A 64596-nucleotide genomic window follows, 5' to 3' on the forward strand; every position below is an offset into this window, starting at 1 on the left:
CCACAATCATCTTTAGTGTGAAGTTCAATTTTAACACTGCAAATTCTAGAATCACAGACTGGTTTGGGTTGGAAGGGACCTTAAATCGCCTCCAGTGCCCCCCCCAGCCCCGAGCAGGGCCCCCTTCCCCCAGCCCAGGGTGCTCCCAGCCCCGTCCAACCTGGCCTTGAACCCTTCCAGGGAGGGGGCAGCCACAGCTGCTCTGGGCACCCTGGGCCAGCGCCTCCCCCCCGCACAGGGAACAATTTCTGCCTTAGATCTCATCTAAATCTCCCCTCTTTCAGTTTAAAACCGTTACCCCTCGTCCCATCCCCACCCCCTGACCCAGAGTCCCCCCCCACCTCTCCTGCCCCCCCTTTAAGCCCTGGGAGGCCGCTCGAAGGTCCCCCCGGAGCCTTCTCTTCTCCAGGCTGAACCCCCCCAACTCTCTCAGCCCGGCCCCCCAGGGGAGCTGCTCCAGCCCCCCCAGCATCTCCGTGGCCTCCTCTGGCCCCGCTCGAGCAGCTCCGGGTCCTTCTGCTGTTGGGGGCCCCCGAGCTGGCCCCAGCACTGCAGGGTGGAGTACATCCCTCCAGTGCTATGCCATGCAACATTCTCATTGCAAATCTACATTTGCTTCTTTGGGCAATTGCCACAAGTTAAGACCAAGTTTACCAGATGATAGGATGCCAGCTGCCACAAAGAGGAAGTCAGTAGGTAAGATCTTTTTGGTGGAGCAAGTATCCACATAAAATAACGTCTATTTATTGTTATTGACATTGGAAATGTGTAGTTAAAGATCTGCTTTCATTGTCACTCTTTAACAGAGCAGTAGAAACATGTTTTATGAACAAAAAAAGTTGCTTACCTTAGAGTTACAGTACTTCTGCCTCTTAAGATTTGTTGAGCTTCTGTGTTGAGAGAAAAAAAAAAAAAAATTAGTTTCACACTTGAGCTCTGCAAGCAGCAGCAGAGGCAGGAAGATGTAATCACGGATGTGGGTTCCAGCAAGCTGCTGCACAGGAGAACTGCGCTGGTGGCAGAGCTCTCCGCGATGAATCCAGAAGAACAAATTGTAACGTGGCTTATTTCATTAGGAGTTTTAAATTCCCCTAAGAAAATAGTAGATGATCCGGAGGAGTTTCTGAAAACTTCTCTGAAAGATGGAACTGTGCTTTGTAAACTCATTAATCGACTTCTTCCAGGATCTGCAGAAAAGGTAACTCTTTTAAGATGTATTTTGCTAGCCTGAAACAGCACTGCTCAGTAAAATAGTACCCTGGTCATTTCAAAGTATGGTTTTCTTTGGTAATTAAGATAAGCAAGGAGCATCAGAAGTAAATGTTTTACATTTTAGTTACTAGCTTCAGTTCTTTGATTTTGTCTCTACACCCAGAAAAAAAAATTAAAAGATTGCCGTTGGCCGAGTTACGCATGTTCATTCAGTGGCAGGAACTACCGGGCCTACCAGAGATCACAATATCTTGGTTTTGAATAGAAGGATATGCGGTTTGTCTGTATTTACATAAATAGAATTAATTACAACTGTAAATATATTCACTCTTTCAGAACTCTTAGTGTAAAATACTTTGTTAGTCAGGAAATACAGTAGCAGAACAGATTAGGTGAGGAATAAATAATGAACTTTGCATCCATGGCATTTTGAACTGTCCCAAGGCCAGCAAATCCACTGGTACCGCAGCCATTTGAGCCATGCGAGTACCTCCTATTAGAGTTTTACAAGGCATATATTCAGACAGTCCAAAAGTGTGATAAGTAGCTGCAGGAGAAAAAAAGGGAATGAGTCCAATGAGATAGGAAATGGGAAAACAGAAGAGAAGCTGTTTAAATAAAAAAACAGGTTCTCCACCCTGTAAAACAGGAACCTTTATTATGCAAAAATCAGTTTTGCCAGCTTCTTATCTTTTGCTTATATGTGATGGTTGGGGGCAGTGTGTTCTTAAAGGTCATCGATTTCCCACTGTCACTTAGGGCACTGTCATATGTTGACATTCAAAACAAGATGCCGACCATGTCGATGTATGCATCACTTCCTCCAGTGGCTCTTTCTTCCTGCTTCGACAGCTTGCCTGCCACCCCCATCCGCCCCCTTAAGAAGCTTCCCTAATTCAGTATAAAATGCACATGTCAATATTCATGCAGGCCTTCTGAATAGAGGCTATACGGAAGGTAATGCAATGATCTCAGTGGATTTTCTTTCTTTAGTATTGCCTGGAGCCTAAAAATGAAGCTGATTGCATCAGTAATATTCAAGAGTTCTTGAAAGGCTGCGCACTCCTTAAAGTGGAGGTAAGTCAACTTGGATCTTTTATTGTCATAAATGCTTGTTTAATCAGCCTTCTGAAAAGAAGCCAGATCACAGAGGGATGAAATCGGTAGTCATTCCTCATCTGTTGTATTAATAACAGAAATTAAAGCATGGGTAATTTAATATTCTGTCTGGAGAATTTGGAAATAGAGTGTATTGACTGTGACCTTAACAAATGCCGTCTCATCTTTAGAGACAAACTTAAATGGTCAGGTAGAAATACATGCAGCAATAACAGGAGATCTGTCTAAACAGAGTTAAGCAGTATGGACCTGTTTACATTTTTTTTCATTAATAGAAGGGATTGCAGGTTTTAGCTTTGCTTTAATACGAAGGTGGAATATTCTTAATGCTGCAGTATTTTTCATCCCCTTGCAACTGTTGCGTGAGGTTCTGCCAAACACATGATATTAAATGGATCTTTGCACATAAAAATAATCCTAATGAAGACAAAAGACACCTTTTCAGTGGCTATTTCTGATCCTATCTATATGCTGATTCGTATGCTTAAGCATAGCTCATATTTTCAAAATCAGAGTCTAAATGAATCACTTAAGAGTTCAGCTAATTTTGCCATCACATTTTTTACTAAGTGCATATGGATTTAAAATATACAGACTTTCATATCACACTTAAATTCCTACAGTAAAAAAGAAACCTGTAATTAAGAGCCATCAGTCTTGTTTGAAATATGGTCAACATTGTGGAAAAAAATATATTCTGAACACGAATTCTGCCAGAAGCAGGCACGGCATCCTTGGGCATTGCACAGAATATGCATGCACCACAGTGAGAAAAGCCCAACCCATGGTAGCTCTGTTCCTGCACTTTTCCTTTGAAGGTCAAAACAAGCAAAGAGCCTTTCTTTTCTTCAGAGCTTTTTAGCTAACCAGCATGAAAATTTGCTCGTTCCAGAACTGTTTCACTGGCCTGTTGTTTCCCAGTAATTCATTTCTCAGAGCCTGCTGCAGCAGCCCGGTTTTAAAAGCAGATATATATAGAATCGCTGAAGGCCTATCACATCAGAAATCAGTTGTTGCCAGTCTTCTGGTACTGACCATGTGATTTCCTCTCTTTTTCAGAGAGTTTATTTTTCTGTTTGAAAACTGATCATAAAGGTTGTTGTGGAAAATACTAAAAAATAGGAGTCTTAAATAGCTAAAAGATAGAACAAGGGAACGGTCCTCAACTGTTGTGCTTTAACATCTCATAGTTTTGAAAGCCAGTTCTGCAATATTGCAGTCACACTCCACAATTTCAGATGCTAGAAACTAGCAACATTGTGTGTCCAGCTCTGAGCCTCCCTGTGCCTTTTCTTCTTTGGTTTTAATTTAAGAAAAGGTTTCTGACTTCTTTTTTCTTCCGACTTATAACTCCCTTCATCTTTGAAATATTCTGACCCTTCAGTAACTTCCGTAGTGCTCACATGGTTGCCCCTGTCTTTGTTGCTGTGAAAGGAGACCTCAGAAACTGAATAAAAAGCTCAACTCTCTCAAGCTCAAGTTTAAATTTTGCAGCAAACCAAAAATGATTTCTTCTTATTTTTTTCCAAAATATTAAGTCATATTAGAACACCGAGTGAAGACGGGAATTTTGCTTCTTCCTGACTTTTCTCTGTACCCTCAGGCAGAGGAACGCTTGAGGTAGGACAGCTGAGATGGTGGGCAAGACATGGCACAAGCCAGAGTGCTTATGCTTCCCTCTGGCTCTTCTCTTCCCATATTGCCAGCTTTTCTGAGTGCTCTGCAGGCAGAGCCAGAGGAGACATGAAAACCTTCTGCCATCTGCTCCTTCTAAAAGCTTCCCTGTTTGGAGCCTCTTGGCAAAGAGACTCTAAGCAGCATACCTATAGGTGGTCCTCCCTTATGCCTGATGCTTAGTTTGCCTTGGGAAGGGCCACTGCCCTTCAGGGTGGGTTTCTCTGCAGCACATTTGCTCTGAAAGCATGTTAGGAGCATCAGAACAGGCAAGGAACCTTCTGGTTCCAAGATCCATCAGCACTGAAGTTGCAGCGATCGGATATTATGTCTAAGGAAGGTGAGCATAGGATAGAAAATCTGTTCTGCTCCAGTGACCTAGCTTGAGAAAAGAGTTAACATCAGGCAAGTTCTTGGCCTAATAGGTTTGAATTCCCTTATGGCCATCCTGCTGCTTACTCAGAGCTTGGATTTGACAATAAAACCCTAATGGTTCTGTCAAATTCTGCCTTTCTCCAAATGTCACAGAGAACTCTTGTTCCTTAGATATGAAGAAGTAGCCCAGGACAGGATCTGAGCCACTTCTCTTGTCTTGAGACTGACAAGTGCATGTTAAGGTCAGAGATTCTGTTCCTGTTGCAGATGTGAGCAAAAGAGGATGTTCTGAGGAAATTCAGAGCTCTCAACTTCTACTCTGGATACTGACTTGTGCAAAAGGGCCTCATCCTGAGGAATCTCAAGCATGAAAAGCTTCATACATGACATTAGCATCCCATCCTACCGTCCCATAGCTTCCACGTACTTTGCCAAAGCAGTGGCTGCCTTCATACTATGCCTTGAAGTTGTTTTTCTCATAGACATTTGTACAGCTGCCATTTGGAGCTGAATACATCACTTCACCGGGCATCGCTAGCGTGCAGGGAAGGTGATCAGTGTGGAAGGTAGGGTTTCCAACAGCTTTCGAGTTGAAACCCAAGTCCCACCTTCCACTGAACAGATACTGCTAGCCAATCTCTTCCAGTGGGAGGGCATGCAAAGAGGTCACTCCTGCAGAGCTGCACATATGCACTTCCCTCCTACCCTTCTTTGTTGTCCTAGTAACTCAATCTTAGGAAGCGGAAGAAAGAGCTAGCGAGGCAAACAGCACCTTCTCCCATTTTACAGGAACAGTGAAACATTTGGACACAGTGGAAGGGAGAGAGAAGGACACTCCGTGGCTTTCCTGCTTTCAGGTGACTCCATTAAGTTGCAGCAGCTCTATGGGCTGGTGATGTGAGCTGAAAGAGTCCATCTCATTGCAGGGTATCAATAACCAAACTCTTCCTTAGCTTCAGCCCAGAACTGAAGCCTACAAACCCTTGCTGCTTCAAATGTGTTAGTCCAAAAAAAGAAGGCAAGCAGGGGAATCAACACCTTCCACTAATTAGACAAGTGCTGTAATGAGATGAAACAATGAGACCATGTCTAAAATCTTCCGAATGCTTTTCAGTGCTAGAGTTTCATCAAAGTCATAAGAACATCTGTCAGCCCAGCTCTGTTGAGAGAGAGGACTTAGGCAGAGGACATGAGCACCTCTTTGGAGCTTAAGTGTCCTTAGAGGATTCTTTGGTGGTTTGGACTGAGGAACAGTGTCAATAAGCTGGTTGTGTGTCATTTGCACTGTGGCTTCAACATCTGAGCTGTGCATACGACCAAGATCGCGTCTAGGGAGTGAGTACTGCTAAGGCAGTGACAGCTAGATGCAAAAGCACGTTGAGGTGGAAAGTGGAAGGCAAGAGGTTCTGTCCTGATGGCCAGGTGGACTCTAGTGTAGAAGATACAGGAAAAAGACCACGAGGAAGGAGAAAAATCACGTAGAAAGCTCCCAGCCTAGTTTATTCTTGAGGGCACAAATGGGAACTGTTAGTCTTTGCTTTTGTCCTTGACCCCACTGTGCATATAACAGCTGCAGGTCAATACCTGAGCATCATTTACTGCTGAAGAAGCACAAGACCTTTATTCAGCAGCAGCATTTTATTGCTAATATGACCACAAAACTTCTGGCAAGGGGCTGAATTTTGTGGACTAAGGAAGGTATCTGCAAGATAAATCAATAGCTGGATGAAACCTGACTGTCCAGAATGATCACAGAGCCTGCAGCATGCCGTTGCAGTCATGGGCAGAACAGAAGCTATTTCTGCAGCTGGAGGTGCTTGCAACCTCACCAAACTGCTTGTGCCTGCACTGAGGGTGTGGGACAGCAGATGAAATATCATCACCCCCTTGGCTCCTCATTCATGTGCTCCCAAAGCCTGCTCTGCTTTGGCTTCACCCCAAAGCCACGTTACCTTTCCGAGCTGGGTAACATCAAAAGCAAGAGCACCTGCCCAGCACGGACCAGCACAAGCACTGGGGAACTGGTACGTCGGAATTCAGAGTGACCCAGTGTCCCAGAGACCCCTGGCTCGACAGGGTTGGGACCTACACCCGGGGTTCACCCAGGATGTCAACACAGCGCTCCGCTGCCGTGCCGATGTGCCGGGGATTGCCGTGCTCCCCGCAGCAGCGTTCCCCGCACGGACGGGCACACGCAGCACCGCTGCTGCGCTCGCCACGGCCAGGACGTGCCGCCCCTGAGAACTCACTGCCTGGACCCAACCGTGCCTCATCTGCAGGCCCTTCTGCAGTACCATTTCAATAGCCTGGATTTTTCCTTTCTTTCACCATCCTTTCCCCCTCATTTTTCCTGTTGTTTTTCCTTTCCTTTTCTCTTTTCCTTTTTTCTCTTTTCTCTTTTTTTTCTCTTTTCCTTTTTTCTCTTTTCCTTTTCTCTTTTCCTTTCTTATCTTTTCCTTTTTTCTCTTTTCCTTTTTTCTCTTTTCCTTTTCTCCTTTCCTTTTCTCTTTTCCTTTCTCAGCTTTTCCTTTTTTCTCTTTTCCTTTTTTCTCTTTTCCTTTTTTCTCTTTTCCTTTTCTCTTTCACTTTTCTCTTTTCCTTACTTATCTTTTCCTTTTTTCTCTTTTCCTTTTCTCTTTTCCTTTTTTCTCTTTTCCTTTTTTCTCTTTTCCTTTTCTCTTTTCCTTTTCTCTTTTCCTTTTCTCTTTTCCTTACTTATCTTTTCCTTACTTATCTTTTCCTTTTTTCTCTTTTCCTTTTCTCTTTTCCTTTTCTCCTTTCCTTTTCTCTTTTCCTTTCTCATCTTTTCCTTTTTTCTCTTTTCCTTTTTTCTCTTTTCCTTTTCTCTTTTACTTTTCTCCTTTCCTTACTTATCTTTTCCTTTTTTCTCTTTTCCTTTTCTCTTTTCCTTTTCTCTTTTCCTTAGTTATCTTTTCCTTAGTTATCTTTTCCTTTTTTCTCTTTTCCTTTTCTCTTTTCCTTTTCTCTTTTCCTTTTCTCTTTTCCTTTTTTCTCTTTTCCTTTTCTCCCTTCCTATTCTCTTTTCGTAGTCTCCTTTCCTCTTCTCCTTTCCTGTTACCCCTCTTTCCTAATTTACTTTTTCCCTTTCCCTCCCCTTCTCCCTTCCCCTGGCCTTTCTCTTCTCCGCTCTCCCCTTCCCCTCCCGTTCCCCTCCCCGCTCGCCCCGGGGCCTCCCGGCGCCTCCGCCCCGCAGCCGGCGGAGGGAGCTGCGGCCCCGCGGCCCGGCCGCGTCCCTCAGCGAGCGGCGGGGCGGAGCGGGGCGGCGGCGCCGCCTGTCACTTCCCCTTCCCCTTCCCTTTCCCCTTCCCTTCCCTTCCCCGCGCCGCGATCCGGCTCCGGGTCAGACCCGCCGCGGCCGCCGCGCCGCACCGACCGCCGCCGCCGCCGCCGCCATGCCCCGGGGCCGCGCGCCCGCCCGCCCGCCGCCGTGAGTAACCGACCGCGCCGCCGGCACCGCCACCGCCACCGGCACCGGCACCGGCACCGGGCGGGCCCCGCCGTGCGCCCCCCCCGCCAACGTCCCCTCTCCCCGGCCGCTCCTCCGGGCTGTCGCCAGGCAGCACCCACGCGTGTCACCCCCGCACCGGGCAGCTCCCACGGGGGTGTCCCCGCTCAGCTTGCCAGAGGTGCAGCGCGGCTCGTTGCTACCCAGAAAGCGAGCCTGATGTGGGGTTTGGCGCGGGGGGGTGTGAAAGCTCCGCAGCACCCAAGCCGGGGGGGGGGGGGGGGCCGGGAAGGCGCTCCCGGCCGCCGGCCTGTCCCCGTCTCGCCGGGTGTGTCAGAGCCGTTTCTTCATCGAGAAATTGTCTGGCATAGCTGCTGTGCAACAATGCCTGCACGGCAAACTCTTCTGGGTCAGAGGAGTTGTCTGCACCTCCCATCCCGGTGCCGGGATTTTGGGGCGCCCCGGGTTTGATTTTTTTCCGCCCTTCCCGCAAGCTGGCTGCTCTTCTGGTCGCTGCCCTGCGAGCCCCGGCCCCTCCTCGCTGCCTCTCGGAGCACGGTTACAGCAGCAGTGCGGGTTTTCACTCGCCCTGTGTGATGCCTGACGGAGCGGCCGGAGTGTTTCTGCTGCAGCCTGCGATTCTGACAGTCGGAAAAGCATTTTAGCGGAGATCCTCGGATGACAGCCGTAGATTTAAGCAGGGTTTTGCGTACGTCCACCAGATCTCCCGTGAGCTAAGAGCGAAAAAGCCTCTCCTCCCTCTGTTCTAACCTTGCAGCTTCTCTTTTAGTTAGGAATGGAATTCTGGGCGGATTGTGCTGGAAGAAAAAGTAATTTTTAGCTCAGAAATGAGGACTTCTGTATGATGAATTTGTTCTGGAATGAGCTGCAGAGTATATTTACGTTACAGTAGCTGACCCAGAAGAGTTTTCCACGTAGCCATTGTTACACAGTAGCTATTCCAGACAATTTCTCCATAAAGAAAAATCCTAAAAGTTACTGCTTGCTTTTGTGCTAGTATTTTTTGCATATTCCTTCTGCCACCATTTTTCTCTGGACTTTGCCAGCCTGATGACTGACCTTACAGCATTATTCCGTGCATTGAAGGATCAGGGATGTATTTTACCACTTTGGTCCTTTAAAAAAAAAAAAAAAAAAATAGCAAGCCATACATTCAAGGCAGGACTTGTTTTTCTGGACTTACTGAAGTGGAAGGAAAAGGGCATGACTGAGAAAATGGCACACCAGAGAGATGCACGCAAACATCCCAGCCTGGCTCTTTGCTTTCCTTCTGCTTGGCAGGAGGGTGAAGGCGCGTTGCTGTAACGTTGCATCCTCCAGCGGCTGCCAACAGGGTCAGCGTGCGCCCGGGCTCTCCGTTACCGTCTCCCTTTCCACGGAGACGCGGACGTCGCTGCTTAGGGCTGGCGGCGATGCTCGGATAGCACTGGCTGCAATGGCAGGGCAGGGAAACTAGTTCAAGCACCGGTTGGCAGAGGGGATGGGGTCTGCGTGGTGCAAAGGAGCAAACCCGAGCCAGTGCAGGCAGTGGGTCAGCTCGGAAACAGCCCAAGGTAGGTGGGGGTGTCCCCGAAGCATGTAGCTGCGATCAGACCTGTGGAGCTACTTGATTTTAATATTTGTAATGACAGCAGGCTGTCCCCCCCTCTGAGCGTGAATTAAATTTCTTTAGCCTTTCTCCCAGTATTGAGTGGCTGCATCAATTTTTAAATATATTCTCAACAAAGAGCAGCCTTTTTACTGCCTGTGTCGGGCTTTGTTGCTGAACTGATGTGTCTGTTGAGGGGAAGAGATGCCGCAAGCGTCCAGGGCTGCGGAAGAGGCCAGTCCCCTTCCAACTTGAAATGTGCCAAGTGTAGTCAAGGAGCTGTATGTGGAAGCCAAGAAAGGGCCTTTTTAAAGGGCAGCACTACCCTAAAGGTAGGTAATTAAGGCTCGTGTACTTATTTAGCAGGATACACTCTTGAGCACGTTGGAAGTGTTTGTAAGTAGATGGTGTCTGCTGGGGGAGCTTTAAAATCACCTTTCCTGTTCATTGGATTTGTGGATCTGTGTTCTCCATCTGCAAGCCAACGTGTATTTGGGGATTAGCAGGTAGTGCCTTGGTGGTACCAATAATGGGGGCTTTTTCCATAGCTTATCTTTGCTTCATTAATGGTAGGATTTGTACAGTCTGTAGGAACTTGAGGGCATTTCCCAGGTGTTAGAGGGGATTGCAGTGTTCTGGAAACCCCAGTTGCCCCTCGTTGAGCTGGTGGTGATTTCTGACAGGCTGGGTGTGTAAGGTCCAGCGTTTCAGTCACAGAAAACAAGCCCTTGCTAACTATGTATATCTGTTTTGCTGCTGAGCCTTAGCAACGCAAAATTCTTTAGAGTGGGATTTTTGCACGTAGAATAACTGGTTTTGGCTTCCTGTAAAAACATGCGAATGTATTAAATATGTCATATTGCAATAGCAGAAAATTCTATGCGTTTGTTTCTTCTACTGTGGAAAATATGCGTGTGTGTATATATACATATATATGTACAGCCTCAATCTCTTCAGCTTTCGATAACAAAAATAGCAGCAAAATATTTCCTTCCCTCAAGGCAAGCAGTAACCTTCTCCGTGATTTTCAGAGGAGTCCCTGCTCTGCAGACAGCACCGATTCCTTCCTTCCCTCTCCCCAGCGTTACACTCCAAATGCTGCCGGGTCCCCCTGCCCTTCCCACGCCGCCTGCCACCGCCACCCCGGGAATTCACTCGCTGGGAAGGAAATGGGCCTTGTCAGCCCCGAATAAACACCCTTCCCCTGCAGAGACAAACGGGCTGCTTAATCCTCACTGTCACCCTCTACGTGGGCTGCTCAGACGGCCAGAGTAAGATGTTTTGTGCTCAACTCACCAAGTTCCTCTTTCGCAGGTGTTTGATCCACATGATTTGTACGCCGGAGAACAGTTCTCCAAGGTCCTGAGTACATTAACAGCTGTAAATAAAGCTACCGAAGGTAAGAAAAAAGGGGTTTTTTTCTGTCATCTTTTCAAATGCTCTCTCATATATTTGTGGGAGTGGGGTGGGGTTTTTTTTTGGTAATTCTTAGTTTGTGATGATTTCTAGAGGCTTGGCAAATTGTGCTGCCAGCAGTGATGCCTGATGCTGGATGGTGGGATCGACATTTCATGCTTCTACTAACTCCGGGTTTAGATGTAGCGTTCCAGAGTTGCTGTACGCACTTTGCAGGGCTTGATTATTATTGCTTTACACTGAGGGACCTCTGCTCAGTTTTGACAGCATTAAGGGTTCTCAAATTAGGTCGTCATAAAGGAGCCTCGATGGAAATGAGCATGAACCTCCCAAAATGCAAATACCAGATTTTAAATAGCATGTTTTAAAGCCGAAGAGAAAAACAGATCTGTCTGCATAATATCTTTACTGAATGTCAAAACAAACGTTGTTGCCAGATGCTCAGTCAATTGTATTGATTTTTCTTTCTGTGCTCTCGCTGGGTCCGTGGAATAGGCTCTCAGATTTGGGAATCCAGCTGATGGCTTGTCCTGCCTCCCTGGGTGCAGGGGTGGGCTGCTGAAGCAAAGCAAATCAGCTCCTCTTGTTTCCATCCCAGATATGTAGCTGTTCCCCGCAGGCCGCTTTAAAGTGATGTTCAGTCACATAGGCTCTGAAAGGAGAAGTTCAACAGGGAGGATGGTGACAGCATGGTGCTCCGGGGAGGGGTGAGAGGACCGGGGTCTCTGAGAGGATGAGGAGCAGGTCTGCAGGATGCTTGGGAAGAGTTTGCAGGGCAGAAAGCATTGTTTCACTTCTCTTTCAACTGAGTTTTTGCTTTTGGGTTCTCGGCCGCTAGTGCAGAAGCTGCTCGGGTATTCAATGAAACAACCTCATGGCTGAGACTGGACCTTCTCCTCCCTTATTCCTCTTTTCTGTTCTGTTCTGATGCGAGGCTTTATGAAATCGTATGTATATAAAACATGTACTCTGTGCATTATATAAACCATTGTATAAATTATCATGTGTATATTATATAATAATAGTATAATAACATATGATGTATAATAATATCTATAATAATAATATGTATATGTGTGCATATACACACATATATGCTGCTCTGAAGAAATTTAGGTTCACAGGCTGCCTTTCTGCTGCCAGCACTCAGCTCTGCCGCCGGCTCGCTCCCCAGAAGTCAGTGAATGGTGGTTCAGTCTCAGCACATCTCCTTGCAGCCTCTTACCGCTCCATTAAATGACAGCACCCCGTGACCCCCCGTAGAAAGCTCTAGCAGTTCAATATGATGCGGGAGATAAAATGCAGGTTACCTAGACCGGGAGCAACCTTTGCAAATGCTGTCATTATGACTGACATCACCTTTGTTATTCCGATAGCAAAGAGTGAGGAGCTTCCCTGCCCCTGTGCTTGCCTGGTTTTGGACCGGAGGGGTGTGATGGGGTGTGTGCTGACGGGACGGCGAGACTGCATCCCCTCATTTACAGCCCCCACTCTATTCTTGCAGCCACCCGTGTGCCAGCTCACCCGTGTGGTCACTGGGCAAGGCTCGGGATGTGGCTTTGCCGGGGAATAGTTTCTATTGCACGCTATCGACGGGGCTATAGGGAAGCTGGGATCGTCTCGGTTTCATGGCAAACATCTGTTTGAACATATGCTTTTTCTGTTTAAATGTTAAAAAGCGCAATGCCTGCGATATAATTAGCTGCTCAGGCAGCGAGCACCCTTGGGAAAAGCACAGGGTAAAATAAATACATGTCTAAAACGTTTGCTTTTTGGTGGCTTGGCCAAGTTCCTGGGAGGCAGGAGCCTGTGTCCTACAAACCGCCCCTGCAGTTGGCCGGGTTTGTCCGTCTCACCAGAGGCCAAGGGCTGAACGGAGCGTCAGGACAAGCCTGGTACCAGCTACGGCAGCTCCTGCTGTGGCCAGGGCTCTGGCATGCCTGCACATCCCAACACCCGCAGGGCTGCTGTATCCCGACACCCTTGTCGGAGGCAGAGGGAAGTGGGTGACAGCTAAGGAAGCGCTGTGAGGTGTTTCTGAGCATCCATTTGAAGTCCAAATCCTTATGTCTTCGTGGATGTTGTTACGCAGATAACTAGAGGCATCGTTGGTAGCTGATAAACTCAGAGTTCAGCGGCTGTCCATCAAATAGCAGCAATACAGAGCTTGATGCTTTTATCTGAAAGAGAGGGCAGGGGAGGAAAACCAGCTGCGCTGGATCAGGCGAGGCTCATCTGCCAAAAATAGTGTAGGAATGTGAGCAGAAAACTCAGCTATTTTAACCATAGTTTAAGCAACATATGGCAGCACTGTTCCATGCTGGACCAGGCATAAAATAGGACGCTGTCATGATGCAATATAAATGATACACTTCCCTGCCAAACTGTCAAAGTCAGTTTTACATTTGTTTCTAAGTTGCTGCAGATATTTATAAAAGCTTTGAAAGATTGGGAGGGGCAGGGAGAATCATAAAATCTACAGTAACCGAGTCATTTCCGTGGGACTGTTGCTGATGGCTTGAATAAGCAAAGAAGTCTGGACTCGCGGTCTGTGCCCTCCCTTTTTAGAAGGAATCAGGGGAAGAATATCTCACACTGGCAGTCGGCCACCCCTCCTGGCCTGTGAGTCGCTGGGAGCAGCCGAAACCGCTCCTGCTCATATATCGGGATGCTTCAGAGAAAAAACCCCACTCTGTGTTTGCAAAGTGGGTTTTCCATGCACAGGGGTTTTGCTGTTGGTGCAGCTCAGGGAGCTGGGAATTCACCGTGCGGTCATCAGGCAGTTGTGTAATGAGCTGGGCAAGAGAGAAAACTGACTCACTGACAGCACGCGAGCTTTAATGTGAATGTTGTCCATCGCTGGAGCACGGACTGGGTGGATTGGTGCGTGGGTATGGTATGGTTGGGGTTTTGTAAGGCAGTGGCATCTGGAAGTTGTAATCGTGGACCTGGTCCCCATTGTGCAAGGCGTTGGAGAAAGACAAAGCAAGTCCGTTCTCCAGGAGCTCACAGTTTGTGTTGCTCCAGGTCCAGTCTAAGGATGAGGTGTTTTCCTGTTGAAGGAAAAATTCTCTGGGGAGAATAAAAGCCCAGCTGAGTTCCTGTTACTCCCACCGAGCTTCCCCTTTGGAATGATTTTTCCATGATGACATCCAGACTGGAGGAGAACGGGGGAACAGCAGCCTTAGAGCTCGTGTTTTCTGATTTCTGATTCCTGCTCAATCTCAGCACAGAGCAGTTGTGACCAGGGAACTTTTTACCCTCTGGCAAGTTTTTTGGTATCAATATTGAATCTGTAACACAGTAGATCTGCGTCAGAGCAGCAGCATTATTTCCAGCATCAGGCAGGTGGTGGCATGAACAAGGCCAGAGACTAGTTTGCAAAACGATGAGCTCCGAGCACGTGAAGGAGGCAACTCCAAGAGCTGCTGGGATGGTCTGAGCCTTTCCGCGGGCTGCCAGGCTCCTGGGGGTGGCACTCCTGTCCTTCCTCAGCGCGGTCTCCATCACTCTCTCACATGGTAATGGCAACGGTCCATGAACAGTAATCAAAATTGTGCCTAGCCTCTTTCAGCTGTATAATGAACCCAGAAGGACTTATCTAAATAGAGAAGCGATTGTGTTGACCAGCTGTTCAGCATTTTCCCCCACTCAGCGGGGAAGCCCACGCTGCAGCTGCAGAGGTGACCTAAGAGCGCTCACTTGCGAGCTAAACTTTGAAAAACCTTCAGCAGTGCTTACTCAGATCCCAGAAACGTTCCCAGTTGGGCAGCATTGGGCTGAGTGTTGTTCTGTTTTTCCACAGTTTTAAGGGGGATTTCAGAAACATACTGCTCTCCAATGTGTGGCCGCAGAGCTGTCTTAACCTAGGAGTGCATCGGGATACAATTCAACTTCTTCCCTCATGGAAGGGTTAATCCAGCCCAGCAAAACCATCCTCACTGTTGACTGGGAGCACCCACGCTGGAGATGCAGTGCGCTTGCTATTCTGCTCTGGTAGATGCTCCTTCAACTGTTGTGCCCTGTTCCCGTCTTCTTTACGGACTTTTCTCTTACTCTTTGTTTTGCTGTGATGCAGAGCGATGGCGCACAGCTGGTTAAAACTCAGATGTTGTTTCTGCCTCACCAGATCAGCCGTCAAAAGGGCCATGTTCACATCTATCGTCTCTTAGCTCTGCGGCTGGAGGTCCCCACACCGACTCCAACGGCACGGCTTCACAGTCCGCGAGGGTTTTAAGGAGGCAGTCCAAGCCTGTGGTATCCTTTTTTTAACATCTCCTCAAGGGTTTGATGGCTGTGGGGGCAGAGGGGTATGAGTGGTACCTCTGGGTCGAGCTCACCAGAGGGGCTTGTTCTCCCCCGATCTCCATCGTGGCTTTGCTGCTCTGGCTGGAGAGGGTCTTGTGGCTTCTCCAAACCGCGGTGCTCCTCTCTGTGACATGAGAAGAGTGATTCTTATCTGGCCTCCATTGCACTGTGGAAGTAAATTAAATGCTTGGGAGGGACCTTGTGGTCCTCTGGCAGGAGTGCTTTCACAAAAGCAAGACATTATTGCTATTATAAAGAGCAATACTGAAAAAACAGCTGTCACAACAAAGAAGAACAATAGCTTGTCCTAGTGGCTTCTGCTTTTTTGGACTGTTTACTGATGTTTTTCCACGTTTCTTTCCTTTAGGAGATGACCGAGAATGGCAGTCATCAGCTGGTGGTAAAGGCCAGGTTCAATTTTAAGCAGACCAATGAGGATGAACTCTCCGTTAACAAAGGAGACATTATTTATGTCACCCGGGTTGAAGAAGGGGGCTGGTGGGAAGGCACCTTGAATGGAAAAACAGGCTGGTTCCCAAGCAACTACGTCAGAGAAATCAAATCCACCGGTAAGCAAATTGCTTTCAAGGGCTGATTGAATGACAGCGGTATAATGCAGTGTAGATCCTCGTGCCTTTGAGAAATTGCTGCTCTTTATTAAGGACTGTTTGTGTCCGTCCTTTAAGCAGCAGGGATAGTGGAGGGATGAACGGGGCCAGAAGGGTAAAGCCTAGTCTTTCGCTTGAGTTGCTTGAGAGCTGCTTCACCCTCCTCCCCAGCGCATCGTGCCTTTCTGTCACCCCCCCAAGCCCCAGCAGCGCAGGAGCGGGGACGTCACCGGAGGATGAGAACAGAGGGGGCTGCGTGGGTCCCCTTTGTCCTGGGGAGCTGCCGGGTCGTCCCGGTGTCTGAGCACAGAGTTAGCTTTTTGTTAGAGACCTCGGTCAGGCAACGTATTTGCGTTCGATCCTGCCATTTCTGGCAGCGGTGGAATGGATGCTCACAGTCGCAGTGAGGAAACCAGCAAAAACTACATGGCCTCAGGGAACGGTCCCCTGGTTTTGTCTGTAGTGATGGCTGATTTCACATAGTACGTTTTCCCCCAGATGCATCTTCTGCTGCGATATTGGGAAAGGAAGAGGGAGGGGGATGGTCCATCTGATGACGTTGGCCTTTACTGAGCTTTGTCTCAAGTGTCCTTAACGTTTTCTGCGATGTGATTTTAACCAGATGTGGGGTGGTGGTGACATGAAGCATGCCCCTGGCTAACTGTCCTGTAGCATTACATCAAGCAGCCCACCCCATTGTGCTTCCGAGGCCACTGTGTGACAGTAAACTTGTTTTTTTACAAAATGCAACATTAATTCCTTAATGTGCCTTGAGGGCTTATCCTCGACAGAGAGCTGTTGTGCGCTCGGTGCTGGTTTTATGGCTCAGGATCAGCCCTGGCTCACCCTTGTGAGACACCAGCAGTGGTCTGCAAAGTGGCTGCAAAGTATGCAACCCCTGTCAGACATCCTTGCTCCCACACTTGCAAGCAAAAAAGCAAAGGAAAGAGGAATAAAATTAATGAGTTGAGTTCTCAGAATTAGGCCAGTTTTTATTTAATTCTAAATGAAAAAATGATTGTTAGGATACCTCATCTCCCACTGTTTCCCTCTGGGAAATGATGTCTGAGCTGGAGCAGGACGTTGCAGCGGAGATTGAAGGCTTGTCTGGCACAACCCAGGAATCACTAATCAAGTCAGTGAGTGGAGAAGAGAAATGTTTTTAAAAAAGGAGAGCAAACTTCAGTCCCATGGGGAAAATGAGACAGGAGCTGCATGAACTAATGGCACCTCACTGAAGTAAAGGACAAGTCTCCCATTGATCCCGATGTAGGAGCCCATCAGATTTTTATCTGCAGAGCTTTTCCCTCCAGCACCTGTTTCATATGGGAGAAAGGGTTCGTTCCCCTGGTCTCTGCTTGCTCAGGACATGTGCTCGTGTTGGGGCTGATGGATGCAGGGACCATCAGCCGACCCTCTCCTGCCCCAGGGCTGCTGCCTGGGGGCTGCTGTCCGAGGGGAGCCCCCGCTGCAAGCCAGCGGGAGCTGCTTTCCTCTCCTCCAAAGTGAGAGACTTGTCACTCTAAATGGAGTTACTTGTTTCTCAGCAGTGTCTGTACCTCCACTGTGTCCTAAGCGTGCCCTTTGGGTGGAAATAACTAGATGTGTGGAGCAAAGCTCCTCCGAGCCTTTGAATGAGGAGCAGAGCTCCCGGCTGGAAGTGACAGGAAACTCTACAAGGGCAATAATTAGACAATGCATCAAGCTGCGCTTGCCAGGGGCTAAATTTATCATTTTCAAGCTTCTCCCCTGCTATCGGTGTGGAAATAATTGCCTTCTGTGAGCGACTGCAGGGAGAAAGGAAAGACCGGCTGCTCTGCGTGGCACAGCAGCGTTTCAGCACGAGGTGCGCGGCGTGGCCAGGGCCTTGTGCTGCTGTCCCAGTCTGGAGGGGTAACGGTGCTGGTGCCGTGCTGGGAGATCTGGCAAAGCTCTGCTGCTGGCAGGGAGTGGGCTTCTCGAGGGAAGGGAAACGGAGCGGGGACTCGTGTGTGTGTGTGTGTGTGTGCACGTGCATACCGCGCCGGAGGCATCCGCAGGGAGTTAGCAGATACAGAAGAAGATGAGAATTGACTCTCCGGTTTGTGGGAGCTTGTTGTGCAAATCTGCCTTTGTTCAGAGAGGGATTTTGCATCACAAATGACTGCGGGGTTCAGCGTATTGGCTGGTGTTGGCTTTGAGTGCCTTGTGAATCACCTGGAACAAAACGCTGTATCCAGCTTTTCTGATAGACACCCAGTTTCAAAACCCAAATTTTGTGGGCCGGGTGATGCCACACTGTAGCTCCAAACAGTGCCAGACACTGGGCTGCTGCCAGGGATTTCAGAGCGAACCTGTAAGTTAGTTGGCAGAGGCTGCGCAGTGCTTCTGGTGTGACTCGCTCGGCTGCCTTCAGTGTCATGCACGCCTTCAGTTTGCTCCTAGTTTTTCTGGAGCAGGCAAACAAACCCTGCAGTTGAAGTTTGGTGTTCACAGGGGTGAAGTTAGGTTTGCTGGATGTGGTGCGGCAGTGACTTTTCCCGCTGGAATAATGAGAGCTGTGCGCTGTAATTTATTGATGTATTTTTTTGTACAGATAAACCACTGTCTCCCAAAGCATTAAAAGGACTTGAAAGCACTCAGCTGACAAAGAATTATTACCCTGTGGTAAGTTTTAAAGTGCTGATCGTACATTTTAGTAAGTAGCATGTTATTAATCTTCTGAACTGGCTCCTTCCCTTAGAAATCATTGAAGCAATTTGTAACAATTGGGGATGTGACTCTGTAAATGCAGCTGTTGCCATTTCCTTGATTCGAGGCTGACGAGACAATAAACCACAAATGGAAGTTGCTGCAAGAGGTCAAAAAGAGAGACTCGAAGTAGGCGGCTGAGATAATATAGCAGAGGTGGCAGCCTTGAGAGCAGGGAATAAGGCACGATGTCCCTGGCCTAGTCGTTGCCATTGACTGTGGGCTATCTCCCGTTGGTAAAGATGAGGAGATAATGTCACAGCGTGGAGCAAGCCAAATCAGGGCTCTGATCCACGATCCCTTTCTGGGGTTTGGCTGGAGATGTTAATCCCTGAGCTGCCTGCCCTGCACCTCTGCCAGCAGCGGCAGCCCTGGGTGAAGGGGCAGCCGCTGCAGCTCACAGCCTGGCACTGATTAACTGGGCTTGGCTTTGGAGCCCGTCAGCCTGCCAGGCTATGAGCTCTGGCTGCACAAGGGGTGGAGAAACATCACCTCCTCTCCCATCTTGCCACCCGAGCGGTGAGGTCTGGCAAAGGGGGGCAGGTGCCTTCCCGCTGTGTCCAGGCTAGAGCAAACCCTGCGGTGGAAGAGACTTAAAATGCCTGCATGTGAACGTCCCTGGCTCTCAGTGCCGGAGGTGAAATGTGCTCATCAGCATGTCTAAATATATTTCAAGCAAAGCGAAGCAGAAACAATATGTCCAGAGAGCTGGGAACCACCTCCACTGTCTCCAAAGCTCATCCACACTGAGAAACTTGAGTGCTCACTGGGAGCGTGCAGGCAGTGGGTTTGCCTACCCTGCTGCCGGAGACAGATAGATTAGCAAGACCAAACCCAGCTCGGCACATCCTTGAAGTGGCAAGTGAGCTGTGCCCTGGCTTGAGCTGCCACAGGAGCCGTCCTTGGTCTGGTCAGTGTTGCATTTAAATTGTTGCCTGCCTTCATGCAAACGGTGCTCCCAGGATGCATGCACAAATCGTTTGTTTGCATACCTTGGCAGCCAGTTCTGCATGCAGGGTTAGGCATGAGCCTCTCGGGGGTCAGATACTAAACTCAGGTATGAACTGACATTGTCTTCACGCTTTGCCAGAGAAGAAGGAGCAGCCCTTAACACCCGCTTTCCAGGCCTTCCCCCAGTTTGCAAAGTGAAATCCCCACATTGGACACCACCCCCCCCCCTCCATGGCTTTCCTGAGCATTTTGGGTTCTGTATTAACAAATGTGGTTTATGGACTTAAAATACACTTCCACGTTTTTCCACACTTGGAAGCTGATATCATGTTCCGTTGACTCGTCACCAGTACAAAGATCTACTCAGTGCTCTGTCTCTCGCCCTAGGTGTTGCAAAATATTCTGGAAACAGAACGAGATTATGCGAAGGAACTGCAGTCACTTCTGGGAACTTACTTAAGACCCCTCCAGTCTTATGATAAGTAAGATATAAGGGCATCTGAGGTGGAGAGAACCCTGTAAAATCGACCATAGTTCGTTACTGCTTTTGAATGTTTAGGGACTGTTACTGCTCTTGTAAAGCCTCACAGCTCTCTGTGAACCAGGAAAAAAGCCCATGTTGTACGGGCTTCTGTTCTTTCCTATTTCTCAGTGGTCGTGCAGGCCTTGGGCTGTGTTAGAAGTGGGCATTTCCATCTGGCAGAGGGCTGGCTGTTACAACCCATCTGCAGGCTCGCCTCTGGCTGTCCCAGCATGCGTGTTGCCCGGCAGTGTGCCTTGCGTGGCTTCTCCCCTTGTAATTTGCCTTGCTGTGGCTTCTCAGCCCCAAGTGGCATCTCCTAATGATCTCTCCATTCCGTGCACGACGACGTGTAATCTGTGCTGTTAGGGTGCCTCTCGCTAAATCCAAACTGCTGCTGAGCAAGCAGTGACTCCCCTGTCTCCCTGTCTGCTCAGCCATCAGCATTTAAGTACCTCCATGCTCAGGAAGAGCATGCTGCCATCCCTTACAGCCTGAGCAACGCCGGGGTGACTGGGGGACTTTGTCAGGGCTTACCTGTGGAAATAAGCCAATGTGTTTTCCATCCGTGCTGGCCAGTGTGGTGCAGAGGCAGCACGTGCCGTCCTCTCCTTACCCAGGTGCCTGTCAGCAGATTCCTGCCCATAGTTTCACCCTGCATAAAAGACCCGGTGCAGTTAACTTCACTTCGTGCTTATTGCTTCAGCTTTACAGTCATCTCCTCCAAACAGTGCCATCTCGGTGACCCTGCCCATGCAGCTGCCTTTGGGGCCGGGGTCCCTCCAGCCGAGCACGCTGCTGGGAGGACTGGGCAGCCCCAGGGCTTCACGGGCAGAGGGCAGGTGTTTAGACATTGTCCGGTCCAGAGAGATGGGAGAGAGTGGTGTCTTAAGGCCTTTGTAGTTAAATCTCTCCTCCCTTCCCCCAGTCTTCATGTGGGATATGTTACTCTGTAAAGATTTCTCATGCTCTCAGCCTTTTAGGCGTCAAATGGCTTAAATGAGGGTGGTACAAGGGTGACTTTGGGGATGACAGAAGCAGACATGTTAGCCTTGACTAGGAAAAATCCAACCTTGCTCAAGGAAGAAAGCAACCCCTACCCAGGGGGTGGCTCTGTAGGACCCTCCTCCAGCAGGGAAACTCACAGCATGAATCCCTGAAGACAAAGCTGTCTCTGTGTCTGTGCACACACCTCCCTCCCCACCCCTGGCTGAAATCCCATCTGTCTGTGTCTATTAGACAGCTGAGCATCTGAGAAGATTAGTATGATTAAGTGATTAAAATCCAATTAAGATAATCCTTGACAACAGACATCTTCTCTGGGAGGCTGTGGTCTGTAGCTCACAGATCACGGGGTTTGTGTTTTCCCATGTCCGATGATGTAACTGGGGAAAGAGGAATTCTTGGGTCTTTTTGGAAGGACTGCTTACAAATGCCGTGGGGGTGCTCCTGAGAGCAACATCTCTCTGATGCTAATGGGTGATTTGACTCTCTCAGGCTCAGCGCTGTGGACATCGCGTCATTGCTGGGAAACGTGGAAGAAATCTCTGCATTTCAACAAACACTGAACCAAGCCTTGGAAGAAGTTGCAAAGTAAGCTCATGCCATAGCACCGAGGTTGTTAAGCTATTAAACTGCAGCTAAAAATAATAGAAAGACAAGCTCATTAATGTTCTTCCTGACTGCTGTCTTAGACTTGTTAAATATAGAAGAAAGTAGTAGGATTGAAGAAAGGCAGCCGGTAGCGCTTTGGCAGGAGGGAAAGTAGAAGAAGCTCTGACATTTCTACTGTTAAGGCATCTGCTGAATGAAGTGTCACTAGACCTGACATGAAAGTGTACCTAGACCAAAGATGCAGACGGGTGCAGGGTGGGTGATCAGGCAGGCGTGAAGATGAGGATTGCCAGGGAGCAAAGACTGAATTATTAGAGGTGATAATTTCCCACGGGGATGCTGGCAGACATGTTCAGCCTTAGCCCAGCCACCCCTTTGGAAGGGCTGAAAAGAGATGAGGGAAAGACTGAATATTGGAAGTATATTCAGGCTGTGGCTTCTTCCCCTCTCCATCTCTCTTGTCTTCATGGGCAGCCCAGACAGTGGAACCGCCCCTGCATTGCACCCAGTTCTTTCCAGCACATCCTCATCAGCTGCAGTGGGCTACAGCATCCTGGTGGGACGGGACAGGCTGGGTCACACCTAGTCCCGGGCTGGATAACGGGTGGTGATACTCACTGTCTGCACCACAGAAACCCAGACCCACCCGAGGACCTCCTTCCTCCTCCTCCCCATGTGGCAGGCGTGGGTATTTTGCTCTGTGCCGCAGTTGTGCAGTGACCTGGGAATGTCCCCGTGCAGCGGGTGGTTCATGGGCAGATACCCGAGGGTGCCGTAGCTGCAGGGTGCAGATTAAGAGCCTCAACATTGTGGCTGGTGTGTTGGTGTCCGTAGGCTCCCCGAGAACCAGCAGCGCGTGGGAGGCTGTTTCATGAACCTGATGCCCCAGTTCCGCTCCCTGTACCTGACGTACTGTGCTAACCACCCATCCGCAGTCAACGTCCTCACGCAACACAGGTGAGCGATGGAGGAGGAGAGGCAGACTGAAATCCCGCCTTTAAAAAGTCACTTTTATTATTAATACTTGGCCTGGCATAGCTTTTGATCTGTATTTTGACACTAGGGCAAGGGGATAACATGGGATCCTGCTGCTGGAAAAACTGCTGGGGCTTTGGGCTCTTCAGCGTAGCCTCTCGGCTCCGTCATGGAGACAACTCATGCTGCTTGTGTTCAGAGCTGGTCTTACAGGTCCTGTCTGCACATACAGGACTCTTATCTTGGGTGAAACAGAGGCAGCCTCAGCCCTTGCAGTAGCATCTCCCGTGCTTGTTACTTGCTGAAGGACCCAGGTGCCGTTTCAGACCCACTGCTGAAGTGCTCACACACTGGCAGATGGGAGCCTGTTCCCCCGTGGCACTACAGAGTGGGGCACATCACTGCAGAAGGAGGGTGGTCATCAAATTACCCAGAGTTACCCAATTTATTAATTGAGCTGCTGTTCAACCAAACGGTTGATTTGCAGGGTCGTTGGTAGATTGCAGTAATTACATCTTTCTTCAACATGTCCCACTTGAGTAAGCACTTCGATTTGTGTAATGTCACGCTAAAGAGCATGCCAAGCCAGATGGCTACCACTGTGCCATCCCTAATGCACTTTAGCTGTCCTCCCTGCAGTGATGGGACAGCCAGGACCTCGGCCATACTGTTTAAGTCTCCCTCTTCTGTAATGGGAACTCACAATCTATTTACTCACCTGCTGAAATCCAGCTTTAATGCAGCCTAATGAAAAGCCTGGCTCCTGTAAATGCCTCATTCATGCGATTCCCCAGTCTGACCCCTTTCCTTAAATCAGCCGAGGAGCCGGCTTTGGCAGGTGTGCTGACGCACCCAAGCGGCGTTTTCTGGAGCGCCGTCAGTGCCAACACCCGCGTCGCGGCTCCCGGCAGGGTCCCAGCGTGTTGCTGCAGCATCCTCCAGCACAGCCCCAGCCTCTGCAGCCCACGCTGCCCACCAGGTGCCTGGCCCTGTGCCGCCTCGCTGTGCCAGCACCGACGGACCCCCAGAAGCTGTGCGCACCAACACCCAGCGCCACGCAGCACCTTCCCCTGCGTCCCTGGGGAGCAGGGTCTTGTCTTACTTGGCTGCAAGCTCACAGCTCCCTGCCTGCCCTGCTGGGTTTGCGGCGGGGGATGCTTGGAGGGGAGGCTGGGCTGCCTTTAAAAGGTCACGGCTCAGAGCAGAGAGAGCATGGGCCATCACGAGAGCCTGGGAGACAGCAAAACACAGCCCTCGGCGGTGGCAAACCCTCCTTGTTGTTGTTGTTGTTGTCTCTATTTATAGTGATGAGCTGGAGAAGTTCATGGAGAGCCAGGGTGCGGCCAACCCAGGCATTCTCATCTTAACCACGAGCCTCAGCAAACCCTTCCTGAGGCTGGATAAATATGTGACGCTGCTGCAGGAGCTGGAGCGGCACATGGAGGTAGGTGGGCTGTGGGATTGCTGGCCAGGCTGTGCCCCCTGCCTGATGCTGCCAGGGCTGTCCCCCTCCCCAAGCTGCCAGAGCCACCTCTGCCCATTGGTATTTGAGCACCACGTTGCTGAAAGTACTTACCACCCCTCCAAGGAGGTGCGGGACATTAATCTACCTTTCAGATGAAAAGTGGGAAAGCGGAGGAGGAGTCTCAGGGATGTTGGAGGAAGGCATTGTCTGCCCTTCACCCCAGCCCTTCCTCAAAGATGGGCCATTTCCAGCACAAGTAAAAGCAGAGTTCAGGGTCAGGCTACAGCTGGTGTTTATTTGCGCAGCGGGTAATAAATCAGTGTTTTCATTGTCATTGTATGAGATTCCTCTGGCTGTCCACGGGCTCCTGCAGCTCACCGGCACATCCCCACCCCTCGCCCCAGGCCTGTGCTCCGGGGTGGAGGCAGAGCCCCCCCACCCCCGGCAGGCACAGACCTGGCAGCCAGCTGCAGGCACAGGGGCTGAGGAATGTGTGCCTGGGAGCAGGGAGAGGAGCAAAGGGGGACAGAGGCTTCCTCGATTAGCAGCAGATCTGCTTTAGGACATTCTTTCCCCCCCCACACACACCCCGGGGACTGTAGAGATCTCTGCTGCTGGAGCTCTGCTACTCGTCTGCTGGTGCACTCCAGCGGCAGGGATGCAAACCCCAGGAGTGGTGCAAGGAGGTGAAGAAAACAGAAGCAACAGTCTATTTTTAACCGGGTTTGCTCTTTCCCACTTCCAGTATTAATTACCAGTTAAGTACTCAGCACACTTAGCCATGATTATTCAAATCCACATCCCAGACAGAGGATTAAAACCGCTGTGCTTGGGCCAGGGGTTTCTCTGCATAGGAGAGGGTGTAAGAGAACACACAGACCTGACCTGTCCCGCTCTCACCTGACTTAGCTGAGCCTCAGGGACTGAGCTGAGCTTGGCTGCATCCCCCCGTGCAAGCTCTCTGCAGGGTGCTATATGAGGGTTGGCAGCGGATTCGGGGACACACATCACCTATTTCATAGTTTCTAAGCTGAGTGTGGGGGTTTTGTTGCATGAATCAGTAGGGTTGAGGTTTAAGCTGCGATGCCATGGGAGGAGTATGGATGTATGCAATATAGATGCATGCAGTGTGGGTGTATGCCACAGCATTCCCTGCGCTGCTGTGCAGCTGGAGACAGGGCAGGTATGTTCAGGGCAGCCCTTGAACTGGATTGAGAGGTGAGCCATCCCAGACAGCCTCTGACAGCCTCAAGGGCAGCTCCATCACAACCTGGACACCTTAGGATTTGCTTGGCATGAGGACTGGCTGGTGAAGAGCTTAGGAGGTAGGGCCCCAAGTCCGGGAGAAGGTGCTCTGAGAACACTAGCATGCAGCTGCACTCAGAGATAAGGGGTGAGCTCTCTGCTCAGACATTCCCTCCCTTAAATACGGAGGTGATGCTCTTGTTGATGCTCATGGAAATGGCACCCTTGATGGGGCAATGGCTGGAATACTTTGCATGCCAGTGGAAGTTTCCTTCCTGAAGGTGAAACCAGAAATCCACCCTGCACCTCAGCCTGTTTTGATTGATTTTCTTTGCAAGCCAAGTCTTGTTCTGAGTAAAATCATACCTGCTCTTGCTCAGGCCACTTTACACTCATTAAATTGGTATCAACGAGCTGCATAGCTGCTTGTAACCATGTCACGTTGAACTGGGCGGTGAGGAAGGTACCTGGGGGGGGTTTGGCCCCCTCCTGCAGCCCACGCTGCCAGCACCCTGCGAGCTGCAGCCCTGGGTGCGCTGGGGCAGTGGGTGCTGCACCGGGGGGCTGCGGCTGCTGCTGCTGCTGCTGGCTGAGGGATTTTTTTTCTCCTTTCACTAGGAGGCGCATGCAGATCACGAAGAGGTTTTGAAAGCCATCACATCCTTCAAGTCCCTGGTGGTAGGTGGCAATTCTTAAAATAGAGCGCTCGCTCGGTTTCAGGGCTGCATTTCACAAAGAGTGAGTCAAGCCTGACATTTGTCTCCTCATTAGAAAAAAAAAGGTCTTTTGGAATGGAAAAGATGGGTTACAAAGAATCTTAATTTCACGTTTCAAGCCTAGAGCTGCCGCTCTGGCTAGATGTTTCAGCAGTTGCACGCTGGCTCTGTGGTCTCAGCAGCAGAGATGGAGGATCTCCAACTTTCTCCTCAGCTGCAGAAAGCCACGTGTGGGCAGTGGTGACGGCGGGGTCCCTTTCATCTCCTTTTGCCTCCATACTCTTAAATCATTTGCCACCTGAAAGCAGACCGCCCCTTGCTCGTTGAGATGGGCTGTGAAAGGTTGGCAGGGGTCTCTGACTCAACTGCTGGTGCCGGCAGGACGGTCCCCTCAGAGCCCGTTGAGCGACCCATGGTTTTGTAGAGGTTTGCTCCACGGGCATCGGGAGGCTTTGACCGTACTGCAGGTAATTCGTGGCTTTGGGTGCCGCGGCCATCGGCGGGGGAAAGAGCAAGCGGCAGCGAAGGGATGAGTCAGAGACAAGCAGACTATTTCTGTGAGCTGTGTTACCTACACCCCTCCAAGTCCTACTGCACTGTGATGAAAAAGAGGGGGGAAAGCCGTCCACCTGCACAAAGCAAAGCTTTTTTCAGTTATTAAAAAAGCCATAGTCTCTCTCGCTTTGTAGCCACTGAGCACCTTTCACTATAACCACTCCAGATGTGGTCCAACTTCCTTCCTTAGCACAGCAGATGCAAGTTTTCGGTGCTTAGCAGTGCAGATAAAAGATGGGGAGGAGAAAGTTCATAGAAAACAGGAAAGGGTGATCATGTTACATTTCCTTAGAAGCCCAGTTCCCTTTCCATTTATTCTAGTAGATAATAGGGGAATAATTCAGTTAAATTACGAGATGTCAATCTTTAGGAATGCTCATAAGTGATGGACGGTTTTATTTGGGGTGTGTACTTGGGTGCTGAGTAATTTAATGTAATTATGGTACAGCTAACGAGGTTCAGTGCTGATTTGAGATTAGACGGGCAGAGATGCCGCTTGCGACGGACGCGTGGTCCCGTGGTAGGACCAGGGAGGCTCCCGAGCGAAGGCAGTGAGGGACCACGGAGCCGCCGTGGTTTTCCGTGGTGCCTCTGCACAGACTGCGATGGATTGCTCTGGATTTTGTGTGGATTTGCATCCTGGGAACGTTGGATTCAGACACTCCGGGAGCCATCAAAGCACACAACAGTTGCAAAACCAGAGGAAGCCCCCGCAGTTCGGTTCAAACTTGTGTGTTTTCAGACTAGACCCAATGCAGCCTCTCTCTCTGAAGCTCTGAATAGTCAAGGAGTTTGTGTGAAACTAAGCTGGGAAGGAGGAAAATGTCTGTCAGGAACAGGGGTTTGGAAAAACTGAGGCAGCTGGTGAAAACTGAGCCTGGGATTAGCTTTGCAGCAGTTTTCCCCGTTGGCAGAGGGGTCAGTTAAAGCAAGCTTGGCTTGGATTTGCAGAACTGTCTTTGTTCAGTCGGCATTGTCCTCTGCTTGCTGGAAGCTGCTGAAGGACTGGCCATTCCGTGGAGCTCTACCAGTCCCCCAGCCACTGAGCACGAGTGCAGTCTTTTCTATTACGGCGCCTTCAAAAGCTTCTTTTTGTGCTGCTCTGCTGCACCGCTGAAATATTGCACCAAGTCCCGCGTTTGGGTTTGCAAATTTTGGTTAGGAAACATCCACCCATCTGATTCACGGGGGCTTCGCGTTGCTGCAAGTGCAACTCTGTTTGCTGTTGGGGCAAAATGGGCAAAACCTCTCTAAGCAGCATCGAAATTAGAGACATTTAACTCTGTGGCTGTCTTGGCTTGGAAAATGCGACCCTGTGCTCTCAGAGGTTGGACTGGCTTAGAAAGAAAAGCTTGCTCAGTGCAATTTGCAATTTCTTTGACATTTTAATATATTCGTTACTTCATAAATGGCTAGGGTGCGATTTTTAAATCAAACTTGGTGTAATAGAGCCAAAGCAGGCTTTCCTGACCCCTTGACGTGACCAGCCCTGAGCCCACGTGGCTGTGGGAGCACTGCTGGTGAAATCGTCGTCGCTGGGATGGTTCGGGTGTACGCCTGCCCTTCGGCTAACGAAGCGCTCCGCTGTGATCCCCCAGTCGCAATGCCAGGAGCTGAGGAAGAGGAAACAACTCGAGCTGCAGATCCTTTCCGAATCCATCCAGCGCTGGGAAGGAGAGGACATAAAAACCATGGGAAACATCATCTACATGTCCCAGGTTATGGTACAGTGTGGTGGGAGCGAGGTGAGTGTGGTGCTCCTTCTCCTGGCTAAAGACATCGTGTCCAAACATCCCCTTGCTCACAGGATCAGTGATGCAAGGTGGCAGCTACTCTCTCCCCAGGCCAGCAAAGTGCTGACAAGTAATGCTGATAAATAATTTTACCTGGAGAAGAGCTGTGCAATGGGTCTGTTTGGAGGCAGGCACCCTGGGGGCTTAGTTTCAGGCCTTTGGTGACACACTTTTCAAGCGAAAAGAAGTGCCTCGGTGTTGTATAGCACATTAATTTCCCTCTTTCCCCCCTGTGACTTACTCTGAGAAATGAGAGTGACTTGAAAGTGTGCATTAGCATAACCATTTTGCCACGTCCTGTGCACTGCGTGACGGCTGCTGTGGCGTCCCGCTCCAGAGCTGACTCTGCTTTGGAAATAACTGGAGGGATCCCTGTGCTTGCTGGTCCTAAAGCATCACACGAGTGCTTGCCACACACCTTCACCAGCGGTGTTAGAGCCATGCATACTGCACGTTTGGTGTGGGAAGGTGCCTGTAATCACTGAACTGCTCACTGAAGCAACTTTTCCCTGGGAAGGGAAGATCTGTAAAACAAAGCCCTGTAGAGTCTAGTCCCAAAGTCTGGTTTGGGATGTGTGAGATGCTGGGGAGCATAAGTTCTTCTGAGGCACTCTGAAATGATTGGAAGAGGGTTCGCAGGGTGCAGACAAAAATGCATGCAGGAAAAACTAGTACAAAAATGAGATGCTGTAAAGCAAAAAAAAAAAAAAAAGCCAAAATAACGGTGATTCCAGCTGCAACAGGTTGAGTTTGCTGGAGGAAAGTGCTTGTGATGCATTGCACACTGGACTAACATAAATTCTTACCCCGCAGGAGAAAGAAGAGCGATATTTCTTGCTGTTTTCAAACGTTTTGCTGATGCTGTCTGCAAGCCCACGGATGAGTGGGTTCATCTATCAGGTAGGCATGCTGAATTTGAAGTTGCAAGGCGTTAGGTGTGAAAAAGGAAATCAGATAGCTCTTATCAAATTCAAATCCTCTGCTTCCTTAAACCTCTCTGTTGTGATGCAAATGCCCCAGTCTGGGAACCAGGGCTTGGTTTTACCATGCCTGCCAGGACATTTAGTGCTTTTGTCCTGTCAGCTGGTTAAACAGCTTTCGGTAAGTGTGAATGCTGTGAAATTAGGAAGGAAAAAAAAAAAAAAAAAAAGCAAACCACAACTCCCAGCATGTTGTCCTACATGCAGTTCTCAAGAATGCTGTGTGTGTGTGTAAGGTGTCCTGGCCCTGCTGTAGGGTTTTGCCCCACATGGCCAGGCAGCCAGCTCTCCATGTTGTGCCTTCTCTGGAAAATATTTCACTACTATAAAGCCCACTGTAAAGAACCCAAAAATTCCACTCCATGAGGCACCCCAAAACTCTGCATTTCTTATGTTTTACTGTTTGAATGGCTGCAATCAGGCTGTTGGGAGCTTGGCTTTTCTCCAGTTGACTGAAACCACCAGTACCCCCCAGAAAAAGGACGCTCTTGTGCTGCAGTGTCATTTGTCACAGGCAAGGGAGATGGGAAAAATTTGTGAAGGATTCGGCTGGGCTTTTTGTTTTTACCCACCAGTGGGAGTAAGGTGAGCTGGCAGTTCGGCGTGCAAAACAGAGGGGCAGGGAACCAGGGGAAGCTGATCCTTCCGACTTGGTTGTAGAAAGGGTTTGCACCTATTGAAGGGAAAGGGTGGCGGATGAGCCGGGGATGACTCAGTTGTCATGGGAGCCTCTTCTCAGGGGTTTGACCTAGTTGTGCAGGGAAATCTAGATCCATACATTAAAGGAGACTCTTCCTGCAGCCTGAAGCCTTCACAAATTAGATTTTTATTGGCGATTCCCAAAGAGAAAGGAATCGGCAGAAACAAGTGGAGCAGCGCCCGCTGGGAAGCAGATGCAGACACTGACTCCTCCTCATTTCTCCTAGGGAAAGCTGCCTTTGACGGGAATGACGCTGACAAAGCTGGAAGATGCTGAAGGGAACGAGCACATGTTTGAAATTGCAGGTCAGTGGGGCCCCTGCCTGGGGCCATCCTCCCAGTCCAAACGGCAGCTGCCACCGGAGGTGCTGGTCCTCCTCCTCCCCTTAACCACTGCACCACACTCCTTGCTCTTTTACCATGTGTTGTCTGAGTTCCTCAGCATCTCCTTCCTGGTTGAGGCAGCTGTCTCCCAGCGCCCTCGAGCTCCGTCCCTGGCAGTGGGCTGCTTTTGGAGACCACAGTGTTTAACGTGGGACAAATCTCCTGCCGCAGTAGCACTGCTCTGTGCTGTGCATGCCCCGTCTGCGCCCAGCGTCCATCCCATGCAGCTGTGAGCCCCTCATTTATTGTCAGATTAACAGCTCTGGCCATCAGGTAGCTTTCCTAATGTTCCTCCCAATTTTCCCCTGCAGTTTATCTCACTGCTTGTAGCTATACACAATCATTTCATGCTCGGTGCCTTGACCGCAGTGCAGCCGTTTGTGCCGGGGGTATTTGGTGTCAGGGTCCTGATAATCACGGAAATGTTGCGTTTTGCTTACTTTTAATGTTAAATAATTCCTCACGCATTCATCTCACCAGTTCCCTTAGCTTTTCTGTGCAGCTCCCACACTGGCTGGCACTGGGTGCCCGGAGCAGGACGGGCAGCCACATCTTTGCCCCGGCCTTTTTGCAGCCACTGGACTTTGCAAACTGAGGAGCCGCTTGCCGCTGGGCCAGGTTGAGCTCACCCTGGCTTTCCCTCGGGGTCTCTACCGCTTGCTAAAGATGGTTATTTAACCCTCTGCCGCAGGGAACATGACGGAGCGGATCACTGTGTCCTGCAGCACCAGCCAGGACTTGCACGAGTGGCTCGACCACTTGCAAAGGCTGACCAAAGGGACGTGCAGCACCATATCCAAAACGCAGTCCTGGGGCGCTCATTCGGTAAGCATCTCGCCCCCCCAGCCCCTGCTGCCCAGGGCCCCTCAGCGCTGGCCGAGCTCTCTGCTTTGGCAACACACCTTGATAACTGAGGTCATATGCGCAGCTCTAAGACACATCCTGCAGGTTTTTTTGTGACCGTGCCGTGCTTGTACCACTTTACATGTATCCTGCCCTATTTTTGTTACAACCTAGATGCCTCAAAGGAGTTCACAATGAACGCTTGTCCATCGCCCTCTGCTTCTCTACGTTGTTTGGTGGCTAACCGTCTTCATTTGCTTCTCATCTATTTTCTCAGGCGTTTAGTTCAGCCGGACAGATCCGTGGACCTCTGGAACCCCCCAAGATCCTCAAGCCCTGGAGCTTGAGCTGCCTCCGTCCCGCTCCTCCCCTCAGACCGTCGGCAGCGCTGAGTTACAAAGAGGTAACCACCCCGCGTGCCTGCGGAGGACCCTGATTTCATGGCAATCCCTAGTGCTTCTGCCCAGGTTTCTTACCCCGTAGCCAGGGCGCAGGAGCTTAAGTTAATGGGGATGTTGAGAGAAATGGCTCGGCCCAGTTTTGCCCCAGTCCCACGATGGATGCTTGTCGCTGCGGCTGGCTTTGTGCTGCAAGCAAAGCCTGAGCACGTGTGTTCGCGGGCTCGATGTTTGCTGTCGGCTGCTGCAGCCAGCACCCTCGGCTGCTGGGTGTCACCGGTCCCGCAGCGGGGTGTCCCACCGAGTGCTCTCCTTCAGCAGTGCCGTGGCAGAGCTGCTGCCTCCTCTCCTCCTCCTCTTCCTCCTGCCTTGCTCCCAGCCATGGGTGGGAGCTGGGCTGCCTGCTGGGCCACGTTCCAGCTCCAGCCACAGCAGTGGCTCGGCGCTGCCCAGGCTGGCACTGCAGGATCGAGCAGCGATGAAAGAGCAGAAAGGCCTGTTGCTATTTCTCGTCTCTCCCACCCTGTGTTTTGGTGGCTGGAGCGGGGCTCCCCGCAGCGGCCGTGGGGCTCAACCCTCCTTTGCCACCCACCCGAGTGTTTTACGCACCCACACCCTGCTGGGAGGCAGCACCCCGGGGGATCGCCTCCCCCGCAGAAACCCCAAGCCTGGGAGGTAGGAGGCAGCGTGGGGAAACCCAAAATACAGCCCAGCTCCGATTCTCACCCCCCGCTGCAACTGCAGTGCTCTCCTTCCCTACCTCACGTTAAACTTTTGGGATTACTCACCAGTAACTTGGGTAACGTTCCCCTTACCGAATGAGCACTCCGGTTCTGAGTCAGCCGCCTTTCTTGGTACAGCAGCCCTGGGAGCATCACTGCCCGGGCTCCCAGCGGGGATGGGGATGGGGAGGGGGGCTTGGACCCCCCCAGCCCCCCAGCACTCAGGGATGGAGAGCCTGGCAGCCGGGGAAGCTGTGGGTCCGCTGCTCTATGTAGAGATTTTAGGTACCCTCACAGCATTTTGTTTTCTTAAAACTTGTAAAACAATGCATTTCAGTTCAGGAATTAAATTGTTCAAAAATCAGCCAAGCAGACTGGAAACGACCCTTAATCTTTGCATGGTCCAAATCCCTAACATAGACTAAACCGTTTCTTGCTTGCATGGTGAATTAAAATATAGGAAGAGGCGTGAAGCAGCAGAGAAATTTTTCTGTGTGAAAGTGCAAGGCTGATATTTATTTACAGAGCAGGCCAAAATCACGGATTGGGTGATATCATTAATACCACAGCCCTTTCTCAGTTGTCCCCCGCCAGGCACAGCAAGGAGTTAAAACTCTCTGTGTTGAAACCAGGCGAGAGCTTTTTGCCACAGAGGACGAGCAGGCAGGGAGCCCCGAGGGGCGGGATGCTGCTGCAGCCTGCATGGCAGCCTGCAAGGTGTCAAAGGACCAAAAATGTGGTTTGCATGGGAACGGGTGGAATCACAGGGCCGCTGTGGAAAGCAGTGGGGGCAGCCCCCTGCTCCCTCTAACGAGCCTTTGTTGAAAGGCACTGCTGAGGCTAGAAAGGCCCCAAATTGTGAAAAGCTTATCAGGCCACGTCACATGCAGTGGCTTTGCTGCAGGGCCAGTGGGTAGGAGCAGAGGCGGGATGACAGCAGAAAACCTGGCTGGTGAGGAGGCTCGCTGGGACCAGCTGGCTGGGGTTGTGCTGGCCACACTGGGGGAAACCCGAGGGCCGACGGGTCCATCGGAGCTGGGCAGGCTCAGTCTGGTACCCAGTAAATCCAGCCTGAGCCGGGGGGGGCAGCTCCCCTCTCAGGGGAGGGAATCGTGGACACGAGGCTGCGATAACAAATGTGAAATAAGTTCAGTTGTTGGCCCAAGCAGACCTACATCTGCCTCGCTCCTCCCTCCGGCGTGCTCAATCAAAAATCAGAACTCTTACTGCACAGTATTTTTTTTTTTTTTAATTTAAAGTAGGGCACAAAATAAACTATGCTAACAACTCGGTGCAAGTCACCTTCCTATAATGAAGACACAATGAAGGAATACAAATTTCAAAGGTTATTTGCAGGGAAAGGAGTGGGGGAGTTTGATGAAAAGATTAGAGATTTTCAGACATCCAATGTTACTTTAACTGGCTTCTAGCAGTGTAGGACGGGATGGCACAGTCTTGTGCATTTCCTCATACCTAGTTGTGCTCAGGAAACCCCAGAACCTGCTTGCATACCACACGGCTTGTTATTTCCATTGAAATTGGGTCATTTTTCCTGTTCTGTTTCCAGTAATCATTTGAAATAACAGAGCAGGTACTGTGGGTAAAGTGGTGTGTCCGGATTCAGGTTAGCAAAGCGAAAAAGATTTACAAATTATTTCTTCTGCATTTTTTTTTTTTTTCCAAGTAGCCTGCTTTGCATTAGGTGAAGGGTCTATAACGTGGGGATTCAGGCCAGACCTGCAGGAGAGCTGCGTGGCTCCCTGTGCCCAGCATCCCAGGGATGGACCTTCCACGGGGTGTGGAGGGAGCTCCCCGTCCTGCCGGCGGAGCAGGGAGAGGCCGATGCCCGAGGCTGTCAGGTCTCCGGTGAGGCTGGCGGGTCCCCGAGGAGGAGATGCAGTCCTGGGACATCGTCAGCAGGGTGGGCAGAGCACCCCGTCATCCTGGCTGGGCTGGGCTGAGGGCTGCAGGGCTGGTGTTGAGCGGGGAGCCAGACCCCGAGCTCCTCCCCGGGGCGTGCATTTCCAAGCGTCATTTTAGACCAACAACATCTACGGAAACCTACTACTAACCGAGGAGGCATGTTCTCTATTTTGATGTGTTTAGAGTGTATTAATGCCCACTTACCATGCATTTCACATGTCATTTTTTCAGTTTTGCATGACACCGTGCTCTTTTGCATGTTGACAGTGCTCTAAAACCAGTACGGAGGGCGTGCCACGTTAATCGCAAGACTAACATTTAAATGTGTTTTAGAATTACGGATTTAATGGACTTGGTCAATAAAATCATCAATCTCTCACACTCATCTTCTCTTTCTTTGCATATTCATTGTAGAGGATGTCTTATATCTTGAAGGTAAGGGTAGATACATCTCTTTGGCTTATTGTGGCAAAGAATGCTTGTTCCTGTTCACGCTTCTTGTGCTTGCATGACCCTAATTTAGCCTGGCTGTATCAGTAAATTCTCATGAGAGTCAGTAGCGACTGGCAAATATATTTTGAGATAACTCTCAAGAAGGGTTTAGTATTATGGTACTTAAACTTCCCGGCATGCCTCTTCTCCTGCTTAAAGTCTGTATTGCATGTAACCTACTAATACACTAATTTTCTCCAAATCAGCAAGACTTGTAAGTCAATGAAGGAGATAGAAGCTTGTGTTTCTTACTTGTGGAGTCATAGCAAGCACTAACTTTGTGTGTATTTGTTTGTTCTCTGTGTATTTGTGGGAGGAATTTATACTCTCAAACAAATTGTGTGCACTTAGAAGCAATGTTATTTGCCAACTGTTTTATACTAGAAATCAAATCAAGTCAAAGAAATAAACATTATAGGGTTTTCTAACAACGATCACAGAGTTGGTAAGCAGACTAAAAGTGCAGTGAATGTGAATTCTTTGGCTAAAGGACCTTAGCCGAGGGTTGAATTTGCTAGAGGAGGTTGTCCTGGCCCAGACCTGCAGGTGCAGTTCCCACTGCTGTTCCAGGGAGCCGTGGGCCACAACTGCCACATGGGAAAGGCAGAAAGCATCGTTTTCCCCAACTTTGTCATTGCCTGCTTTGTAGTTCTCTAATGTGTTGTGCATAACACAGATAGCTGCATTCAGCTGCCCTGCTCTCCTGTTCGAGCTGCCTTTGGTTCTGGTTATACACAAGAGTCTGTTTCTCTATAGGATTCCAGCAAAAGTCCAAAAACAATGAAGAAGTTTCTTCCAAAAAGGAAAACTGAGAGAAAACCATCTGATGAAGAGTTTGTTATTCGGAAAAGTAAGTGTTGTCTTTTCCTCTTCTTTTGGGAGGTTTCTGCGTACTCGGTATCTCCACAGGACTTTGAGAACAGCCTTTCTGATGGTGCAGGATGCAACAGGATGCTCACGTTGTGAGCAAGCCTCTGTGCTGCTGAGCATGGGAGGCTTCTGGAAGCGCACTGGTCCTCAGCCTCTGGCAGATCCCCTCCCAGTTATGACTGCCAGACATGCTACCACCCTCCTCGTGATTGCTAGCGCAAGGTCACGGCTTGTGGGTGGTCTTGTTCTGGGTAGGAAGCCAAGGAGCTACTTCCAGGTAGTTAAAGGCTGCAGTAAAACTGCACATCCACAGTCATCAAAATATGAGGGGTGGGACAAACCCTTACCTGGCCATGTCAGCAGGTCCTGGAACAGTTTCTGTGGGGGAGCAGGGAACAATAAAGCCCTATCCCTGCAGGAGTGTTCATCTGCAAAGAGGGACGCCCTGAGAGCTTGAAGGTCAGTTGTCTCCCTTGACAAGACAGCACTGAGCCAAGGCTGGAAATGAAGACTTGGCGTTTCCAAGTCCTGCTCTGATGTGGCTGTGCCGGACCACCTTAGCAGGGCTGCTCTGCCTACCCACCTCTCGGTGTTGCCTGCACCCAAAGTCAGGGCATCACCCCCTGAGCTTTGCTGAGATGAGCAGCTAGAAGTGCGTTTTCATACCGTTTAGTCATGGTGCTCAACGCCACAGGATGTTGCAGAGGCTAGAAAATGGCAAAGGACCTCAAAAGGGAATTAGACAAAGTCCCGAAGTCAAGGAAACGGCACGCTCTTCTCTTGAGGGACTTGAGGGCAAAAACTGGGAGAGATGAAGCCAGAGCACTTGGCTCTTTGTGATTGCTGTTGTCTGCAATGCTTTACAGGTACTGCTGCGCTGGAAGAAGATGCTCAGATCCTGAAGGTGATCGAGGCATACTGTACCGGGGCAGGCTTCCAGCAAGCTCTCGGCTCAGGTGGGCACACAACCAGATTCTTTAGTTCTTACTCTGCTGGCAACACTGATAACCCCTCTGGGAAAAAACAGATGGTTGCATCACACAGCAACAAGACTCATGCTAGGAAACTGTGTGGTGTTCAATCTTCAAGATAAGGGAGCTTCATCTACCTAGTGGTTTAGTTGCCATTGTTTTTCTTCTAAACACAAAGAATGAAGCAAGTAGGAGGGCAGATGAGACACAGCTATTTCACCAGCACTTGTTAGGAATTAAGCAAACCTAGTCAGTGCCTGTGGCTGTCAGCACTGAAAACCTGATGGTAATCTCAGGTTGCATATAGCTTTAGAAAGGAAGCATGAATATTATCTCTCAATCAGCTGCGTGTTTAAGAACAAGCTGCTTCATAAGAACCTATCTAACATCTTCAACTCTGGAAATATAACTATTTATCGGTGCTGGTGAGATGTCAAATCACTGAACTATCAAATAGTGGTACATTTAAAAATGGGAGGGCATGTTCCTTCCGAGAGCTCTTGACCCTAATAGAATATTTTCATTCATAAGGCATGGCATAGCTTTAGATGCAGCGAGCACTCTTGAGAACTTTCCACTTGCAGCTCTAGCTCCAGGTTAGCGGTACGTAGAAGCCTGTATTTGGCCGTGGCTAGTAGCCAGCGGCTACTGAGCCCCCGTGTCCCGGCCCGCCCCAGCCCTGCAGAGGAGCAGGGAGAGCGGAGGCTGCTGTCTCCGGAGCGGCCTGGGCATCAGGGGAGGTCTCCCTTTTTCTTCCTGATGAGTAATCCTTGTACACAGGCTCCCGTAAAGACTCCGTCCCCCAAGTCCTTCTTCCTGAGGAAGAGAAAATCATCGTAGAGGAAACGCGAAGCAACGGCCAGACTGTCACGGAGGAAAAGTAAGCGCGGCTGCTCTCCACTTGCAGATCCCCTTGTCGCTTTTTGGAAGGACATTAAAAACCAGTGCCCTCTCCTTCTGCCTCTCTGCAGAGGCCCGACTGCTGCCTCAGTCCTGGCGAGAACCCCTGGGCTATTCCAGTTGCTGGTTTGTCCCTCCTTCCCAGCTGCTCTGACGTGGCTGGAGCCCTCTGGGAGTCCCAAGAGCCAGTTTGTCCAGTCCCAGAGCTTATGCGGATGTAGCTAATGGGCTTGGGGAGGACAGAACCAAACAAGTGGCTCTGTTTTTTTAACTACTGACATCCTGGGCTGCTGCTACCCCTCAGGAGCGTGCCTGGCACCGTGTCTGTGGGTGCTCCCAGCCTGTTCCGTAGCTGGGAACATCTGGGTGACTGCACTGATTCACTCCTTTTCTAACCCAGACAGTGCATTCCTTTCATGCTTTTTTTTTTTTGCAGCATAACCTCAAGGAATCAAGGCCGTTTTACACTGGATGCTCAGGCATTTTTAGTTTTAAAATCATTGTTATTTATTTGAGTAGCATAAACAAGGAAGCCAAAGCCACAGACCTTTGTTGATAACTTAAAGATAGCAGAACAAGGTATTTTTCTTGAGTTTTGAGAAAAGAGCCCTGAATTTTGGACCGGTGGCCTATATGAATGCTCATGGGCTGTGTTCCCAGAGTCCCCTCACAGGCAGCAGCGATAGCAGCAGCCTGATGCTTGCAAAGCAGAAGCTGGAAGCACCTTCCCCATCAGCACCTTGCTCACGAAAGCTCTTTTGCTGCACTCCAGTTCTTTTTATTTCATTTTTTTTCCGCATTTCTTTTTGCAGGAGCCTTGTTGACACGGTTTATGCACTGAAAGATGAAGTCAAAGAACTGAAGCAGGTAATTTGAGTGGGATTGTTTGTGCTGGGAGTTGAGCAAAAGCCGGCCAGGCTGCTCCAGGTCATTGTCTTCAACTGGTCAGTGCCCAGGAAAAGTCTTGCCGATGCTGGTGGAGTCCTGCAGCTCCCGGGATCAGCGCTAGTTTTCTCCTGGTTTAGCTCCCTGAATGAGCTCACCGTGCAGTCCCTTGAGCACCAGAGCCAACAGGAGGGTAGGAGTAGTTGGTCTTTGTAGTAACATGAAACTTTTCCCCTACCCTAAAAGCTCTTTCAACCTGACTGTTCATTTTATAGGGGTCTGGTGGATACCAGTTTTTGCAGACTCAGAGGAAGTATGTCCTCCTCCCCCCGCCCCCAAGCCTGGAGGTGGGAGAGACCACCCCGGGGAGAACAGGGTCTTCCAACCCAGGCTAAAATTAGATTTCCAGGAGGATGCTTCTGCCTGCTCGAAGTCACTGGGGCTTTCATGCAGGTCTGTAAGGTAGTCAGGGTCTGCTTGAGAGGATCGGGCCACAAGTAACCCGTGTTGTTCACCCTCCCACGCCGGCAGTGTCCTGTCCGATGTTCCTGATATTTCACCACCAGGCAGCCAGGCGTGGAAGCGCCTCATTGCGTGAAGCGCATGGCCACCGACTGCAATCTTTATCCCTTTGTTTTTCCCCTCCCAGGAGAACAAAAGGATGAAACAGTGTTTGGAGGAAGAGCTTAAATCCAGGAAGGACTTGGAGAAGCTGGTTAGGAGGCTGCTGAAGCAGACGGACGAGTGTGTCAGGGAGGACACGGGGCGCAAGTCGTCCCTGATCGCCTGAATCTGGGAGAAGCTGCTGGCAGTGGTGTGTGACCTCAGGTGTTTTTTGGGAAGCGGAACTGGATCCTTTGCCTCTTCTTGCTCCTTATTTTGTTGGGTTTGGGAATTTTGTTACCAAAAAAAAAAAAAAGTCATAGAGAAAAAAAAAAAAAATAGTTTTTCTTCCATCCAGTGAGGAAATAAATCAGAAACAATCGATCACAGCTAAACCAGTAAGCAAGCGGTCCATGATTCACAATTCATCTGCAGCAACTAATACCTCATCGTACCTGCTACTGGGAGCAAATACAAACTCTGCTAGTGATTGCTGCTCACAGAGGGTTTGGCAGCAGTTTCCTAGAGGAAGCTGAAGCACTTTTTAATGCTTTCATTCTTTTCAAAAGCACCGGTACCTATTTATTGAGTGAAAACATTATTGAGGCGGCATTGAGCAGAAACCAAAAAGCACCGTGCTCCTCTTTTCAGATAATCACAACTGGGGAAGCTTTTCCCATCCACCTTCTTTTTCCCCGTTAGTTGACTGTAGCGAACTAGAGCCCAGCAATACTGTGGTTCCCGTGTGGCCTTGATACTGATTAAAATGTGCAATTAACACGAAGACATTTGAACTCCTTGGGGAAGTCAGATCTGGAGCACCTGTCAGAGCGCATGGGAAGGTATGTTGCACAGTGCTGCCTCCTAACAGCTCGTGATTAGCACAACAGGTAACTGCTGTTCTGTGCCCCCCCCCCATTCCTTTTCTTATGCATGACCTATAACTCCCACCCCCTGCTTTGTTTCCACATCGAGTGTCCAGGTATCGTAATGAGTTTATAGTTTTGCTGTGCTTCCCCTTGCAGGACATGCTTTTCTCTGTATGAAATGTAAACACTGCTTGACGACAAAAAAACAAGCCCCAGGCGTGCTGTTTCCCTGCTCCCTGTGCCCATGTTAGGCTCTCCATCGCTCCTCCCCAAAGGCTGGGCACGCGGCCAGCGCCCACTTCTGCTCCCCATCGCCCCAAAGGGGCTTTCCGTTGGGAAAATAGAACTGTCTTTTGGGATCGGAAAGATATTTATGTTTATGCTTTGTCAAGAGCTGGAACGCTCCTGGGGCAAGGCCAGGCAGCCCCCTGCCAGATCCCCGCACAGCTCCTCAAACACAGCACACAGGCAACGTGCATACGTATCGGCTATCTTCATCTTATTTGGTGTTACACCCTAGTGTAGAACTGATGTTTTCCTTCCTTCCTTAGCAGCATTATAAAAGTAACCTTCTGTTAAAGTTAATGATGAGTCTTACATATATCACAGGGCAGCATGGTCCCAGGGTGTGCTGACACGCTGCAGCTCGTTGCGGTCGTACTGTTATGTTGGTCATGAAGGACGTAATAGAGGCAATAATTACAACCCCCCTCCCTGCAGTTAAAATTTAGCCAGAACATAGCAAATGGTGTTTGGGGAGAGCTAGACTCAAAAGCATCACAAGGAGTGTAAAAAGACACCCTCCTTAAGCCCCTCGGCATGGCCCCGTCCTGCTGCCTGCCCGAAGGCAGGCTGGCGCCGGGGCTCGCGACGCGCGAGGAGCCAAACCAAGGGCCCTTTACCCTTCGAGGAGAGGGCAGAAATGTCACCAAGGGCCCTTTACCCTTCGAGGAGAGGGCAGAAATGTTTCCCCGCTGTCCCCCGGTTTAAGTTGAAACCCGTGCTGGGTACATAACACATGTTCGTAAGGTGTAATGGGGTGGAGGGCACACTGGGACATTTTGGGTCAGGCGTTCGTTTGTCAAGAGCTAGAAGCCAAAAAAGACAAGAAAATAAAAAAAAAAAGGAAAAGAAGCCATGCCGGGTGGACAGCAATGTTTCCATATTTACTTTGTTTACAGTGCTTTGTAAATAGGTTCCAGTGAGTCTGTCTTTAGATGGATGTTGTGTCAGCTGCCTTCCAGTTTACCTTTGTCATGTAGGTTTATTTACTTGTAACTACTTATGCAAGTTCAACTTTTCTAACATGTTTTTATTTTGAACAGTTTTTTAATTGACATTTTCAACAAATAAAGAAGGATAAAAATCGCTTCTTAGCTCTCGGCGCCGCTTCCTTTATTTCCACCAGAAAAGCAAAGCCAGTGCTTGCCCTGGGCATCCCCGATTTGCGCGAAATGCCCGCGGCTACATCGTCCACCCTCCCAGTTTACTGGATGCTGGCAAGGATACTGCTGCGAATGATGATGCTGGCACTTGGGCTGTTGCTCCCACCATCACCCAGACCTGCAGCAGGGAAGGGCGCCTGGTCCCAGGGGTAGAAGGTGCATTTCCACCCCTCAAGCCCCGCTGGCGCTCTGCTAACAAGGATGCTTTATGGAGAGCTAGCTGCTCTCCGCCGCACTGGCAGGTTGTTGCAGATAAGTGACTTCCTGCCTGTTTGAGTTGTTTTTTATTTTTATTTTTTTTTTTTTTTTTAGTTCATGTTTTTTTTCTGGTGATTAGGTGTGGTGACAGGATTTCCTTTGGTCTACCGCTTGGACAAGTCCTCTCCTGCACGCTGGTATTTTTAACTCTTTGGTAGTGACAGGCCATGCTCTCAGCCCGCAGCTGAAGCGGGAGGATATCAGGGCAGGAGGGCTAGTCCCTGCTCTCCCTCCCCAAACACAGCAGTTGGAGAGGGAAAAAGAACAATTAAAAAAAAAAAACAAAACAAAAAAAACCCACTGGTTTTGGGTGCATCGTGGAAAAACACTGAAGTCTGCAAGGGAGCCTGCTTGAATCTGAGGCACTTTGAGGAATTATTGCAGAGGCAGAGCCGGGCCACTTCCAGACCTGAGTGCCGGAAGAGCCAAGGAGGAGGCATCCCCCAGGCTCATTTTGGAGGGAGCACCTCCACTCCTGGGTCCCCATGAGGCCAGCTCTCCTCCCCCCCTGCTCTCCTGCTGAATACGGGGTCCCTTTGGCCCCCTCTCTTACGCCAGCTCCCAAATGGTGCCCATTCGCAGTGGGATGCTCCCGCCGACAACCCCAGTGCGGCACCGCTCCACGGCACGAGTGTGCTCAAACCCAGGCTGGAATGGGGGGGGGGGGGGGGGGAAGAAAACTCCCTTGCCCTCAGGGAAGGGTGTGTGCAATGGGTTTGGCCTCTTAGGAGAGCTGGGGACCCTGCCCCGACCAGGGGAAAGGGCTGTCGCCAAGCAAGGGGTGTCGAGGTAAGGCTGACACCCAGGCGCACAGTGCCTAACTGGGAAGTGGGATAAAAAAAATAAAGACACACCCCCCCACACACACACCCCCCCCACACAAAGTAGTGCACAGGGATGCTAGGACAGGCTCGTCACCTGGGACGCCACCGGGCACGGCCACGCAGCACGGGGACAGCCATCCTCCAGCTCCTGCTGCCCAGCAGCTCTCCTGAGCTCAGCGGCACGCGCTGGAGAGGCCCTGCTTGGAAAGTGGCATCCCAATGCTTTCTGAGGAAAAAAAAAAAAAAACAAAACCAAACAACAAACCAATTTCTTATACAAAACTAAAAAAAAAAAAAATATACATATTTCTCAGTGAGCTCAGTGTGTCTTAAGCCATGTAAACACCTCTCCCGGTAGATGACCGTGCTGCTGCTTTCTCCTGCTGCCGCTCATCCATGACCCCCCATGCCAGTCCTGCTGGTGTGCCCGATGTACTCATCACCCTCTCATCTCCTTCTCCCTTCCTTACTCAGAAAGAAGAACAAAAATCGGTTGAGAAACCGTAAAATCCACAGCCCAAGGAGTGACAGAGAGGCCCCACGTCAAGGGAAAAATCAATGTATTGACGACCTTCAAACTTTCCACGGGGAGAGGAAACCTGCGCCTGCCACGGCGCCGGGCAGGGGCCGGGGAGGAGAACAAAGCTCGGGAGAAGGCCACAGCTGGATGGGTAGCAATCACATCTCCTCCCCTCCCACGCGTTACCTCATGTCTGAATCCCACAGGCTATTTTTGGCAAGCAAAGAAACAGAGGCAAGAAACAAAAGCCCTGGCTAGGAAAAGCAGCAGCGCAGGCAGAGGGCTGGGGCCGGGCAGGCAGCCCATGGGCAGGGGAGGTGGCAGCTGGCATCTGCTGCTCTTCCTGCAGAACTTACTGAGTTGGTTTATGCCTGTTTTTTCCTCCCCCTCTTTAACTGTTTGCCCCAACCACGCATGAAAATCTACTTTGCTGTGTGATTTGCAGCTTCTGGATCCCCTCTTGGTGATTTTGGCCGGGGATTGCAGCCCGGCCCAAACCCTCCGGTAGGTTCTCCTGGCCACGGAAGCTGGGGGGGGGCTGTGGTGGGGTTTCAGGGCTGGGGGGGGGGGGGGTTCAGGGCTGTGCACCGATCATGATTTCCCCCCACCTGTGACAAACTGTTTCTGCTCCTGAAGGCTTTGGGTATCCAAGAATGGCCACACACACGCTTCTCGCGCCTCTCCCCTCCCCATCCTCTCGCTCCCAGCCAGCTTTTCCCCCTTTCTCATCCGACGCCGGTTGACACCACCTTTGGTTCTTCTTGTGGCTCCCACCCACGGTCCCACCACGGCCAGGCACCTCCACCTCCCCTGCGGAGCTCTGGGGCTCCCTAGCCATGCCAGCGCTGCCTCTGCGGGCCCGACGGTGGGAGCTGGCCAGGTTTTGGCAGCAGCGGGGATGTGGCCGGACCCACGCCACCGCGGGAGGCAGCGGCCACCCAGCCCCACACACGGTGGCCACAGGATCCCACCTGGGGCAGCATCCATCCCGTTGCTCCAAAGCCGAGACATCCCTGCGGGCTCCATCACCTTAGGGCAGGCAGGAATAGTCCTCTTCCAACCAGGTGTCTTAAATCTCCTTAAATTATCCCCCATCCCTCTGCCCTACAGGTCCAGCCCCAGTGCCTTGCTGACTTCCCAGGGTAGAGGGGGGGTGGCCCTGCTCCCTTTTCCAGCCAAAATGCCTCCGGTGCTGCCTGGCCCTGACACCCCTGCATGCCCCGAGGAGCAGGGTGGGATGGCCGTCCCCGGAGGTTTTGGGGACTGGCTGTCCTGACTGTGCTCCCCCAGTGCCACCCCACTGCCCTCTCAGACCCTCTCAGACCCCCCATAGACCTCAAGCAGGACTCTGGGAAATCCCAGCCTGGGAGGCGTTCAACGCATACAAAAAGCACCCTATCTCTTAATTCAGAAATTGTATTAGTTGTAGGGTGACAGCGGACAAAACTCCACACTTGGGAAGGGGGGAACCGTGAACTTTGAAATACACTGCAAAACACAGCTACAGCCACGCACAGTCCCTTGGCACGCAGTCCCTCCCTGTTTACGCATGTAAGATGGTTTTAGTTAAATAAATAATTTTTATACGTGGTAGCAAACAAGACTGGTCCGTTCCCTGATAAAGTTAGGCGGTTCTGGAGAAGAGCCAACAAATACATATTAAATTATACTAAAACCAGACTGGGTCTGAGCTCTCTTCCAGGGACTTCGGGAGGGGGCCGTGCCGGGCAGCCAGCACTGCAATGAGCTCCGTCCGTCCGTCCGTCCGTCCCGGCAGCAGCGCCACTCAGGCACCGTGTTAGGACCAAACCTGTAGCCTCCAGCCAAGCAAACCCTGAGGACTGCCAAAATCTGAAAGCTTTTCCACTTGCAAACCTGTTGTCTTCCAGGAGTATTTCCAATCTTTTACACTCCAACAAGTGTGACCTGTACAACTAAATGCTCCAAGGTGGCAACCTTTGGCATCTTTAGGGGCTTTTAAAAAAATACACCCTGACGTGGCTCAGCTCACCTCCCCTGTGGGCCAAGCTGGAGAAGAGGGTTGAGGAGACCCCAGTGTGCAGTGTCACCCAGGTACCCCCTTCCTGAGAGGGGGTCCTGCCTCTCTGCACTGTCCTCCTCTCCTGGAGCTCCAGGGGAAGTGCCGCCGTGGGCACGTTCTCACCGAGGCCAGCCAGAAGATGCTCTGCACATGCACCTTGGAGTGCTTGGGAAGAAGCAGTTGGTCCTGCCACCCCCATGCCTTCCTGGTCCTCCTCCTAGGTTAGGAGAGGGTCTCAGGAGAGGAGGCAGGTCCCGATTTGATGGTGCTAGCCAACACCCCTTCCATAGGGGAGTAAAATGGGCCGCAGGCAGAGGGTCGTCTACCTGCAGAGGTGAGAGAAAGACTTTCTGGCGAGCAGATTCAGGTCACCCAGAGCAGACGCACTCTGGCTTGAAATTAGTAGAGCCCCCTTAGCCACCGATCACCTCCCTGATGCAGGACAATTGTCAGCAGGTGTGAACTTGGCCAAGGCAGTGTCACCCTAAGCAAGAAGGCTGGCTGAGTTTTGTAGATAAACATGGGTGGAAAAAAAGGGGGTTCTCAAGATAAAGCAGACAGTTAGGATGGCAACGATGCATCACCGGCAGCTAGCACGTAAGGACAGCGCTTGGCTGATTGATTCCTTTAAAGGAGATGTTCCTAAGCCTTTTAATGTTTTTCCATTGATGTTTTGTAAGCAGATTGGTACAGGAGATATGTATGAACCCAGCTTGGCTGGAGAGCCCTGAGCCATCCTACATTGTTAGGAAAGAAACTTTGATGGTAGAGCTTGCTAAATAAAGCTCTTGTGACATAACGGGGACATCCACCCTGCCAGGTGCACGGGGCATGGTGGACCCAGACACATAACACCAGCACGTACCAAACCGTTGGCAACAAAAGAAAAAAGGAAATTGCAAACAACAACAACTTCAAACTTTGTTCCATTTGTGTTCTCAGGGCCCCTTGACCCTCATTAATAAATAACAAAATATACAAATTAAGAACAAGAAAACCAAAGAGGCAGAGGAACATAAATACGGGAAACAGGGAAGGCCACTTTGCTCAACAAAGTGGGGCTGAACCCCCAGCTGGGGGCAGCCCCCTCCTCACTGCAGCTTGAAGATGCCAAAGTAGGTGCTGCCGAGGTTGGAGTTCACTCGCGTTGAGTCTGTCACATTGACAAAGACCATGTCACCTTCCCGGAGCTTGAAGACACCTCCCTCCCGGATGGACTGGAGGTCGCAGAAAGACGTGGAGGTGCTGTGTGTGTCTAGTCCCTTCAGCAAGAGCCGGTCCTCTTCCATGGGGAGATACAAATAAATATAGAGGGTGAAGGGTGCCGAAGTCGCTGCCTTGGTGCAGAAGCTGACTTGGGAGTAGATGTAGTAGAGCCCGGCTTCCTTCACCTTCAGTTTCCCCTCCTGGTAGGATATCGCGTTGTTCGTGGGGCCATACATCGTCGGCTTCCACTCTAGCACTGTGGGGGGGAAAGCATGGCAGATGAGCTGGGAAAAGAAGACATCCAGTTTGGCAAGCTGATTTGGGGGGGGACACCCCCCAGACCTTTGGCGTCACAGCCTCTGTCTGCTGCAGGGTGTGTGTGTGGGGTGGGGGGTTCCTGCCCACCCCAGGACACTATCCCCAGCCCAGGGGAGCAGGATCCCCTTCCCCAAGGCCAGGACATATTGAATTCAAGTTTCTGGTCATTAGGCTTGACACCCTTGAATTGATGATGAGAGCAGAGGAGTATTTTGCTTCCTTCATCCAACCAAGTGGAAATGGTGAGGGGGGAGGATTGCACACCCCTGTGCCTGCCCCTGCAGGGTTGCTGTCTCCACTGGTTTTGCTGGCACAGCCTCTGAGCCCTCAAAGCACTGCCAAAACACGCCGCAGCTCCTGTCTTCAGAGGCACCCCTCACAGGGCACGTAGTTTTTCTGAACCGGGTGCTGCCTTTCCTCCCCAGTTCCTCCTTCACTTGGCCTCCCGAGAAGGTGAGACTTTGCCAAGAAAGGACAAAAATCAACGTCCCACAGTTTTGGTCCCCAGCAGGGTGCAGAGCTGAAAGGGTTTTGCACGGCAAATGCTGCCTCCCACCGCCGGGCCCATTGCCCACACAGACCTGATACCGCCATGGTTTTTGGGGCACTCCCTGCCATCAGAGCAGCTCATGAGCACACACTCTCACTGGAGTTGGCACAAAATAAGTCAACGTAGAAACCAGGAAGCCATGGCCATAGAGGCTGAGCTCAGCTACGACCTCCGGGAGGGATTTTGGACTAGCCTACAGAGACACTTGTGAGAGCAGCAAGGGTGAGCAACCTGGCTCCAAGGGGAATAACGGGTTGGCCCGTCCCAGTCCGTGCGGCGGGGTGGCACGGGTGGTCCTGGGGGAGCCACACAGCCCATGGTCCGTGCCCGTGCATCCCACGGGGATGTTTCCTCCGTGCCCGACTGCCGAGGCGCAGGGCCGAGCTCCAGGCAGCTGCCACTCTCTGAGCAATTTCCACCTGCTTTATAGGCCCAACAAATGCTTAAGCAGGGAGTTTTAAAACACAGCGAGTTTCTCACTTCTTTGATCTTATCTAACACTAAGCTTTCCACAGGTAGACTGAGCTCTGAGTGAAATGCTGCGTCAGAGATGGAAAGAGCAGTTGCCGATTACTGGTAGCTACTCAAGAATTAAATCAAAACTACTCGGATTGTGAAATCCTTACCAGGTTGAGAGATTGACCTGGCAAGCTCTTACTCTCTCTGGTAATCCTTGCTCTTGCAGGGTGTCCCTTAGCTAAGGTTACGCTGGGGGACGGAGCTGTGAGAGCCCCCACGGTCCGTGCAGAGGGATGCACAAATGCAAATGGACTTGTGTTCCCTCAGACCTAACGTGGCCGTGGCTGTGAACATGGGCAGCTTGCCTAAATCAGTTTGGAGCTATCTATATGCTATGACTATAAGGTCATCAGCCAGTCCATATTGCTACCAGGACCGTTACAGGTGAGAAGATGATTAGATCAGCAGATACAATATGCCAGCAGAGCCCTCCTACAGCAGCCACCCCAGCAAGACATGGCCAGGAGAGCAAAAGCACTGCGTTTTGAGTCCAAAAGTGAGAGTTTGGTTTCCTTAAGTACGAAGAGAAGTAGTTTCCCGCTCATAAAAAACGCTGTAAGGTTTAAGCCATCGTGGTGCATTTCCAGGAAGGCATATGTAAGGCTGTGCATATACGTGGCTGTGCAAGCCCCGTGAGGCACGGGCACGCGTGGTGACGGGACCGCTGGGCGGTTTGCCGTGCTTTGGCGTGGTTTCATGGTCCCTGTCCCTTACAGAGCCACGGGGCAGGACTGCAGGGCCCGGCCGAGGGACGCACGCTGCTCCTGCCCTGCTGCCTCCCTGCCCCAGGCAGCGCCGAGCAGATCTGTCTTACCTGAGACGGCCTTGTTGCTCTTCTGACCTGCCAGGTGGGCTGCAACCGGCTGCCTCTTCTCTGCTGCAAATGCAGAAAGGCCGGTGTTATCGATGCCTTGGCACCCGTGGTTCCCCCCCTCCCAGGCAGCACAGCTCCTCATCAGGGACTGTGGCACCTCCAACCCTCGATATTTCTCTATGGGCCAAATCCAGCCCAGGGACATAGTCTCCAAAGTGTCCCCCTCCAGCCTTGAGCGAGGCAGGATCTGTCCCCTGCTCAGCAAACCCTCTTAGTTGCCTTCAAGGTGGAGCCTCTGAGGGATAAAGCCCGCGGAGGAGGCCGTGCCACCTTGCCCGCTGTGGGAACAGGACCTGGACGTGCCCACCCCTTACCTGCCACGGACGTCTCGTTCTTGTGCATCAAATGGGGATGCTCATAGTGGCCATGGCCTGCAATGAAAAAAAGGCCACGGATTTAGTTTTTGGATTCATTTTCCTTGACTTCAGGCAATGTGGTGCCCAGAGCCGCCTGCCCTGGTGAGACAGCCATGCCCAGTGCCCCGTGCTGGGCACAGTCCTACCCCCACGGGGATGCTCCAAACCCCGTCCCCTGCCCGTGCCATGCCCCGGGGCACCAGTGGGCTGCTTTGGTGCAAAGGAAACCCCTTCCCAGTCCAAGCTACTCCTCCCACCCCTAGCAAGCCACAGGTGCAGCCGAGGCACCAAAAAACTCACCTTTTTGCATTTCAAATTTGGGCTGCCCCTTGCTGGCTTCCCCACCCTGTAACAACAGCAAAAATATGTGTTGGTTGTTTGGTTTTTGTTTTCTGTTTTTTTTTTTTTTTTTTTTTTAAGATTTACAAATCAATGATTTTGAAAGCATCCATGTAAAGGATGCTCTGACCACTGCTTGGGTTGGTGATGTTTGGCTCCGAGAGCCCTGCCAGCTCTTGGCAGAGGGTATCCAAAACTGCAGAGCCCCTCCCCCCAGTATCCCATACAGCTGTGGGCTGACTGGATGTTTGCACCAGGGGGTTCGTAGGGTTTTTGATCTTAGGTTTTATGCAATTAAAATGATGTGATGGGGGAAGATTATTTAAAAAAAAAAAAAAAAAAAGTAAAAAGAAACAAAAATCTCCTTTTTGTTTAAAACGGTGTGTGAGAGTCATGCTGTAGAAGCTGCCCAGCAAGCTGGGCACATCCCTGTCCCTACAAGAGGGGGGTTTTCAGGGTTGCTGAGCAGGGCCCGTCTCAGACACAATTCTCTGTCGTCAGCTGGGTGCTGATGCAAACCTGAAGGTTTAGCGGAGGCATTTGGTGTCATCGGGAGCTGACAAGGAGGAAAAGTCCCCCCTCCTGCCAGCCCTGGCCGGCACAGCCTCTCCTAAACAGAATTAAAGGGCTGAGGAGGCTGAGAGCACCTCAGCCCTGGCTGGGCAGCCCTCAGCCGCTCCATTTCGGTGCAGCTTGGCTCATTTGCACCCAAACACGAGGAGCTGCTGCACCGGCCGGAGGTGCCGTCCCTGAGCCCAGGGGGTGGCATTTGCACGGCACCCTCTTCCTCCTCCTCCTCTTCCTCCTCCTCCTCCTCTTCCTCGCCGGCTGCCGGGAGCCGTGCCGCCCGGCCCAAGCCTCACACCATCACTGGTACCTGGGCACAGCGGGTGTAAAAGTGCTCCCCGAGGCAGGTGGCAGTAAGCATCCTCCCAGCCACGCGGCGCAGGGCCGGAGCAGAAAATCAATGTTTTTCAGACTGGGAGCAGAGCGAGCACAGAGCCGCGGTGGCTGCAGCTCCGTTCCTCCCACCGCAAGCCCCGAGCACCCCTCGGCGTGCCGCAGCTGGACGTGCTCTGGCCAAGAATGTCTTGAGAAAAAAACGGATGAGGCTTTTCAATGATATCAATATAGTGTAAAAATATCGTGTGAAAAGACTGTAGTGTTAAAAAGGACATGCGCTATGCAGCCCTAAGGTAAAGGGCACACCTGGTTTTTAAAAAAACCTTGGGGTGAAGCTGCGTGTGAGCCTGGGAGCCCCCCTCCACCTTCAACAGGGTCTTTATCTGCCTAGCAGCAGTGTACCTTGCGCTGGAGGTCCTGGAAGCCCTTTAAAATCTTTTCACAGTCCAGTAACGTCGACTTCTGACCTTCTGCCGTCTGACATTTCTGTACTTTTCTCAGGAAGATGTAATCTTCATTTAAGCTCAACACCTCTTCCATCTGCCGGCAGGGAGAGAAGAGGGGGTCAATGGGATGGTAGCGGGAGACCTGCCAGTGCTGGCAGCGGGGCCACGCTGCATCCCTGCTGGGGATAAATCGCAGCCTGGGGAGCTCGGGGTGAGAGGATCCCTTCTTATTTTTTATCACCGTGATAATTAATTTATGTTTCCCACTCTGCCTTTTCCAAAAGGCAGGTGGCAAATATCCACCCACCCGCATTTACGGGCAGCAGCAGGGAAATCTCAGCGAGTGGCTCGGGGCTCGCTGCCGCTGCCCCGGCAGCCCCGGCAGGCAGCTGGGATGCTCATCAGCCCCACGCTGCCCTGCCTCTGCGGGGTGGCTTTGCATTTTTTTGGGGCTAGCTTATCGACTAAAACAGCTGCCAAAAGACCACAACAATCTGTGGATTGGGGATGAATTCTGCCAAGAGCTTCAGAGTAAAAAAAAAAAAAATCAGAAAGCCAAAAAAATTAAAAAAAAAAAAATATATATATATATACACACATATATATACACACACACATATATATATGTAAATACTGATTTTTTAAATTACACCTATTTTTTGTAAAAAACCTAACATTTGACTAAATGGGAAGAGAAGCGCGGATGGACAGGAGGACACACAGCCTGGCAGAGCACTCAGCACAGGCAGCGCTGGGATGTGAAGGGGCATGTCTGAAACCCTGCCATGAGCTCTGAAGGCAGCTGAAATCTTTCTGCCACCCGTGACTGCACTTTGGCTGCCTCTGATCCTCTGCCACGGCCCCGTGCACTCACGTTTCACCCTGCCGGGGACCCTCCGCACACACCCTCACCCCAGGCTGCAACCCCCCCTGCAGCAAAGTCCCCTTGCATCCCCTCCACTTTTAAGCCCCTTTAACTCAGGATTGCTCTCCACCCTTGAAGATCAGCAGACACCCACTTAAATTTCAATTTAAAAATCAGTAATGATGATCTCATCCTTGTGTCTGGTAAGAACTTATTCTGCGTTTTAGACATATTTCATTTCTGTAGCTGGTAGTCTTTTCTGCTTTGACGCAAAGTAGCTTTAGATCAGTGATTTTAAGCATCGTGCAGTGCAACTGCAGTCACAGTAACCTCAAAACCAGCTTCTCAGTTTTTAATTTTTTGGTAAATATTGTCCCAAGTGTGGGACAGGATCGCTGCTACTGTGTCCCACCAAAAAGACAAAGTACTAAGATCCACTCATTTCTCCCCTAAACAGAAAGACAGAGTCTGAAGTGTGATGTTGGTAAAATTCATACATGCAAACACTAAAAAAGATTTCAGTTCTGGACCCCTCCCATCCTCATGATTAGTGTCACAGTGCTGCTAAGTGCTACGGCACCAGAAAATCTACCAACGAGCCTAAAATAGCCAGTTGTGTGTTAAAGCCACACTCTCCTCTCCCCAGACTGTCCATTGCCTGCCAGGTTTGCCGTTAATGGCTTTTCTTGATTGATTCATTCTCATTTTGTTAATGAAGGGAACAGATCTCTTCCTCAGCGCACATCTTAGTGGCAAATTAAAGCAGAAATGAGAACACGGGGTGTAATAAATGACACTCCCGCATCCAGCCAGTGGCCAGCATCATCTTCTACCACGTTCATCCTTTTGGTGAGCACATCTCGCCACAGCTGAAGGCAAATCGCGTAAGCAATCCAGCAGAGACAACCTTATTTCTCCACTTACCTTATCCATCTTCATGTGAAGATACAAACAGAAGAGTACGGTCCCAATCATCTGTGCTACAATAAATACAGTGAGGAAGCCCATGAACATTTTCATGGTGCTGGGCGAGGTGCTGCTGATGGGCCGGGGTGTCGCAGGGCTGTAGGGTTCGTTCATCCTCCGTGCACGTTGCTGGGGCTCCTTCAAATGCACTGCTTGCAAGTAGCATGAGAACTGTTGTCTGAGCACCCGCTGCTCAAGGGATACAGGTTGCAGCAACCTACACTTCCTGGAAAAAACTCTTCGTAGTGGGTAGGTTTGTTCACTACCGTCTCCCACAACAAAAAAAGGTTGCTTAGGCTTTCTTCTCTGGTGCACTTCCATGTTTTTTCCTACTGTTCTACCAGAAGCAGAGAGAGCTTCTTATTCCATATATTCATATTTGCCCTCGAAACACCTCAGACTACACCCTGGTGTTTTTTTCCTGCTGTGGATGAAAGTTTCACGGCAAGTTGTCTTCAAAGAAATGAAGACCATGAATACATGGACAGAGCTGCTGAACAGCACTGTGGGCTGCCAGGGGCTAGGAAGCACTTGGAAAGTTGCTTGTTTCTCAAAAAGGGAAGAAAGGCTTTTTTGCCCTCTGTTTCCTTCATGAGAAGGATGATTTTGCAGCGAAGACACTTGGTTGAGGCAGGCGGGTTGTGCTGGTTTCTGGCCTTCCCTTGTGCTTCCCACGGGTGAAGTCTCTGCTTGGGTAGGCTGGATGGCCCTGGAGAAAGGCCCATCATCTCCACGGGCACTGAGACCCTCACCCGGGCACAACTTTCCTGCTCCTCGACAGCCCTTGGCTCTTGGTGCTTGGCCATCACTTTGGAGAGACAAGTTTTAAGCAGATTTCTTGACATCCCAGTGAGGTGCTCACGCTGTACCAAAGGGCACAAGTTTCAGTCCCTGTCCACACTGCTGTTACCTATATATCTATATATTCAGGCATGAAAAGGGCTGACGGTGGTGCTGGGGACTCCTACCAGCTGCTGACCTCCCAACACCACCTCCGTGCCACTTTGGGCAACCCGTGTTCCCTCTTTGCCCCCACACCTCTCAAGCCAGCAGCAGGGAGGTTGAGTTTCTGCCCCCAAGCTCTTCAAACCTTTGACATTGCACGGCCGTGCACCGCTGATAAAACAATTTAGGGTAAATGCAGAGGGATCCCTCATGCTTACAGCAGGGGATAGACCTCCTGGATAAATCTGGGTTTCTGTTGGGGTGCAGAGGAAGGTTGAGAGGCTGTGCAGAGGGCTGGGGCGCTGGTTTGAAGGCAGTCATCAAGCTCTCATGTAAAATTGTTTTGAAAGCCGCGTGTTAAAGGCGATGCTCTTATCAGATGTGCATGCAGCAAATAAAGGGTCGGATCCTGCTAGAAGCAGCGGGACACTGAGCAGGGTGCTGCTCGCCAGCAGCCCCAGGAAAAGAGGGTACAAAGCGCCTTGTCAGGGCTGCTCAGAGCGTTGCAGGATGGAGTCCAGCGTTCGCTTTTGCTGTCTACCCACTCTCTCGCATCCTGTCCTGTGTGGTTAGAGCTCTGTGAGCTGCAAATGCAAAAGCTGGTAACAAAGCACAAACATCTCTGCAACCGAGTCAGAGTCTGACCCTGGCAGGTCACCGTGTTCCTAATTATAGCATCCAAATCACAGGTGTGGGATGGCACCAGGGTCTTCGTGAGCAGAAATTCAGCAGCTGGGGCCAGCCCAGCTGAGGCCCCGGCTGGTGCTTTGGAGCCGTGTACCCCTTCACCATCCCAGGACTGTCACCCTGCTGCAACGAGGGGAGCTTTGGGATGGGGATGCCACCCCCCCCAGTGTCACTTGTGCCTTCTAGAGGAGAGAGTGGCCCCTGGGGTCCCTGCCCCTGGGTGCCCGCACCCTGAGGGATGCCCACACGCCCTCCCATCCAAGGGCTGCCTTGCTGTCCAGCTCACCGGGGCTTCCCAACCCCATGGGAGCATCCTCCTGGCAGCAGCGGGGTGACCTAAACAGTGCTGGGGATGCACCGTGTTGGGTGGCAAAAAGGGGTCACCTCAGCATCACTGCGCTTTGGACCTGGTCCCTTGGGCTTGTAGCCCTGCTGTGAGTGGGACCAAGCCCACATAGAGCCTGGAGGTACTGCCAAGCCACCGCTTTTATTAATTTTTATCTTAGAACAGGCGTTATCTTTGGAAAGACCAGCCCTGGCCTCCTCACGGGGGTCTGGTCTGACACCAAGCTCCTACACGCTATCCCTGCCACGGCAAGCTTGCCACAGGCAAAAAGCCATTTCTGGGTGGACATCCCCAAAGGTGCTCCACACGGTTGATGGCCACGAGGCCACAGCGGGGAGCAGCACCCGCTCCCCAGAGTCCTTGCCCCGCGCCTCAGCCCCATGGCGCTCACCAGCATTTTCCAGAGCTCTTCAGAGTTTTCTGTGAATTTAACACTCACATTTGGGGGAAGTGTCTACATGAGAAACAAAGTAACATGAGAAGTCATTACTTAATACTTTCCCCGAATCCTGAGTGTCGGGACTGAGAGGCAGATGATAATGTGTGAAACCACAGCAGTGAGCGTTACAGAGACCAGCAAGTGAGGTTTTCAACAGCTATTCCTGAGCCCCGGCTGTCCCTGGCAGATGAAATCTTTTTTGGATGGCCACCCATCACTGTTTTGCCAAAATGAGAAGAACCTGTAGGTAATGCCAGAACCCCTGAGCGCATCACCAGCCCCATTGCATGCACCTTGCTGGGGAGGCCAGCGCTGGCGGCAGCCTCGGAGGGGCTGCTGGCTTCGGTGAGGAGGATGGGGAAAGTCTCTGGTTTCGGGTACCCAGCACAAACCATCACCGGTTTGTTGGCCGGCTTGTGCTGAAAACCAGGAAACTGAGAGTCACTAGTCACCGGCACCCTGACGGGAGAAACGAAGTGGAAAATATGACAGCGGGGATCCTGGCAGAGGTTCGTCAGCGGGGAGGGCAGGCTGGCAGCTCCTCTTCAGGAAACCGTTGCCCCACGTCAGCAATCCAGCCCCTTGCTGCCCCGGCTGGCAGGGAGCAAGCCCTCGGGAGCCACCTCCTCCACCCCACCCCACCAGGTCCTGCGGGTTCTCCGGCTCGAGCCAGGAGTCGGTGCCGGTAGTGCCAGCTCTACCGGGAGGTGCCGACCGAGCTCTGGGGAAGGCAGAGCCCCGCCAGGCCATCCCGTCACCACCGTTGCTCAAAGCCAGGCAGCCCGGGAGGACAGAGCTGCTGCAGGGTGTGTGGTGGTGGTGGTGGCCCCTGGGGACATGCTCGGTTGCCACCTCATTGCTTCGCATGGATGGGAGGGACGGGGGGAAAGACTCAAAATCCTCAAACCCACGTTACCCCACGCCAGGGCCAGGTAGCACCGTGGTTGCCCATCCTTGACCGCCTGACTGCTGTAAGAGCACGGGGGAGTGTAGCAGAGCAGGGGGACAGCCTTGGGGAAAATCCCTGGGGAAAGAGGGGCATGGTCCAGCGAGACAATGGGCAACAGAGAGAGGACCCATTGGAGGGAAGAGCCTGCCTGCATGGCATAACCCCAGGGAAGGTGAAGTCACCCTCCTGTGGCAACGAGCCTACCACCAAGAAACCAACGGGGTTTTCTTTCACCCTCCAAACCCTCTGAACGTAACCATACCCATCCATTTGTGAACCCAAACTGGCACAGTTCCTCCAGCCAGATAACACCCGTGTGAGATGATGGGAAAATGTGATCCATCACTTGCATTCCTATTGACCTACTTGAGGTATTTCCGCTGATCAGCAAATTGTCTCCACTTGTACTCGGTGCTCAGAGTTTTGTTTACTGAGAAAATATCCGGTTGCCTGCACTGGTGATTTGTCAAAGGCTGGGAGCATTTCTGAAGGCAGCAAGGTGAAAGCTGATGAGAAGAGAGTGATTATTTTTTCTTTTTTTGAGTGCCCGCTGTGGTTTCATGACTAGCTCTTTAAAATGTGCTGCTCACCCCACATGTTCTTTACAATTAAAAAAAGACGGGTGCTGTGCAGTACTAAGAACAATACATTCAAAAAGAAGATTTTACTTTGAGTCACAAAAGGAGTTTGCCTGCCATGCCGTGGGAGGGATGCAGAAGGGAACCTATGAGAGAAACCTAAATGAAGTCCCTTCAGCACAGGGGCCACAAACAGAAGGGAAATTTGAGCTTTTCCACCATTTGCTTTGTCACTTCTTTAGATTTTCCCTCTCCTGCATCCTCTGAGCTCTCGTGTCTCCAGGACAACCCCGTCACCAGAGAGGAAGAAGGAACAGACATAGCCAGAACACCACAGAAAACATCACCGGCATCCGGAGAAGGAAAGGTTGTATTGCAGTTTCCATTTAATTTTTACTTTGGTATGAAAGAGAGAAAGCTCTTGGAGTCCAGCGCAGCAAGAAGCAGCCTCAGGGATAGGCAAAGGTGTCGTCAATACTTGTGACGGTCACGTCTCTCTGTGGAAGAAGAGTAGAAGATGGTGGTTGTAGCCACTTTGGTGGTAATGGCAGGCTGAGCCCCAGCACTCGCCATGGCCCTCAGCTGTGGAAACAGCCGTGTGGAGGTCAGCAAAAGTTCCAGGCTCCAGCAGACGTGAACACGAGTTGCCCCCGGATCCTGCCACCCAGCAGGTAGATCAGAGCAGGGTGTAGAGTGTCATCTCCGCTGCATTTTCCCCAGAGATGTGAGGGGACATCTGCCCTTTCTTTGCCACCCTCCAGAGCAGCAAAGAGCGATGGGAAAGAGCTGCAGATGATGGCATTGGGGTGCTGCTGTCCCTCTGAGCCACCCTGCTCCCACTGCCATCATCCCCTCTGCCCCATTCCCTCCATCCCTCCTCACCTCCTCGCCCTGCTGTACCACCCGTGGATGCACCCCAAGCCGGCCTTTCCCAAGGGGATTGAGGTGGGTGGAGAGCAGGAAAAGGCAGAGAAAAAAGCCCCAGTGACCCCACAGAGGTTGGAGGGCTCTGAAGGGCACGTGATTCCTGTGCCACATCTGGGCTGCACATCTGGGTGGCAACGCTCGCTGTGCTGAGCCACAGAGAGCACCCGGCGTCTAAACTGCTGATGCTGAGCCTTACCGAAGCTGTGAAACCACAAATCGCACTAGAAACTTCTCGCTGTGACGCCGCACCTACTTCTCCCGGCTTCCTAAAAATAAAACCTGGCACAGAGAGCCCCGCGGCCCCGACCCTGCCAAACAAGCCCCTGCTGCCTGAGTCGCAGTGGAAGGGAGCGGGAGCATCCCGTGCTTGTGTGTGTGTGTGTGTGTGTGTGTGTGTCCCACACTTGGAGTGCCGAAAGCAGCTCTCCCCGGCACGGAGTGTGGGGGCCTGTGACCATCAAAGCCGCGGTGAAACGCCCTGGTGAGGCTCTGCCTTTTCATGTTGTGAAAGGAGAGGGTAGTAGCGGGGGAAAAGCAAAACACGTGGGAGGCTGCAGGGCTGCCGACGCCAGCGGCTGCCTCCCACGGCGCGGCACGATGGGGTGGGTGGGGAGGGTCCCAGCCTCGCCTTTGCGTTGCCCTTTCCTCCCCCGCCTGCCCCTGTGGGGACAGGACCGAAAAGCAGCGGGGACCGTGACTTCTGCATCCGCGTGGGACTCGCAAACAAAACAAAAGCCTCAGGGGGAGAGGGGGACTGCTGCCATTCCTCCCCACCCGATAGCCCGAGCCCTTGGCAGCCAGCTCCAAGCACTTGTGGGGCTCCACGGGGCCAAACCCAGCCTTGCCACGGCAGAACCACCCAGCCCTCGGCTCCCACCGCCCCACGAGGGTCCCCGGCCACGGGGCTGGGCCATGCCCATCGGTCAGGATTTACACTGTGCCCTGAGCAGGGTTTCACAGCTCTTGGCCAAAATTCAGGAGGCGATGCCGTGTGCAGCGCTGGGATGGATGAGACCCCAAGGATTTCGGGTGGATTTTGTCACGGGAGGTGGGTGAGACGCGATGCGGGTCAGCTGCCATCCTGCACAGCCTTTGCAGCGAGCCCTCACGCTGGCCGAGCCCCGGGCTGTGCCTGGTTATCCCAGCGGGGCTGTGTGGCATCGACACATCCTGCAACAAAACATCTGGATCCTGGTCGGAAATTATCAAGAGATGGGCAATCTTCCAGGCTTGATATGACAGCCACTAATTTAACCTCCCACCTTTCTTTCCTGCTTTAAACCACAACCCCCCTGCCAAGGCAATATTAAAGCAAATTACGCATCTTTTTCAAAACCTTCACAGATCGACCTCCACAGGGCTCTCGTCATAGGGCTTTCTTCACCACTGCGAGAACCACCTCTGTTCACCCCCTTTCAGCCTTCACTGTCATTTTTCCCTCTCTCCCTCTGTTGACCTTTGAATCCCCCGGGAGGCTGTGCTGATCCCTCAGGATCACTTGGGGTGAGGAAGGGAGAGGGATGGTGCTGGCGATGGCAGATCAGCCAGCGAGGGGGAGCAGGCAAAGGGGTGAGGGGCAGACAAGGAGCACCGCTCTGACCTGGGGGCTTTGGGGAGAAAAATCCTCAGTCCCTGCCTGGGATTAACCATCTCCATGGAAGAAAGCAGCGCCTGGGGCAGGGGGCAGGAGGGATTCGTGCTTGGGTGGAAATCCACATGCAGCCACGCTCTCTAGTAACGCTCAGGCTGCGAGCCCCAACCAAGACGATGCACAGCCGGCCGGAGGCAGCAAAACCAACCCTGCACCTCTTGCACAGCGATGCAAAGGCACAGCAGCGTCGCCTCGGATGGCATGCAATAGATACTGCAATGGTAACCCACAGCCCTTCCGGCTCGGCACCGTAAGCCGCGTGCTCTGAGCCAGGCACGTAGGCGTCCGAGGAGCCCTCTCCCTGCACGGTGCCAGCCCGGCCGCTGCTGCCATGTGATGGGGCCAACGCTTTGCCCCGACCAGCTGGTTTGCAGCAGCCCAACCCACACCTTGCTCCTAGGCCAGGCTGCAACAGCCTAAGCTTTGGGGTGTCATCTTGATAAGGAATCCACCACAAAATCCCTGTGAGCCTGCAGGAGACACGGCAGAGAGCAGATGCTAAATCAACTCTGCCATCTACTGACTTCTCCGGCTCCCCTCCCTGTCCTGTCCGTCCCTCCATCCCCGCCTCACACAGACACCTGGAAAGTTGCTGCTAAAAATAAAGGGTCTCCGTGCTGGGATTGGGATGCTCCAGGAGATGCCGGAGGCGCCCTGCAGCCAAGCTGCCGACATAATACTGTTCATAGTCCTCAGGCCAGGGATAAGTCCTGCTTAAAGAAGACAGCAGGTCCAACTCCCACAAAGCACTAATGTTTTGGGAATTTCTCCCTCTGGGCAGACCCCAGCTGCAGGTTTTCCTTTGCACAGCCGAGGAAGCAGCACTCTGCAGCTGGAGTGTGTGTCCTTGACACACCAGCCACCTCAGCTTTCCCCCTGTCCCAGGTCTGGCTTAGTGTGTGCTGAGCTGAAGCGCAGGCAGCCGTGGGGGGGAAGCCTGGCAGCCCCGACGCTGCGAGCAGAGGTGGTGTAAAGGTGCAAAGCCCAAATCCACGTTGAGCTCTGACCCCGCTTGGCTGGTTTCACCCACCCCCACAGTGGCACGGAGAACCCTCGGGCAGGGGTGGATGGCACCCCTTTGGTGGGGACTACCGCCTGAGCACAGAAACCTGAGCAGCAAGATCAGATCTCTAGTAAAATTAAAAGGAAACAACAGAAGTAGAAATAGAAGAAAGACACCCCTGGTACTGTGGAAACCATCCTGCCAGCATGGGAAGGGACCTCCTGCACTAAATCCTGGCCACTGGGGTTGATCCCTCTTTCCAGCGCTGCAAACCAAAGGAGCTTTGGCTGCAGAGATCAGGGACGTAAGGCCAGGGATATGACCAGCTGCCGGGACCACCGTGGCCTCAGCCCCCAACTCCCACCTCCACATCGGCAGCCCCAGAGACCCGGGGGGGGGGTTCTGCAGAGGAAAATGGTGGCAGCGCCGTGACCAGTGTCAAGCTTGCATCTCAGAGGCCGAGGACTGCCTCTCGCTGCAGTGCTCTGAGGATGAATCAGATGGAGGATGGAGAGTCCCCGTGGCAGTGCCTCAGCAGGGTGGTGCTACCAGGGAGCATCCACATGAGGGTCTTCAAGATGTTTCTCCTTCTACACAGTGAGAAAGCTAAAACTACAGTCACTGTGTAGATGAGCATTTCCACAAATACCTCATTTTCCCAAGGGAGATATTTCCTTTTCAACACAAGTACCGGTAGCAAAAGGCTGTGCTGCAGCTTGAGCTCTCCTGCCCACTGACATACCATTTCCATCACATCCAGACACACTTGTCACCAGGAAGACCTGCTCTGGATTATTTTTGGTCACTGCCCAGAGAGATGCAGGTCTCCAGCACGCTGCTGAGCCACCTGTGCTAAGCATCCTTTCTTCAAAGGGTGCTGCACGCTTGAAATTGAATAACAAGGTCAATAGATGTGGCCACGCATAGCACTTGGTGATGGTCTGTCGTTGGATATACCAGCTTCAGCATTCCCCTCTGGCCTTTTCAGCTAGGAGAAGAGGCATTTCCAATAAGTGGCTCCAGTCTGGGTGAATCACAGCCCCAATGCACAAGCAAGGCATCTCCCATCCTTCCAGGAACGTGACGGTAGAAGATACTGCAGCCCCAGCCCCTACGTCCTGCTGACGCTGGGAGCAAATCCGCTGCAGTTTCTAGGTACAAGTCACTCTTACTGGCAGATGTACGGCACTTCTCGGAGCTTGCAGCCTTCTTACAGAGGGCTGAGAGACCTCAGCTCATCTCACATTTACCACAGGGGTCAGGCACACACCCAGGCTGCTCCCGTAGAGCGGCTGCCGTGCTGGGAGCCCCACACCCGGCCCCGGCCCCTCTCACACGGCTGCTTCGTGCTGTGGGAGCTCTGCTCCAGCTCCTTCCCACCACGCTCGGGCTGTGATGGGCTGGTGGCTGGAAACCCCCCAGGAAGCATGTCGAGCATGTCAGCTGTCTTCATCCTTCCCAAAGGTTTCTCCTAAGGTGTGGACAAAGTTCCTGTAGAGCTACAGAAAAATGTGGGTTGTTCAAGCTCTCTGATTAAGGAGGGGATGGAGCTAAAAAACTAAAATTTGGACAATTATCCACATGCAGGTCTCCCAGGATCAAGTCACACCAGAGGAACAAGTTTCATCTGGAAAAGACTCTTCCAAACATATTTTATGCATCAGACCCAGAGCTACGTGCCTTGCAGGTGGGTGCTGGTTATGGGTTTGGGGAACAGACAGATCCCAACATCAAATTGCAGAGCCATGGGATTTTGGCTCTCCTGATGATGCTCAGGCTCAGCCAGAGTCGCAGGCAGCACATCCCCACCTTGCCACCATGTCAGCTGATGAAAGCTGGCCTGGGGACACCCAAACGCTGCTCAAACACCTTTTGCTTTCCAGAGCAGCTCCTCATAAGCCCAGGCTGGGGGACGCACTTCTTGCTTCAATGAGTCACCAAAACCCAGAAGTTGTAAATCCTTTTTAGCAGAAAAGCAACCTTTATTTTACAGTGGAAAGTCTTTGGCCTAAAAAATCTCTGCACACCTGGAGGGAACTATTACACAGATGTGACACGGTCAAAGAGGCTTGCACACTGAAATGGCCACTTGCTGCAAAACACAGTGGAAGAAAACCCCCAAACAGCCCATTCAAGGAAAACACCCAAATGGCACTAACCATAAGGACAGAAAAAAGGACCATTTCCATCTAGTATTCAGGGAGGGGAAGAAGAATGTGCAGCTGTCAAGAAATTATCATGATTTTGCTGAGCCACAAGAAAATCTACCCACGTAAGTATTGAGTGTTGTCATCCTGGTGACAGTAAGTTGGGGAGACCATACTGGAAACAGGGCTAAGTGGTTTAAGAGGAAGGAAAGCAAACCCAGAGCACATCCCAGCCTGTTCCCTCAGCATCAGCCTCCCCACACCCCACCGCAGGCCAGGATATGGAGCCCGTTGGCCTGCACCACCTGGGCATATAGATTGAGAGATCTGGAAGGTAGGACACTGGCTTTCTCTTGCTGCCTCTGTCTGCTTGCTTATGCTACCTTAGATATGTCAACTGGTCTCAGTTTCATCACTGGTGAAATGAGGCATCTCTGTTGCTGGGAAGGGAGATGGAGAGATGGAAGATCCAGCGATGGAAACAGCCAAATACATTCAGTGGATATAGAAGAAAATCACTATGCCAGCTCTGATCTTCAGAGCAATACTATTTCGGGGTGGATTGTATCTCAAGGTGAGGCTATGTGATTAGAAGATCTTTTTTTCTCTGAGTTGAGTCTGTTTTGGCTGTAGTGGTAACGGGTGTGCGACTGGCCTATCCTTATCTCAACCCATGAGCTTTTTCACCTTATCTTCTCCCCCTGTCTTGTTGAGGAGGGGGAGTGAGAGAGCGGCTGGGTGGGCATCTGGCAGCCAGTCAAAGTTAACTCACCACAAGGTCCCAGCCCTCTCACAGCCCCATTCTCTTCCCACTCTGCAATGCAGTTCCTGAGGAGCATCACTGCCCTTCCTGGCCTCCTGGCCAGTGAATTCACCCTAATTCACAAAGAATCGAGCCGAATTACTACAGCTCGTAATTACCTAGTGCAATATTGAGTCTCAGTGCTGCCACACGCACACACCTCCTGTTTCCACTAACCAGCCCCCCAGACCATGAAGATCTGGGGCAGTGCCACATGATGCAGGGACGGTTTCCAAGCGACAGCCTGGATTTGGTGCAGGAAGGTGGTTTTTCCACGATTCCCTCCTGCCGTGCGTGAAATAACGGCAGAATATGCAGCCCCTGGGGCGGTCATCAGGATCTCTGAAAAGGGGACTCAGTTTTTTTTTTTTCAGTTTTGTAAGGCAAGAACATCAATGGAACTGAAAGTAGGTTCACACCACAGTGTCCACCCATGCAAAACTTTAACGAACCACAAAACCAGGCAATTACACAGTCTTCTTCTAATGTTTACCTGGTTCATTTCCCAAGCACCGACTGCTGCTGAAAACAGTCTCAGAAGTCTTTAGTGGTAGAAAAGGCCTCTTGGTCTGCTGTTGCCAGAAAAAATACTGAGCTTGTCCTAGACGGTAGAAGCACATGATTCAGGTCTCTAAGAACAAGTCCTGGTCTTCAAAAAATCCTGCAAGCATTTCAGTGCAAACCCAGAGGTGTCATATCACCTTCCTTCACCTATCTGAGCTCAAAGATAGAAGATGTAAAGCAACTTTTCCTCTCTGCATGGCAAGAATAGACGCCCAGGAGGATGGAGCTTGAGTTTCATGGTGCCTGCAAAGAACCATATGGAAAGGACATATCTGATTAACAGTAGACAACGGGCATCTCCTAAACCCAACTATGTCCTTTTAGCACATTTCAGGAACTGCCAAACACTGTCCCTGCTGAAATCCAGGTTCTCCATGTTCTCTTTTGTCACAGCCAAAGGCACTATCACACATGGTATCCAGCAGAGGAGAAGGTGGGTAACCACAGACACCACCACGATGCCTATGTCATGTTCCTTCTTCTACAAACCTCCTCAAATAGCTAGCTGCTTTTATTAAAAACCCCACTGAAGTGAAGTCAAGGTGAGAAGCAAGTTGCAGTACTCTCTCTGAAGAATGGAGTGTGGGAGCCCACCTGGACACAGTGGCATGTGAGCTGTCTCAGCCATGCCATGGGGTCTGGAGCTGAAACCATCTCTACTCGTAAGGGATGGTCAAGGCCAAGGCTGTGTGTACACTGAGGTGTGCAAGCTGAAACCCCACCAGGCACACACATCGTGGAACCATGCCAGCTCCGGGCACAGTGCCCACCGTGGTGCAGGGACAATTTTCCAGGTCAGAAGGATAAGACCAAAGAGCTCTGCAGTGATGAATTCTATTTCCAAAAACCCTGACAAATCCCTCTCCAGCTTCATATAAGGACTCAAGAGGAAGGACAATTTACAACCCCTTCACACAGGTGAGGACGTGCCCACCCTTCCTCGCACGGCACAGGAGCAATAACATGGCCTGGGGGATCACGGGGCATCTGCAGCCTCTGCTCCTGTCTCCTCCTCACAGCCTGTGGATAATTGGTGTTCACAGGAGGGACAACTTTCTCCTTCTTCCCAGAAGGAGGAGGAAACTTCTTCCCTAACAGCCACCGTTACAATCCTTTGCAACGTGGTGGCTCCTGCTGGGTGGCAAGGTGCCAGTGAGTCATTCAGAAAATTATGCCTCGGGTAGGAAAAAGGCCGGAGCTCTGCATGGGAAATGAAATGCTCTTGAAATGACATAGCT

General features: G+C 51.3%; 2 protein-coding genes across 4 annotated transcripts; one reads left to right on the top strand and one right to left on the bottom strand.

The window, feature by feature from the left end:
- Positions 1-994: 994 nt before the first annotated feature.
- On the top strand, positions 995-41262 carry ARHGEF6 (Rac/Cdc42 guanine nucleotide exchange factor 6). Of its 3 annotated transcripts, XM_032993789.2 has the most exons (22): positions 995-1198; positions 2206-2289; positions 10770-10854; positions 15001-15128; positions 15547-15748; positions 18363-18433; positions 19856-19950; positions 21486-21581; positions 22437-22559; positions 23883-24021; positions 25906-25965; positions 28157-28303; positions 29165-29251; positions 30258-30336; positions 31106-31239; positions 31535-31660; positions 34715-34735; positions 35549-35642; positions 36529-36618; positions 37414-37513; positions 38346-38400; positions 39068-41262. In XM_032993789.2, the coding sequence occupies exons 1-22, from the start codon at positions 1034-1036 to the stop codon at positions 39206-39208; spliced, it is 2322 nt and encodes a 773-aa protein (XP_032849680.1). In that variant the 5' UTR covers positions 995-1033; the 3' UTR covers positions 39209-41262. The 3 variants fall into 3 exon arrangements, with proteins under 3 accessions (XP_032849680.1, XP_032849681.1, XP_042663118.1); XM_032993790.2 differs by lacking the exon at positions 34715-34735; XM_042807184.1 differs by lacking the exons at positions 995-1198; positions 2206-2289 and adding an exon at positions 7709-7828.
- Positions 41263-45989: 4727 nt separating this feature from the next.
- CD40LG (CD40 ligand) lies at positions 45990-52488 on the bottom strand. The gene is made up of 6 exons (XM_032993808.2): positions 52279-52488; positions 50446-50583; positions 49102-49147; positions 48760-48816; positions 48386-48448; positions 45990-46440 (listed from the first exon to the last, which is right to left on the bottom strand). Exons 1-6 carry the CDS (start codon positions 52432-52434, stop codon positions 46070-46072), a joined length of 831 nt encoding a protein of 276 aa, XP_032849699.1. The 5' UTR covers positions 52435-52488; the 3' UTR covers positions 45990-46069.
- Between the last annotated feature and the right edge of the window lie 12108 nt (positions 52489-64596).

The sequence above is a fragment of the Tyto alba genome, unplaced genomic scaffold, assembly GCF_018691265.1.
Source record: "Tyto alba isolate M040663 unplaced genomic scaffold, T.alba_DEE_v4.0 Super-Scaffold_5, whole genome shotgun sequence".
Classification (NCBI taxonomy): Eukaryota; Metazoa; Chordata; class Aves; order Strigiformes; family Tytonidae; genus Tyto; species Tyto alba.

Bases quoted from the DNA above. Each gene is read 5' to 3' on its own strand.
- CD40LG (XM_032993808.2), bottom strand. From the start codon at position 52,434: ATGAACGAACCCTACAGCCCTGCGACACCCCGGCCCATCAGCAGCACC. The intron at 49,148-50,445 runs GTACACTGCTGC...CTGTTGTTACAG, and splicing joins TCCAGGACCTCCAGCGCAAG to GGTGGGGAAGCCAGCAAGGG. The intron at 48,449-48,759 runs GTAAGGGGTGGG...CTGCATTTGCAG, and splicing joins GAACGAGACGTCCGTGGCAG to CAGAGAAGAGGCAGCCGGTT.
- ARHGEF6 (XM_032993789.2), top strand. From the start codon at position 1,034: ATGAATCCAGAAGAACAAATTGTAACGTGGCTTATTTCATTAGGAGTT. The intron at 25,966-28,156 runs GTAGGTGGCAAT...GTGATCCCCCAG, and splicing joins CATCCTTCAAGTCCCTGGTG to TCGCAATGCCAGGAGCTGAG. The intron at 36,619-37,413 runs GTGGGCACACAA...CCTTGTACACAG, and splicing joins CCAGCAAGCTCTCGGCTCAG to GCTCCCGTAAAGACTCCGTC.